General features: G+C 41.2%; 8 protein-coding genes across 24 annotated transcripts; 3 read left to right on the plus strand and 5 right to left on the minus strand.

The window, feature by feature from the left end:
- Window positions 1-250: 250 nt before the first annotated feature.
- LOC135624802 (uncharacterized) lies at window positions 251-4,997 on the minus strand. The gene is made up of 5 exons (XM_065128746.1): window positions 4,823-4,997; window positions 4,614-4,714; window positions 2,537-2,618; window positions 2,392-2,465; window positions 251-751 (listed from the first exon to the last, which is right to left on the minus strand). Exons 1-5 carry the CDS (start codon window positions 4,862-4,864, stop codon window positions 499-501), a joined length of 552 nt encoding a protein of 183 aa, XP_064984818.1. The 5' UTR covers window positions 4,865-4,997; the 3' UTR covers window positions 251-498.
- Window positions 4,998-7,440: 2,443 nt separating this feature from the next.
- LOC135625722 (small polypeptide DEVIL 11-like) lies at window positions 7,441-7,698 on the plus strand. The gene has a single exon (XM_065130810.1). The coding sequence runs from the start codon at window positions 7,441-7,443 to the stop codon at window positions 7,696-7,698; it is 258 nt and encodes an 85-aa protein (XP_064986882.1).
- Window positions 7,699-10,952: 3,254 nt separating this feature from the next.
- Window positions 10,953-12,647, minus strand: LOC135624803 (aspartic proteinase PCS1-like). The gene has a single exon (XM_065128747.1). It carries the CDS (start codon window positions 12,406-12,408, stop codon window positions 11,068-11,070), a length of 1,341 nt encoding a protein of 446 aa, XP_064984819.1. The 5' UTR covers window positions 12,409-12,647; the 3' UTR covers window positions 10,953-11,067.
- Window positions 12,648-13,619: 972 nt separating this feature from the next.
- LOC135624804 (E3 ubiquitin-protein ligase RDUF1-like) lies at window positions 13,620-19,851 on the minus strand. 15 transcript variants are annotated; one of them, XM_065128762.1, is made up of 5 exons: window positions 18,035-19,851; window positions 16,900-17,028; window positions 16,590-16,647; window positions 16,241-16,327; window positions 13,620-16,147 (listed from the first exon to the last, which is right to left on the minus strand). In XM_065128762.1, the coding sequence occupies exon 1, from the start codon at window positions 19,417-19,419 to the stop codon at window positions 18,244-18,246; it is 1,176 nt and encodes a 391-aa protein (XP_064984834.1). In that variant the 5' UTR covers window positions 19,420-19,851; the 3' UTR covers window positions 13,620-16,147; window positions 16,241-16,327; window positions 16,590-16,647; window positions 16,900-17,028; window positions 18,035-18,243. The 15 variants fall into 15 exon arrangements, with proteins under 15 accessions (XP_064984834.1, XP_064984825.1, XP_064984831.1 ...); XM_065128753.1 differs by having other exon boundaries at window positions 16,585-16,647; XM_065128759.1 differs by having other exon boundaries at window positions 16,475-16,647.
- A 1,037-nt stretch (window positions 19,852-20,888) lies between these two features.
- LOC135624805 (protein TOC75-3, chloroplastic-like) lies at window positions 20,889-26,975 on the minus strand. The gene is made up of 7 exons (XM_065128766.1): window positions 25,749-26,975; window positions 23,682-23,903; window positions 23,452-23,559; window positions 22,688-22,879; window positions 22,358-22,606; window positions 21,479-21,733; window positions 20,889-21,345 (listed from the first exon to the last, which is right to left on the minus strand). The coding sequence occupies exons 1-7, from the start codon at window positions 26,847-26,849 to the stop codon at window positions 21,106-21,108; spliced, it is 2,367 nt and encodes a 788-aa protein (XP_064984838.1). The 5' UTR covers window positions 26,850-26,975; the 3' UTR covers window positions 20,889-21,105.
- A 6,876-nt stretch (window positions 26,976-33,851) lies between these two features.
- On the plus strand, window positions 33,852-37,366 carry LOC135624806 (tropinone reductase homolog At5g06060-like). The gene is made up of 5 exons (XM_065128767.1): window positions 33,852-34,067; window positions 34,170-34,377; window positions 34,451-34,667; window positions 34,781-34,887; window positions 36,933-37,366. Exons 1-5 carry the CDS (start codon window positions 33,970-33,972, stop codon window positions 37,116-37,118), a joined length of 816 nt encoding a protein of 271 aa, XP_064984839.1. The 5' UTR covers window positions 33,852-33,969; the 3' UTR covers window positions 37,119-37,366.
- A 1,047-nt stretch (window positions 37,367-38,413) lies between these two features.
- Window positions 38,414-43,884, plus strand: LOC135624807 (probable pectin methylesterase CGR2). 3 transcript variants are annotated; one of them, XM_065128768.1, is made up of 7 exons: window positions 38,414-38,553; window positions 38,958-39,120; window positions 39,236-39,275; window positions 39,447-39,488; window positions 40,466-40,837; window positions 42,047-42,102; window positions 43,560-43,884. In XM_065128768.1, exons 2-7 carry the CDS (start codon window positions 38,995-38,997, stop codon window positions 43,704-43,706), a joined length of 783 nt encoding a protein of 260 aa, XP_064984840.1. In that variant the 5' UTR covers window positions 38,414-38,553; window positions 38,958-38,994; the 3' UTR covers window positions 43,707-43,884. The 3 variants fall into 3 exon arrangements, with proteins under 3 accessions (XP_064984840.1, XP_064984842.1, XP_064984841.1); XM_065128770.1 differs by having other exon boundaries at window positions 38,478-38,584; XM_065128769.1 differs by lacking the exon at window positions 38,414-38,553 and adding an exon at window positions 38,609-38,757.
- A 2,000-nt stretch (window positions 43,885-45,884) lies between these two features.
- LOC135624809 (uncharacterized) lies at window positions 45,885-46,599 on the minus strand. The gene is made up of 2 exons (XM_065128771.1): window positions 46,139-46,599; window positions 45,885-46,042 (listed from the first exon to the last, which is right to left on the minus strand). The coding sequence occupies exons 1-2, from the start codon at window positions 46,581-46,583 to the stop codon at window positions 46,026-46,028; spliced, it is 462 nt and encodes a 153-aa protein (XP_064984843.1). The 5' UTR covers window positions 46,584-46,599; the 3' UTR covers window positions 45,885-46,025.
- Between the last annotated feature and the right edge of the window lie 5,433 nt (window positions 46,600-52,032).

Raw genomic sequence — 52,032 nt, forward strand, 5'->3', positions numbered from 1 at the left:
ACCGTGATTCCGATTTCATAACCCTATGATCCTGTTCCGGTTTCATCCAGAATCGTGATCATGGAACCATCATGATGTTGTTTCCAGTTCGATCTCAATTCGTTGAACCAGATTTGGTTCTGACGTATCAAAACCGAATCAAATCAGATCAGGACTAAACCCAGTTATCGACACAGACAATCCGGTAAATATCGATCAGCACATATTGAACAAAGTAAAAAAATTAAATTTCTTGGTTTTGCCATCCACATAGTGATCGATAAGTTTATTGATGTAAATATCGATACCCTATATTTGATAATGACACGATGGAACACGAGAAGAAAAGATGGGCTGCGTCCACAATAACAAAGCTCAACGCTAAACTGGTTCTAAGATACAGGGTTACAGCAAGAAAGCAGATTGGCACTCACCAAGTGAAGAACAAACAACAGAATCTCAAGGAACAAAACGACAGCAAGTTGGAATGTGAAAAATGCAAATGTATGTCACAGTGTGCTAACCCCTGTTTCCAGATTTTGGTGGTCTTAGAAGATTCCAGTCCAGCTTTTCACGTTTCTGCTGCTTATGAGAAGCTCTCCTATCATTACTGATCCTCGGTTGCCCACCGACCTCACTTGCACTTTTCGGTAACTTCTGAGGAGTTGTTTTGTCAGTCTCTGATTCTGCTTGCTTCCTCTTGAGGTCTAGGTCAGAAACATTTTTTGAACTACCTGTTCGCAAGTCTGTTGCAGCGGAGGCTTCGTCCATTCTGCATTAACAACAGCTAAAGTTCTCAGAATGTATGCACAGGAAGCCAAGACTGAAACAACACAGCCAGAAAGAAAATAACTCGAGATAAGATACCATGATTTCCTAAGAGATCCATTATATCAGTAAGTAGTCTACAAATACAATAACGCAGGTCAAAAAATATTGGTACTAAGTACATACATGGAACCTCCTCATTCGTTCAATGTATCAAGTTGAATGTATATTAATGAGAAACTCTAGATGCTACTTGGACTAATTGAATTGTCAATTAACAATCAATTGGGTAATTAATGCTCCCCAGCATGTAAGCATTTTATCAAATTAACTTGATGCCAAGGTGTGTCAATACGTTGCAAACAAACATGATAGCAAATATATTAATGGTCAACCATTATCCGATAGATAATTGCCACATAGAAGCTATCATGGAAGGAAAAGGTTCAGGTCACCTTCCACCCGTCTGCCCACGTGGACAAAAGTCCAAAGCATGTCGTTCAGGGTTGTCTCCCTTCTATTGCTCACATGGACCAAACGCTAACAGGGGGACGTTGGGGCGATTACAGATTGTCCCCTCTAAAATCAAATATAAAAGTTAATCTCTGGCGCTACGCCAAAGGACTCTCTTTCCAAGAAAAAACCCACACCCACTAAGAGACCTCGGTCATTAACTTCAACATCTGAAGGACCACGTCGGAAAATTTCCCCTGATATCGATTTTAGTGCAAGTGACGCCTCAGGAGCTCACTTCTCACTCGGAGACACCTCAACCACCACCTTGGACACTCCTACGCCCTCAGGTTTGGACCATGTCGGGTTAACTCATACGTCAACAACGATTTCCCCTAACACAACAGGAGGGCAAATCTCAAACTTTCTTTTATATTCTATCTTCACTCTACCTTGGTTATTTTAATTTAATCAAGGTCCATCCAAATTATCCAAATTATGCATGTGTCACAAAGTTCATGGCAAAGGAATCTCGATTATAGAAATTCTATATATACTAAATTGAACAATGATGCAAACATGGTACAGGTCTCCAAATTCAAACTTTTACAAATAAGCTTAGGTAAGAATAAAAATTAACCACCATGAACAAAATATGACAAAGTCAATCTCATGTTTCCAGTTTTCTTTTCTTTTTTTTTTCCTCACTCTCGCTTGTTTTAGCTTCGGAGGCCCTGACAAGTTATGTGCCAGATATGTTCATGGTGCAAAGGACTAGCTATATATACATATGTACACACACATACACATACACAGAGGGAGATACAAAGATCAACTTAGGTCTGTTTGGTTGCAGCATAAAAGGTGGAAAGTGATTTTTCACTGAAAATATATTCAAGTGGTTTGGTTCATAGGAAAAGGAAAACTATTTTTCTACTCTTCTTGTATTTAAAATAGAAGGAAAAAATAAATTACTATGTTTTTGAGATGAGATCTTTAAAAATTAATTTAGAAAACATTTTTTTTCAATTCTTTTTAGTTCCATCAAACAAACATTGGAGAAAAGATATTCCAAAGAAAGATAACTATGCATCATATAATTGACAGTGAAGCAACTTAAGTGTCAGTGTAACCAATAAAACACTAAATGCAGAATTCAGATGTACTAAAAAGAAAGGACAAACATTGCACCTTTTAGAAATTCCACCATTATTTGAGGTACCAGATCTATTTTGCTGGTTATTTGCAGCCTCTTCATTTAGTTTCTGCAAGACAATCTTCTTTTAGGGGTGCCAAGAAAAGGATACAACTTTTTAAACAATTTTTCATGACTCACATCTATGGAAGGATTGAAACTCTGAAACGACATCCGACCTTTAAGGGCTGCTGGATGAGGATCCCCATCCATGATAACAACGCTGCAGAGAGAGATGTGTAAACATAGAATAGAGAGGAGAATGGGTGAAAGAAACAACTGGCAGCTCAATCTCAAATAGTGAAGGCGGAAGGCAGAAGTGGCAACACATCCTAGGGAGGAGGGTAGCAATAGAATGAGGAGAAAACAAACACATCATGAACACAACCGCAACAAGTAAATGTGAAAGTTAACTAGATTGAAAATGAAGGATCTTAGCCCAAGGAGGCAAGAATGTTTTCTTCCCTAGTACACTTCAATACCAAGATTGTCTACACTGGGATGAGAAGCTGTTCGGTAACCTAGAAAAAAGAATCGGAAAGTAGTCTGACATTCCATAGAAACGTATACATCTATGGTCATGTTCAGCAGAAGTGGCAACACATCCTAGGGAGGAGGGTAGCAATAGAATGAGAAGAAAACAAACACATCATGAACACAACTGCAACAAGTAAATGTGAAAGTTAACTAGATTGAAAATGAAGGATCTTATAAAGCCCAAGGAGGCAAGAATGTTTTCTTCCCTAGTACACTTCAATACCAAGATTGTCTACACTGGGATGAGAAGCTGTTCAGTAACCTAGAAAAAAGAATCGGAAAATAGTCCGACATTCCATAGAAACGTATATATCTATGGTCATGTTCTGCAGGAACATGATAAATACAATTTTCTCCAACTAATATTGAAAAATAAATTAATTGAAGGTGCATCAAGAATCAACAAATTTTCCTCAAAAGCAAAAGCAAATGTCGTGAAAAGAAATAATTGAAAATGATTCGATAGATCATTACAAGTTGGTGGTTAGCCAAGATTTTCAACAAAAACCTCATTTTAGCTCCCCAAAAACCCCTGAAATCTTGTCAATGGGGATAAAGAGATAACGCACATCAAATGTGAGATAGCTCAAAAGGCTTGAAAAGATCAAGAGTAGGATGATTAAGAATCTTATCGAAATCCACATCTGACTAGCAGCCATGATCCCAAGACATTCTTTTTTTTCCATCTATAAACGAAGATAAACCTAATTGTAAACATTTTTTTATTCTATCTTTTCCAATAATCCCACACATACATCTCGATATCCTCATTTTGAATTTCTTAACATGTTTCTAAACCTCCCTATTCTGATCAAATTAGCCTTACAACTGTTTTTTATTTCTTTCAATTTAAGGGAACATAGTGACGAGCACATAGTGATCATGGAGAGCTCCTGATGACTTTCTCCACATTAATCATCCTGTTCCTCTGCGAATAATGTATCTGTTAGTCTTCCCTTCTCACTCTTTTCTTTTTAAATAAAAGCTCTAAGATATATATATATTTTTTTTTCTTCTAGGGACTTTTATGAGACATACACATTACAAAAAAATGACTCATAGGATGGTTCCTTTAGTTAATAAACAATATTGACAACAATTGTTGATAATTTCCTCGCATGCATTATGTAAGATCTCCTAGTAGGATATAGTGTCTCTTACAGAGTGCACTTGAAAAGCTACAAAGCAAATGTCCTGTCTCAGCGCTCTGAAAAATGCTGTCACCGAGTGCTTCTACAAAAAAATACCATGAGCAACAGAATGTTCAATCATGTACCAAGACCAACCGACCACCACCAAACCTACTTGCTAATACACCCTATGGACTTCAAACTGAAGACTCTATTCATCGGCATGCAATGCAATACTAGTAGCTTCATATACTTGTTTATATGGACACAATCTACCTCCTGATACCCCAATATTTCGATGCCCTTCCAAGCATTGACAAGACAATTTGCTATAAGAAGTGTTGATCGCTCTGCAAGGGAACTCCACATCAACTTTGCTTTCTACATAGCATGTCCGAAGCAAGCATGGCAGATAAAACCCGGAGAGAAGCATAAATATACTTGTTTGGCAATTAATTGGTTCGAGATCAAACTCTAATGAGATCAATTTAAAGACACCGGTCCATTCCAGGAACAAGAGGGGCAAAACCCTAAAGATAAGCGGAGCGTACCATCTCCTGGCAGGGGAGGGGGGAGCGCCGAAGTCTGCCCCGGGCGTTGCCTTCTCGACTTCCTTGGGCTTCTCATCCTTCTGGGCAGCCCTTTGCATGAACTGGAAACCGAGAAGAAAAGGTTACGTCAGTTTGGGGATAAGAGCTGAGAGAGAGAGAGAGAGGCGGGGGAGGAGTCCTGGAGATGGCGGAGGATGTCGAGGGCTCGCCTTTAGGTTCTTGAGGGTGCTCGAAAGCTCGCGCTTCGCCATGTCCTTCCGTTTCGCGTCGCCGTGGAAGCCGCGGCCGACAAGAGGATGACCTCCTTGCTCGGCGCCGATGCCGAGCACAGGAGAGAGACACACACGAGCACGTTAGGTTTTAGGTTCGACCGTGCTCGGTTTGATGCGGGAACGTGGTATGTACGAACAGATCGGGTTCGGATCATGGGTCAGTGTATCAATCACGACGTTGCACGTATCTGAAGGCATGTGATCTGACGACTCCGCTTGAAAGTGGCACCGAAGGGGCGTCAATTAATCGAGTATTATGAATAGCCACGTATAAGGAGATCTATCTTGGATAATTTGGGGATTGGGCACTATCTATAGCTCTATATGAAAATATTTATATTTTATATCTTGATTTCTATGAAGTAATATGTAAGGGTTTATTTAATAGAATTTCTTCGTTAGTATATGTTCGTGAACTATTATTGTGACTAGGTGGGGACACTACAGCTCGTATGGCTTAATGGATCCAAATCCATGAATTCGATGAATCATTCACTGTATCGTAATAATACGAATATGTGATGAATGTGGAACCTTATCAAGATGCAAATCTGTGGGCCATGTTTGTAGTCCTTGTGATGCGTTGCTACATGAGCTAATCCACATCCAACGATGCCATGCGTGCAACGAAATCATGCATCTTAATTAGGACATTAGCTTGCCGTCGCCGCACGGCAAACCATCGTTGTTATGATTATTGGGTGTCTTTACATATCTAACCTTTCGATGTATGCCAATAGCATGTCTGTCCCTTTCAAATCCTGATTAAAAAAATTACCCTGCAAAATATTTAGATTTGCATATGTATATATATTCTTCAAGTCTATAAATTTCTAGTATATTTGTCCAATAATTTTAAATTAACTATGATGATCGCTAACAAGGTCAAAAAATATTAAAATTTAAATATCTAAAGTTTTCTTTTTTTTTACAAACGAACAAGATGGATATGATATATGATTCTCGTAACTATGTAGTATAACTATGTGGTATCATCATATGCTCGAATCGGATAGATGCTATCGCATTCCATGCTCGACATGTCATAATTATAATTAAGTATAAGATAGGAGCATACATCTCCGTCAATATTGATCACAGAAGTAATAATACTATGAACTTATTATAAGATGCTTATCGGATACATCAATAATGGTCCCTCATAAATGTATATCCTAAATCCTTTTAACTCATATTGCCTAAAGTATCATAAGAACATTATCGATCATCAATTAAGTATCAATCAACAAAAGGAGGCGAAACATCTTAGTTGGTTTTTCAAATTGACGTCTAGCTCGGATTATCAATCATAAAAAATTATACTAAATCCTAATAAATAATTTTTTATATCATAATCGAATTAATATTTTATATATCAAATTAATCTATTTTAATTATCGAGAGATATATATGAAAAATAATAATTAAGGGATACATAAAATAATTTCAAGGGACAAGAATGTCAGTCGCATAACTATTAGTCTGAAAATTAATTAATGGATGTCAATCATAATAGTATTTTAACAAGGTTTTGAGTTTGATGATATTATATCTATACATATCTCTAAATGTTAAATTAAATCGACAGCGACGCTCAACAGAACACCTACTTTTCGGAGGGGATATATGTGTAATTTTGCGCTATTATTGTCACTGGTGGACCCATCGGGGAGACAATCCCGCGTGGCATGGGCCCGCAAACTTTACTTGCCGGGCCCGGCACGGAGGCCGCCACAAACGTGGTTGCGGCCGGAATCCGTTCCACACCACCGGTCACCCTGAAGTCCACCGCACACGTGTGGCACACGTCCGGACAAGTGCGCGTGTTTGAAGTAGCAGACCTGGAATCGGCCAAGTCAAATACATATGATATCGTGTTCTAACCGAAGGATCGAGCTCAGTTTGCTGCTATTCATGATGTGCTTGTCGGACTCGAGCCGATTCGTGTTCTCCATCAGCCATGCGATCATCGATGTGCGTCTCGAAGATATCGATCAAAGCTCAACGCGCATCTCAAAGCACGAGGAATTGTTTGACAGCAGAAAGACAATTATTTGGGAACAATTTTATCGATAAATTGGTATCGATATCCAAACATTTTGTAAAATATTAATTTTTTTTTTTTTTTTTAACAAGTATTAATAAGTTTTTATAAGAGGTAAATAATGAAGAGGAGATTCCATACATTTAATATGGGAGGTTAATTATTTAAATGAAAGTATATCCAATGCAAGAAGGGAAGGGGGAAAGCTACGCGCAAGATACCCGTTATCCACCACCACAACGCTGTTCCGTCTCCAGCTGTTTCACATACATGCATACATACACCTTCGCCTTCCTCTCCTCCTCCTCCTCCTCCTCCTCCTCTCTATATATACGCAAACGCCGCTCTTCACCGCATCATTCATCCACACATAGAGAGAGCCTCGTACTCCAGCCTTATTTGTGGAATCCTTCCATCCGGTTTTGCTTTGTACTCCGGACATATGAGTTGTGAGTGAGGCATAACAGGAGAGAGGCCTCGATCGGATCTAGTGAATCAGGAGGGGAAAAAGATGGAGCTGTACATGGAGGAGAAGTGGAAGCTGTCCAAGAAGGGAAGCAGGAGCTGCAACGGGAGCAGAAGAGTGATGGGAGCAGAGGGAGTTGGGCCCTTCTTGAAGGGTTCGGCGAGCACGAGGGAAGGGAGGAGAACGGCCGCACCGGGCTCCTTCTCCAGCCGCTTCGCCAGCCTGGTGAAGGAGCAACGAGCCAGGTTCTACATCATGCGCCGCTGCGTCACCATGCTCATCTGCTGGCGAGACTACCCCTGAGGTTTCCGCTCCTCCCAACCAACAACAAGGGAAGGAAAGGAAAGAGGATGTGGAAGGCTTATATAGATAGATCAGAGAGTAGAAGTTCTATTTTTCTTTCTTCTTCTTCTTCTTCTTCTTCTTCTGGATGTACAAATCGATTACTTGGTTTGTGATGTTAGATACACCGGGTGAGGTTTTGGATCTCCTGTAAAGGGGATGAAGGGCTCAGACGCCCTGCTGTAAGCTACGATGGTTCTTGTTGATTATTCCCTTACTGCAGCCGAACAAATGGTTCTTTAAAGATGGACTGTGTTCCCGCAGGGGGCTTCTTCTTTTTGGCTTCCATTTGGAGAAGGAATATATTCCCAGTGTCCTGCAACCCATCTTCACCGCTGCTGCTTCGTCCTCTTTTGCTCTTTCCCATGGTTTTTTATTCATTTCTCCTCTGCCGTGAATTGATTGATGGATGGAGAGAGAGAGAGAGACAGAGAGAGCTGTGAATGAATGAATGAGGGGAGCGATGGCAGCCACTGACATGCTGAATTATTGCTTTACCCCTTTGTATCCTTCGTCTACAAAAACGGTGAAGGTGGTGGCGTCACGTTAGCGTAAAAATGAGAGGGTAAAAATTTATGAGCATACGAAGCTGCGAGGGTTGGAATCGGGCAACGTGAGGAGGCGCCACTGGACCTGGCAAAGGGGCAGCGGCGTTGGCCGCTTCCCTCCGTCCAAATCTGCCATTAAACTGTTGTTGGAGTACCACTGTGTCAAACTTATTATGAGGAAGAAGACATTGATGGAAGTGCCTTAGTAGTATCTTTTCCACAGAAGACTGACCCAAATTACCCCTTTTCTTCTTCCTTCACGCCAAATCCATAAAAATTTCCTTGCATCATTTATCTTCCGCAATATTCCAATGATTCATTCGACTACCAGCTGGCCAGCAGCGACGCTGTTCCTCTCTACTTAAAGCCCTTTTGTCCTGCTCTCTTCTCCATCAGTCACCCTGCCATCACATGCTTTTCACGTGCGAGATACCAGTGCAGCCAACGGGAAGCGATGCTCCTCCCACGGTGGGCGGTACGGTTGCCACTTAGACCGCAGAAATCCTCACATGGTGCTCGAGTTCCGAGAAACAAAAAATAATGATAATAGAAAAAGTAAAATTATATCCATTAATCACGTAAATTAAACCTATTATTAGGGCCTCTCGATTCATAATACTTCGTTATCGAGGAAGACCTCAGAACAACGGGAAAGGAAACAGGGTTGGAGCTTCGAGATCCATGCTCGACAGGTCACACCCACCGATGTCGCTGTGTCGAGAAACATTTTGTGTGCTGCCAATAGTGGTTTTGTCGACGCCATCTACCTAAATATCGTATGCGATGGTGTAGATTCAGAACACGAAAAAGGACTCGATGACTGTGCACCTTTTGAATTCGTGACATGGTTAACCGGGGTGGGTGTCGTGATTCGTGCTGTGGTATGGTAATCCATCAAGACCCTGGTGACATTGGACCGTGACCGCGTCGGATCGAACCGGGTCCGCATTGGGCCCGAGACCACGCCGAAATAATTAACCGGTGAGCTGTTTTGATCCGATGTGAGTCGGTCGTCGACATGCCATATGGCTTTACGCAGTACGACAAGATGCCATCGCGAGCGACAGACAAAAAGTAGCGGATCGTGATCGGCCGAACAGGAGTTCGATGAGATTAGGCGGATAAGGAATCCCGAGTGCATCCGATTGGAGCACATGTCCTCCACAGGTTTTAGATGAGGGAGGTGAGTGGGTTGGGCGGGGCGGGTGGCGAGTCCGACGATTCCAACCCGGACACCCGATGGTGGGAGTGGGACAGACTGGACCGCACGTGGGGCGTGCGACACCCACCCACCCATCATTGCGATTTGACCCCCGCGAACCGGGCCTCACCCGTCACCGCCGTCGGATGCCGATCGGACGGATCCGTTCGCGTCCAGATATGGCCGGTCAACGGTCACGTCCGCCCGCAGCAGCCTTCGGCCCCGCCGCGGCGCCATCCATCGCCCTTGGACGCAGGCAGCTTCACGTGGTGGCGGGCCCCGCGACACGTGGCTGTGATGGGACGCGAGAGGTTCACGTGGGGCTGTGGGGGCCGTGGGCACTGTTCGTTGACGCAGGTGCGGCGGGATTCCCATTCGAACGCGACCGTTGTCGTTATGCCTTCTCTCACCGCCGTGGATGTATACGCGTACGTATAAATCGTAGGTGCGCCTTTTAGCTCAAATGTCTTCACTATACGTGTCATAATTTTTATTATTTGGCACGTCATAATTTCTGAGACTCTTCTTATGTTATTAGACCCATTAAAATTGATCCGAGTCAAGCGACTCTGAAACACTGATTTGGGCCGATTTGGGACGCTATTCTCTCGAATTTTTACTGTAGTCTTGATGAGTTCGATTGAATACTCCAAAAAGTTTTATCTTCTGGCAAGGTTTATGGTTTCAGTCAATACATCCAATTTATTTGATGCGAAGCTATTTATAATTATCTTGATCTCCATCTTCTTGTAGTATGCATTGGATGCTGAAATCTCTCACATTTTAAATATACTGTCTTTATTCATATGATTATCTTCACACATTCACTTCAACATTCTAATTTAAAAAAAAATATTATATATATTATCTTAATCATCTAATATTAAGATTTATAAAGTGTCATTTGACCATGTAAAAAATTTAGTGATCACATAAAACTTATAACGTGTGATGATAGTATGTATAGTTCTATTTATATAAAGACGCGGGTGTTGGGCCTGTTATAATCGTCGATGAATCTTCTTCTTCCATGGATTACTATCCATGACGCGGGCTCTTATCTACCTCGAAATTTGTGCTTAAGCAATGATTGATTGATCCTGATCGTGCAGTAGCCCAACAATCTATATATATATATATATATATATATATATATATATATATATATATATATATATATATATATAAGATTGTTGGGCTGGGCTTCAGAATCAGGCCCTAACGTAGTCCCACGAAGCAAAGTCCATGGCACCGGCACACAGCTCATTGATGAAGCTCACAAGAGACCACATGGGCGGCCGCATTTGTGTTAGTTGCCGGTCACTGCACTATACCATCACCGACTCGCTTCTTCCCACCTATTATCGTGGCTCACGATCGCGGGCTTCGTAGTCAAATCGAGTTACCTCGAGCGGGAGCAAAGGCACGATCGATCACGATGGCAAGGAATAAGACCACGAGTCACGTCAGGAATAAGACTCGATTATTAGCTGCCTCGACGTAGTACATATATACACGCCTCTACACGTGGACCCACTGCGCACGTATTTACACTACCACAAGACGGATCGTTAATAGTGATCACGGGCTCGCCACACCGAGTTGCCGACTCGCCTGGTCGCACCGCGCGGGCGCGAACCCGACCCGAGCGTTCTCCAGGTCGTACTCCACCCATACGTTCTGCTGGTGATGGTGCCCGATCACGTACGCCGACAGTGGCACCAAGTCCGAGTTCCCGAACGTGAAGCACCACACCGCGTCCGCCCCTCGCACCTCGCCCGGCACCCGGTACAGCAGCGTCTCCCCCCCCACCGCCACCTCCGCGCCGCCTCGCAGCAGCAGCACCACCGCCGGCAGCCCCGGTGGGGGCTCCTCCCTTGCCGCTGGCACCCGGAAGCAGAGGTCGAACGCCCCCTGGAACACGAAGTCCGGCTCGCCCAGGGGCGCGAGCGCGCCCCTGGTCTGCCGCGAGAACTCCGCCTTGAGCGCGTCGTAGGCGGGGCCGAGGAGGAACGTGAACTGGCTGCCGGAGTCGACCATGGTCTGCCCGGCGCCGGTGTGGTCCGGGACGAGCACGGACTTGGGGATCGGGAGGAGGGCGTGGCCGACGCGGATGCCCTCGAGCTGGACGGAGTAGGCGACCCGGTCGAAGTAGGGGAGGGGGAGGGTGATTTGGATCAAAGGGGTGTAATTGAACGGCAGCGGGAAGGGTGGCTCCGCGTTGCCGAGGAGGAGCAGTCCGAAGGCGTCGTGATCCGGAATGCAGTAGGAGAATCGGCGGATGCCGCTCTGGGTCACGAAGGAGAGGGATCCCCTGTTCATCCCGAGCAGCCCGGCGGCGTCGGTGTCGCCGCCAGAGGAGGAATAGGCGGAGGCCACGCAGGCGAAAACGGTGGGCAGTGAGGGCGAGCTGCCCACGAGGAAGGAGTCGGTGGCGATGGCGCCGTCGGCGGTGGAGGCGTCAGCATAGGAGAGGTAAACATGGCAACGACCGCCGGGCGAGGAGGCGTCGCAGATGGGCGGCATGGGGAGGTCGCGGCCGCGGTCGCGACAAGTCGGGGAGGAGCAGGGGACAGGGTGGTAGGATGATGACCTGTTGGGGTCGAAGGAGTGGGCAGCGGAGGAGTTGCAGAGGAGCCAGGAGAGCTCGCTTCCGGTGTCGAGCACCATGGAAACGTTGTGCGGCGGCGTGCCGACGGCGAGTGGGACGGTGAGGCTGACATTATGGTGGAAGAGGAGCTTGTTGGATGGCTTGCGGAGAGCCAAAGATGGCACCTTTTGGACTCTTAGCGGCAGTACAAGAGACAAAGATGAGGCCTTTGCACCACCCGTAGTACTCGAGGAACGGGAGGTGAATGGCTGGAGAAGAAAAAGCAGCAGAAATAGAAGAAAACACTGAGAGTTAGAAGCAGAGGAGATCATGCCGTCTGATTTCTTCTGGTTTCTGCGACTCTCTGGATTTGGATCGAGAAGGAAACTATGAAGAGAAGCGTCGTGTTAGTGGAACTCGGAATGCCGTAGAATCGAAGGAACCAACGTTTAGAACAGTAGTGATGGGTGCTGATGGCAGAGGAGGGGGAGGCAAGAACTGGTTGTGAGATATCTGTGTAGTATACGGTTAAGAAGCGTCTCTGTCCTGTCCTTCCCGTGCGCTGGGAGATTAAGGAGACAGCTTTGAAATGACAATGAGAAAGAAGGTTGCAGATTTCCATCTGATTTGACTTGATTTTGATGTTTGGTGACAATGCGATGATTCAGAAAGGGACGTCGTCGTGTTAGGCATCCAAAGTAGGTTTGCTGGTTCTGCATCACTGCCACTTCGTCAAAGAAGAGCACACCCTACAAGAAAAGCCGCAATACTAATGGTGTCTTTATGGCTGTAGAACTACACACAAAGCATGGCGACGGATTCAAGTAATGGGAACATCATGATTCGTGCACAACCTTCTTTGACTCCCTGAAAGCTCGAATGTCGATCGTCATCATTGATCCCTCGTAGAGAAGCAACTCAAGCTTCGTCACCAACTAGTGTGTTGCGGTCATGTGGAACACCAGCATTGTACGAAGCTTGACAGGATCGCAAGGTGGCCAGTCCCACGCAGTGATGTGGAAGGAAGGCGATGGCAGAGCAGTTGAGGTCCACAGCTTGGTGATCCCAGCGAAATCGACTCCATAGATGTGCTGTTGACATCATCCCAAGCTCACGAGGCTTCAAAAAGTGGAGGGTTTTCCAATCTATTTAGAAGAATTCTTTTAGCGTCTAATCATACTTTCCTTCACATTAGTTAGTGTTATTTTAGATTTTGGTTATCTCACATTACAAGCGAAGGTGAGACACAGGTGATCTTGCAAAACTAACCTGAGACATATTTGATGAGGATGCATATCTAATGCTTGAGTTATTGAAGTCACATGATCCAAGAAATAGATATGTGAGTCAATATGATACACCTGAAGGCTTTTTTTATAATTGAGTTTGAGCAACAATTGAAATAAAATAAATATTTAATATGCTAAATACTAGAAAAAATCATTAATCATTATTCAATCATGAAATTGTGCATCGAAAGCTTTCATGTTGAGATTAATGAATCTCTATATTGGTACTAAATATAGACTACTGGTCGAATTCACAAAACTAAAAGTGTTTAGTGAAACGTGATATAATATCCCTCAAATTATCCATACATCAATCCCGCTTTATCAGTTGCATACGAAGAAGAAGACACCCCTTTATCGAGGAAGATTGTACATTGTATTCAGCTGTCACTTTGGACTATGGAGTTTGGTCCATAAATCAAAGATGACGACCGCAGCAAAACGCCAACCCACATACATGCCAAAGTGACAACTGTTGCACTGCTCCACACGATAAAACCGAGCACTAATCGCTTGCCTTCGTTGATTGCATTGAAGGATGAAACAATGCTTCGAAGGCAGTGAGCTCAAAAGATTGAATAGCGAGCAGTAAACTCTCTTGCATCCGCTGCTTTGCATTGGAATGCAGTTGGGATAGATTGTGGAGGTCATACATGACCTACCTACACAAGAAAGCAACAGGCAAGTGATTTCAGAGGCCATGTGATTGCAATGCAGATAGAACCACGCAACCATTAAAACTTGCCGGTGACAGGACAAGCACTGTCTGCAGGCATCAGCACACATGCTTAAAGCAACCAAGCTTTTTTGGCTTCTGCTGGTGAAGTAGTGCCGATTTAGCAAGTTAATAGTATCTGAGCTCATCAACTGTTCTACTGATGTCTTCTGCTGTGTCTCGATCATCTTTACATGGATAAAAGTCAAATTTCCAAGATGATGAGGATCTTCAGAAGCCTTTTGTGTGTGATGACAAATCATGTGGAAAATGACGGGTCAAGTATAGCAGCTACTGGGCCTCATGACACTCCTTGGGTAAAATTTCTTTTATCCCCTCAAACATCATTAATTGCCTCTTCTGTCAACCATGCTTGATGAGTACTGTTGCACCAAACAGGTGGTCTAAATTCTGTTCAGGAATACCAGGGAAAGAAAACAGAGTATTATGATGCACAGTGCTATAAGAACCAAAAGAGGGGAGGCATTCTGTATAGCTCACATATTCTTGATAGCAGTTGGTGCTCAGGTTCTTCAATCACCTGTCAGCATATCAGAATCTGATACATTGATTTAAGCCATCATGTTGAATAGAAAATCCAGCAGTCCTTGCAAGACAAAGTCATGGGTCTAACATGGAGGAAATCTTGCAAGAACAGACATCATAGGAATCTCTCCTTCTGAATCTCTGTGAATGTGCAGCTGGACTTGATAGCTTAATATATGTGTGTTGTACTATCCTGGAGCTTAATATAAAATTCATGCTAAACCCACTTAATGATTTGGTACTATGGTGCCATGCTTGACTCACCTAAGCTGTTTGCATTATTGTCTTAGAACAAGTTTTTTGCAAGCAGCAACTCCATGAGTCACTCTATTCTACTGCAGAACTGTTTCAGGTGCTGTTTGAAATCAGTACTGCTTTCCTGGGTTAGGCAAACTTATCAGCTGTCCACTTATCTGCGACAACTATACATATACATATACACATACACATACACATACACATACACATACACATACACATACACATACACATACACATACACATACACATACACATACACATACACATACACATACACATGTAAGATGTGTAAGATGTTTGCTGGGAAAAATTCTTACATGAGCCTAATAGCCCCACTAAGTCCAGCCCACTCACTAAAAGCCTCCATTCACAAGATTGGTGGCCAATATGGACCCGAAAGACAGACAAAAATATAATATTTGAGTTATCAATAATGATGCCATATGGCTTGGACTTCATGTGCGGGTTTATGTGATGAAAGAATCAGATTTGCTAAATCCATTATCTAAGTTAGATTTACTAGATTGTATCACTAACCTTCCATTGTAGACATCGCGAAGACAAGGGATGAAGACAACATAAATTATATCTGCTAATAGGCATCTTTGTCTTCCTGGTATTGTGGTGCTTGCTGCAGTAGAGACAAATGATCAGCTTTGTCTAGCAAGATACCATGTCCTCCCTTTCTTGTCTATTTGTCCTGCTCCTAGTTTCCCATGCCCATGGCAAGCAGGGCAAACTTTGATCACCACGCAAGATTCCTTCAACAAATCATTTGAGAAGACAAAGCAGGTTGCATGGAGAGGTTGAAAACAATATCCTGATGCAGCCAGCTGCATTGATCTCCAACCCAGTGCACAGCAGCAATCAGAGACTTGGTCAGAGGAACGCATTTGATACGAACAAGTTCAATGCAATCCGAGTAGTCATGCTGGATCGCATTTTTTGAGATTTCAGTCTCCAACAACCTAACTCTTTTGGAGCTGACCTGCCACCCACCTTGATGGCACCTAAAACGTGTCCCCATGTCTCAGTCAGTGACTCAGTGTCCTTTGAATGATGCACTATGGGAAGTGGGGACAACATGGTTATGACAGCTTCAGCAAGTATGTAACGTAGTAAATGGGGAAAAGATGATGCTACTCCTTAAATGCCTGTTGGATGTCCACACTTCACGGTGGTCAAATGGACTTAAGTGCTGTTTGGACTTTGAATGGGTTTGATGAGAGCCAAACCATCAGATCCTTACAATTCCACAATCTGAAAGGCAATGCCATGTAGTGAGCAAGAGTCAGAAATGCATACAAAGACTATGAAGTCAAAAAGTTGGTCTTTTAGGTTCAACTCAGTAACCTGTAATCGCTAATCTTCGGCTTGGGTCAACCATTTTTGCTGATCAGAAGAAATGTTGTGAGTTCGGCTTGGGTCATTACATCATCACTGCATCAGAGACAAGACAACAAGGCATTAGAAAAGATTACATGTTGTAACTGCATGCAAAGAATTAAAACCAACATCAGCAAGTAAAACTAAGGTGGTGTAATAAAAGATGCATTGAACACTTTGACCAGGTTGAACAAAAGCTACCCATAAGATATTTAGTATCAAGTCAACTAAAGAATGAAGAAACCCCTGAGACATGGTCCACTGAACATAGGCACTTCTGGTGAAAGGTGGAACAGAGAATCATATCTTGCCTTGCCTTGTATTTATGGGCATTCCATGGAATCTCTGACAAACTTGTTCAAATATAAGTTCACCTGTACAACAAATAAAAAAAAAAGGATCATACAATGTACCATGCCACAGAAAGGACTAAATCCATATGTCACATTCATCTAAGATTACATCTTGACCATGTGAAGAGAGAGAGAGAGAGAGAGAGAGAGAGAGAGATTTGTTGTGTCTGCTTGTGATTTTTTACTATTGCAGCTGTCCTTCCCAATGCCATTAGCATGTTATCACTGTTTAATCAGTCTTGCTTCATTGTTAACAAGGATTTTCCTACTTACTAGAGCCTTTTCAACACTGATTATATTCACAATGCACTGTGAGCAAAGCTACAACTTCTCAGTTCCTGAGCCAATCATCCAAAGTGATGATTATAGGGAGGAATATCTTGGCATCAAGCTTTTGTTTACCTGAAAATTCATGGAAGACTGTACATAAAGACAGCATGCTACAGAACATAATGTATGAAAGTATTTAGTATTCCATCACCATCTTAGTAGTTCAGTAGATCTGATTTCATAATTACTTTGAAGAACTATATTATAGCCTGTCTCATGCATCATGAACGGGAATCAACCCATAACAAGAAGAAGACTACTCAAGCATTTAATTTTGAGATCAAGCAAAAACTTGTCTGCTTACAGTCTCACAAAAAGGATTCCAGTTTAAAAAAATTGTTTTACAATTTCTATGGTTCTGTTAGAAAAATGATACATCATAACAGCTAAGAATGATATAGACGGGAACGAAAAAAGAAGCCTATCACTCTAAAATATAAGACTAGTTCTAAAGCAGCCAAAAATCCAATTGTAATTCCTGATTTAAAGTTAACAGGCAGCTACATTTCAGTCAACATACACAAATGCTCACTAACATAGCTGGAAGAGAGAGATGAATTTTGAACGGAAAAGAACCAACAAATCCCCTCCTCAATGATCAACGAGAAGACAAATAACAAACAAACAGATTGAGGAAAGCCAACCACCAGATATCTGCCCGTGTAATCGGATAGAAAGATTTCAACAATAGCTTTTAAAAAGTCCAACCAAAAAGAAAAAGAATCATAAATTCTTCATGAAGAGTTATACTAGTACAGGTCAACCACCCATGAGAACATAAAATACTGCTCCAAACTATACTGATGCTAATGATATGGCAAATGAAAGGCTATAATGTATAAACATGCACTTGTAAATCTCTTCATGAATTGTAAAACTAAGAACTTCACAAACAAAAGAAGTTAGATACACCTTATACATGATATTAAACTAATGAGTGGAAATAATTCAAACTTTTCTATTGAAGATTGAACAACGGCATAAATAATGAATGTTTAATTCCAAAATAACCACACTTCAAGAGGCCATAAACCTTTGTAATATCAGAAAGCTAGACTACAGAATAAAAGCCACTTACATGTGGACAAAAGAGCAGAACCGATTAGGAAATCTGAAAGGATATAGAAATCAAAAGATGATACATTTTTTTTTAATCTTCACTAGTCACTGTGGAATTATATCCAGAAAATTACCAGCCAGCAACCATTTGCATCCTTTTTGCAGAATCAAGTAACTACAGTTTTGCAGAGGAATTGGATTGAAGAGCAAAAAGTTGAACTTTTCTACTCAGTTATCATCATCACCATCCTCCAATACCCTACTTGTGCTCTGTCCCCGATAGCTCCTACTGAAGAATGGATATCTCCTGTGTCTAAGAGAAGTGGTTGAGAAAGAGCGAGACTCGGAGGTCAGACTCAGTGAAGATGTAGGAGGAGATCGAAGACGCCTGAAGAAGGAGAAGAAATTGCGGAATGCCCGAACAATTCTTCCACTCTCTCTGGATCTATTTCCTCTTGAGGACCACGATATCCTTCTCGGTGTGCCAGCGGTCCTAATTCCTTCATCCATCTCTGTGTAAACCATAGGAAGCTCTCTTTCCGTGCCTCTCCTGCCACCAGTGAACCTCCCAACAGCGAACCCACCACCTGGAAGCCTCCATATGGTGAGCCCCACCGTCTCCTCCTCGTTCTCAGCCACATGAGTCCGCTCGTCGTCCTCCATTTCTTGCACATCCGTCGGCATCTCATGGCGACAAAGAGGGCAGGAATTTCTTAGCGAGAGCCAAGGCAGGATGCAATCCTGGTGGTAGATGTGTTTGCAGGGCATCTCACGGACCTCAGTTCCGAGCACGAAGGGGTCCTTGCAGACGGCACAATGGGACTCCATCGAGATATGGCCATCGGCGATCTCGATAGTGGGCATAGACTCGATGGCGACCTTCGAAGCCGGCGAGTACTCGAAACCAGGCGCACCGCCGATTCCGTCAACCTCAGTCTGGGAGAGCTGGTCGAGTATTCTCTCCAATCCCGAGCCCATCAAGAACTCCGACATGCTTTCCGGCAAGGGGCGGAGACCGGATCGGGTGCCGTCATCGTAGTAGAGCTCGAAGCTGCTGTTGGTGGTCCAATCCGCATCGCGTCGTCCGCCTACGGGAGGACTGCGAAGAACAATGACGGGGTTGAAGGGAGAGCGGTCGCCAGTGGACGCACGATTGTTACGGCGGAACCTAATTTCCGAGGACTGGCGCCGACGGCCGACGGCCGCGGAGCTGTTGTCGACGGCGGAAGGGACGCGGCGGCGACGAGGCTCGGTAGCGGTCTCGGAGGCAAGAGGAAAGCGGCCAGGCGCGTCAAGGAAGCCACCGCCACAGTCTGGGCAGATGACTGCGTCCCAGGGCCAAATGAGGACGAAGCGACAGCAGTGGTGGCACCAGTACGTCGATGCCGTCTCCATGGAAGCCATCAACGACCAAACGAAGATGGCGATGGCGTAGGCTGCGGCGCCGACGACGAGGAAGCACCGGAGGAAGAGAGGAGTTCCCTTAAAAAGATGCAACCATTGAAGTTTGATCCCAAAGTCGAACCGATCTTGGATGGAAGCCCTAAGAATCCGAGTTTCCGAGAGATACAGCACCCACACCGATCAAACCATTCAAGAAATCGCTTCGATCCAATCTCCAACTTGAAATCCCAAACTATTCCTAACCAAATAGAGGGGGAAGAAACCCGAATATTTTGAGGAGAATCGAGAATCCCTTGCTTAATTTGCAGTCATATCCCGCAAGGATTCGGGGATTTGGGAGGATAGAGAAGGAGGGGGGAGGGAGGGAGGTTTTAAGCGCTCGACGAAGCTTCAATGGCGGAAGCTCGTGCGCGCGGTGGCGTGCTTTGGACGGTCCGTTCGCGGACACAACCGGAGACGCCGTTATTACGATGTCATTCCTGAAGCGAGTTCGCTTGGGTTATGATATCCCGACGGCGTTAGTCAACGTAAGGCAGAGCGGGAAGCGGACCACGTGGGGTCAGAGAAGGCGACCCGGGTCGGGCCGAGTCGGCGGGGGGTAGGGTGCAACGACTCGGTCCGGTGTCCGAGTACTTTTGCAGCCAGAGTCCAATTACTAAAATACCCCTGATATAGATTGGACAACCTGTGGTCCACTAACCCGGGTTTAGTGCCACTTGTACAATTTCAAGTACAATTATTGGAGCGATAAAAGAAAGAAATAAAAAAAAGCCAAAGTGTTTCTATGTATATTTATACGCAAGGGAAGAAAAGCCAAAGTTTTCTTCTTGGTGGAGAAAAGATGAGGAAGGGGATAATGCCCGTCCTTAGGAAGACATCCATGACGTGTGTCAATGGTTTAGGTTGATGAATGGCCTGTGGGACTCAATTGGTGCAACTCACTCAGCCGCCCTGAGTTGGTCAATGATTGGTCGACTTAACAAGATATGCGAGTGTTATGTGGATCTACGACCCGCTCCAAACGGATCTGACACGAGCTATAATTTTGGGTCGGGTTGGAGTTATTGGGCCGTGATTGCAAAAAGGATCGGCCCACGTCGTCGCCCCATCTTCTTTTCCTCTTCTTGCTATTTCAAGGAGCATCATGGTGATCTCATCAAATCCTGCTTGCAGCATCAACACCTTGGGAACTTCTTGCGATGCATTGTTAGATCAGTGTCCAAATCCTTCGTAGTTTAGGGCGTTTGCCAGTCATATGACGAAACCGAGATCATGCACAAAAGAGATCCACGAACGTGAGAAACACACAAATAGAAACTACGAGTAGAGATAAATCCACGGATTTATGGGTTGTTTATCCAAGCGGTGCCAACATGGCACCAATCATTTCCCAAGAGACAAATTTAGCTTCTTTCAAAGTTATTTCCCAGATCAACTTTGCTTCTAAATCTATTTCCGAAACTGGACACTAGAAAATCTAATGAATCCTTTGTTGCATAAAGAAAATCACATAAGAAACAGTTCGGTTCTGCTGTTCATTTAGTTCAAAGATCTATAAAGGCATAAAACACAAATTTAAACAGCACACACTATAATTTGCATGTTGAACGTAATATCTTGTAAATATAGAAATGATGATGGAAAAACCTGGTTAAATTTTTTTTACTGAAGCCTGTAAAATTCCCCTCAAAATCTCTCACCGAACCTAAAGAATACTGCACCGGTACCAGAATTGTGATCCATGGCGTACTCAGCTCTCACCATCCCAAGCTTCACACCGGCACCATAGGAGGAGCCATGCCCAGCTCGGCGGAAAAATTCAGTCGGGTTTCCCTTTACATCCTTCGAACTGCCAAGGTCATTTCCATGCTCCGCAAACAAATATACATGGGTGTTCTTCACGGGGATTCGCAGCTCAGTGGCAAGCTACAGTAGAACAAAAGTCATGATTTTGAATTATATTGGATAGCATAATCACACAAATATTCGTTTCTTCAGAATATAACACCCAAGAAAAATGGAACAATGGATAAACAACAAACCAGTGTGTCCTGCTCACCTCGAGAATGTTCCTGCAGGCACCCAATTCTCCCATGTTGTAGCCTCTCACTGAGTAGGGACCTCCAAGAGTGAAAGCATCATAGCTTGGGAGGTCTCCAACACAACCACCATAGTGTCCATGAAGAACCAGAACAGGTGGTGGTGATTTACCTATGCCTTCTTCAACGTTCTTCAATGGAATGAACCGGGTTAATGTGAGCTGGTGGCGGTTGAAGAATGGAAAGTTGCTGCCGATTCCAAGACCTTGGTCCAGCTACCATCAAAATTCAATATGATCATTAGATGAGCATGTCATCATGTCTAGATGTTCTACTCCATGTCACACAGAAATTTTATATGAATGGAGATGTCAAATATCACCGACCAATGGCAAAAGGGAAAAGCGTGAATGGTCAATAGAAAAGTTTTTGACTCGAGAAAATGAAAACTATGATGTCTCCATATTCCTTGGAGTTGTGCATACTCGAGTACATGAACTAATACATATCCATAGCTCAAAAACATACAGGGCAAATGAGAACTACATAATCAGACATGCATCAATTAGTTGTCCATGTATAAAATGTCTAGGATAACCTGGATTAGCTGTGACTTACAAGCGCACTACCATCCAATCAGTTACGAACAAATTACTTTAAAAAAAATCTGGAGGAGATGGTGAGGTTGAGGGAAATGAATCTTTATGAATTACGTGGCCATATACCATATATGCTAAATGGTCCAAATATTCAACTCTAAATAAGAAATTATCAACAAGCCTCTAATGGATTACTTTTTATGTCTACAATAATGTTAAAAATGTAAATCTACCATCATATCGACACCTTTGATTACAGATGCATGCAAAAAACCTTTAGTTGACAGCAAGACTAGATACCTGGAAGACATCTCTCTCACCAACGGTTGCACCATTCAGAAACTTTGTGTTGTCACGTGTAATATTCGCTTGTGCAAATGCCATGCGATCAATGCCAGTACCGCTGAGGGTTGTTGGAGGCCCATCCATGCTTAAACCACCACTAGGTAACACTCGAGCACCATGGGTACAAATGCTAGTAGTTTCATCACGGGTTGTGATCTCTTCCATCACAAGCCCATAAGTAAATTTGCTTTGTCGGGTGAAGCTCTGAAATGTTAACAGTGAGTACTACAGCAGTGAAGAAATGGATCATGGAAATAAAATGAATGGCTATGTCAACAATGATACCTCGGTTATATTGGCTTTAAAGCCCACTCTATCAATCCATACAGGTGGAACTTCATCTACACCTGGACCACCAGTGAAGACAGGACTTAACTTCCGGCTGTTAAAGCAGCTGGTGCGGAAGGTTCGGTTGCGAGGGTTGGTCACACCATCTAGATAAGGGTGCACATATTCAAGCTTGAAAGACAAATCATCCTGAACAAGAGTGAGAAAATTACATAATAAGTCAAACTAACACAATAAATCACTGAAAGCTCACAAATATCGCACGAGCATATGAAGGTTTGTGTTTATCTCCTAATTCTCTACTCACATTTCCAACAATAACTAAATTGAGATTAAGGAAAAATGAATGGAAGAATTGCTTTTTTCAAACCAGTTCGATGTCAGAAGAAAGCAAACAACCACTGGACACACCAACAGACAAAAATTTCTGACATGGGCTAAATAACTTTTAAATCATTATAATCCACAGAGGAATAGAAAGTCCTTACTCCTGAAAATAAGAATAACTCCACCAGAAAATTGAAAATCCTGACTCTTGACTACAATATAAATATTATTGCCATCGGTGAACCCTTTAGGGCAACCATGAACAAGCTCCCACTATTGCCAATGTTCAGTTTTACCCCTACATGCATGAGGATGTTTACAGTGATCTCAGTGCAACCTCAAGGTTTTTGATCAATTTCAGCACTTTAACAAAACAAATTTAATCAAATCCAACAATTTGTAATTCTACAACAAGGAAATCAAGATTTACACACCTGAGGATTGAGAAGATTGCTCGATGTAACCGAACCAACAATTGATCTGTTCAAACCATTTATGTTGCGATGTTCAAATGAAACAGTTCCACCAGGTTGAACTGAAGCCTAACAACAATAATGCACACAATGTGAGGAATCAATCTCTTTGAAGAAGCATAAGACAGTTTCAATCTGAATACCAGCCCATTCTTACAAACTGAAAGTCATGTCAGCATGGACAGAATTACCAGTGTTGGTCGTCCATCACGTCCAGGTACGATACTCCATTCGGTGCTTACTTCAGCTGTCTTTTGATCCATTTCTCTGAGTTTGATTTCAACTATTATGCCTCCTTCATTCTTTTCATCTGGTCGTGGGTTCACCTCTATATTGGAGAATAAAGCAAGCGAGTTTATGTTCCTCAAAGCTTGCTTTCCTGCTTCTATGTTAAAGACATGCCCTGGTCGAAGCTGCACTAGATCAAACATATTATAATATATTTATAATATTACAAAAATAATATTCCAAAAATTAATACAACAGGTAAGAAATAAGAATAGCAAAGTCAAATCCTTTTAAGATATGATGATATGTCAGAGAACCTGGAATTGGTGGAATACAATGTGCAGAACAAGCAGAAATGTGATTTATGACATACATGTTTGACAATTATATTAATCTGTCAGCCTAATTTATGTATAATCTCATCAAGAAAACCCTCTCCAGGACCTCAATGGATATTTAATATGTACAAAACAAACTCCAGGTTCAGAATGATGATTGTTCACAATAGCAAACCTTTGCATATATGTCCCACGTTGCTCTTGGAATATTTATCTTAATAACACAATAACCAAGCTGGTTGTCGGAAAGTCATCCTTAAAAAGTGATACAGATGCTACAGGCAAAAAAATATTAAAACCAATATGGTAAATGGCCATCGAAATATTAAAACTTGACAGTTTCAACAGAAAAATTAGCCAAAAATGCTAGCAGTTTATCTAAAAAATTGCAGATGTGTTCTTATTAAAGAAGATATAAAAAGAAAGAAATGAAGATGAGAATACAAAGAAGAGAAAGAGCGAGAGAGAGAGAGAGAGAGAGACTTGTGTTGAATCCTTATGAGTGAATCACTTCCATTTTTGCCTTAGCAAAGAATAAGAAGCAACTAGCAAGAAATTGCTATCCAAACTGCCAACATGAATGGTAGTTTTCCACCCAGTACGGGTATCTTATCCCATTGCCAATTTCTAAGATCCACTTTCTTGAATTAATAAAATATACAACATGATGCTGACCATTACTTTTGGCAATTTTTTTTCATATATTCATTGGAAATGTTGGTGTTTTTCATAACCAGCTAACCATTCATAATCGGCTAACTCATCTTGTATCAGATCAGTGATTATTCATTTGAGGTTTAATTTTTTATGTTTCTTTCCTTCACTAGTACAATTGGATTTATAAAACTAGTGAAGTTTAGTTTGCCATGATTGCGGTTGGAGATTGGAAATCTCTTTTTCCATAACATTAGCTTGCTGGAGAAAGATATCCGGTAGGCATTCCTTTATACTCATTATTGCTTATATGTTTAGCCTGTATTATAATTAAAATGTAACAAACTTGATGCTCTTGAGTATCATGCTGAAATGTACATTGTCATTTTAGACATGCAACCTGTCAGCCTTTCCTAATAAATGAGATCTTATTTATGTTTTAAAAATTGTCAAATATTGATGTAGCTTCAGTAGTTTTTTGTTGAAATATACACTATGCGTGTGCACTTACTAGTTTAAAGTTGGAGGTGAAAGAAACCCTAACATAGATTCCGGCCTATGACATAGGTTACAACTCTGAAGAGCTTTATCACAAACTTAGTGCAATAAGGTATTTTCATTTGAGCAAATCCCAAATTTCTACAAATTAGCCTCATACATAACAAAATGATAGTTAATCCTCATGGAAGACAAAGAAACCATTTAAATTTTAGTCAAATGATAAGTCACTCTAAATCTACACTTTTTCTGTATCCTGACCACTTCTTTATATCATCAAAATGCAGTGACTAACAAAGAATAACTAGAATAATCAGACATGTGAACAATCTCCCTAAAGGAAAACATCGGATAACTTATTATTGTTTCAATTTAGAGTTGTATTCTAACATTCCTAGCAAGTCAGTCTCCAGCAGCAAACAATTCAGACAGCACTATGGTTTTCTCATTTACCACTAAAGTTTTACATTCTGTGATACACTCATCATAGAGCATTTAAGTAGTTATCAACAAATGAGGGCAACAATGTGACAACTATACCTGTCTGGGCAGCTCCCGGCGAATGACAGCCAAATGAGTATTCCCTTCACATAGATTTCCAAGCTTATCCAGGAACTGGATGTCAAGCTGAGTAATATCACCCTCCACGACCTCACACACCACCTCCTTTGTATTCAGATTCCCAAAATTGACAACCTGGGCGCAAGCATACCCCTCATCCTGGTACCACTTCTGCACCCGGTCCCGAATCCTCTGCAGCAACCTAGCACTCACTTTCCCCCTCTCGCGGAGCATCTGCAGCACCTCCCGCCGGACTGTCACAGGCAACAAGCATGACCTTGAGCGCTCGATCCTCCTCCTGTATTCCCTCTCCTGGCTTCGAAAGTACTCTAACTTCTCCCTCTCCGTCATGTCCGGGTCCATCTCCATCTGCTTCGTCTGCGGCATCAGCCCGACGTTGATGCAACGAAATGCGTCCGCAGACTGCCACGTGCTCTCGGCGAACGACACTGTGAGGGCCAAGGTGCCATCGGGCTTGGTCTTGCATTGGAGGTCGACCTTCTCAAACATGCCGGAAGCGGCCAGGTTTTCCAACTCTGACTGGAGCTGGGCCTTGGTGTAGACGCCACCGTTGCGCAGCGACACCATCTCGAAGAAGGAGTCCTCCGTGCCGGCGACGGTGGTCGAGCGCCGGCGGTCAAAGAGCAGGATGTCGGAGATCTTATACCGCTTGAGGCCGCTCAGCTTGTTGAGCTGGACGACGATGTTAGCCGGTAAGCCATGGGGGTCCCACTCCCGGCCGGCGCCGCCCTCCTCCTTCGCAAGCGCCACCAACGGGGAGAACAGGTTAGACCAGAAACCACCCCCATCGCCGCCGCCGCCTCCCCGGTACCAACCTCCGCCACCGCCGCCGTCAATGGGGGGAGGGGAGGACGAAGCAAGCAAGATGAACCCGCCACCAGCCGCGGCGGCAAAGGAGACCGCGGAGGCGGAGAAGGCTGCAAGGGATTTCTTGCAGGCACCAAAAATGGAAGGTTTAGGGGCCATGGATCTGTCGGAGGAGGGATGCTTGCCCCTCCGTGGTGCAGCAGAGGAGTGGATCTGGGGCCGAAGGAGCTGCTTGGGGGCGGTGAAGGCCATGGCAGCTTGGAGATTGGGAAGGGAATGGAAGGGGGGGGGGGGGGGGGAGAGGCGGCGGTGAGGGTTAGGAAAGCACAAATGGCTCCTCCAAGAAAGGCACCACGAGTTAGAGGGTGCGGGTGACGAGCCTCGATGATAAAAGTAAAGGGTTTCGCCAGGGTTTATGTGATACCGGGCTCACTGCTCACCGCCTGGGTTGGACTCACTCATTAGGGCCATTTCTAATATTATTTTGGATATTTATTATTATTATTATTATTTATTTAAATCTCAAGATTTTATTTTTTATTCTTTTTTCAAAAAATTATCTCTACCTTTCATCACATCCATCATCATCTTTACTTAATTATCCGTTATCTTCACCACGGATAAAGAATAATATTAATAAAAAATATTATAATTTAATTAAAATTAGTTACAGTATTTTTCAATTGAATTTTTATTATATCGATTAAAAAAACATTATAACTCAATTAAAACATATTGTAATCAGACATATCGATTCTTGTTTAGTATCCTTCGTCATCGTCTGAATCGATATTCCTCTCTCCGAATGCTCATATTATAATCCTATTAAAAAATAATATAAAAAGTTTTTTTTTTTGCATGTTCTTATTCATGATCGATAAAAATACTTATTTGAAATCAATCAAAGTTGATAAACCTTCTTTGGCTATAATATTTTTGTATAGACTTGTAAGATTTTTATGAATGCATAAAAAAAACACTATAATCCTATTAAAAATTATTATAATTGATATAAAAGCCAAATTATATATACTGTATAAAAGTAACACTTTCATCTTCGGTTAATGTATTTTTATGAATATGTCAAAAATATTATAATCGTGTTCAAAAATACCGTATAAAAGTCAAGTTTATTACATGTTCTTATTCTGAAATGAATAAAAATACCTATTTGAAACTCCACACAGGATGATAAATTAATTTATTAAAATGTCTAAAACATTTGACGTTACTTCCATGATCAAAGTGTTCTGTGTAATGCATCCTCACTGAACCAAACACAAATGTTTTTATTTATTTATTTATTTTTTAATAGATTAACGATTTTAAACGTTATTGTTAAACCATGGAGCGATCTAGCTAAGGGCTCATAACCGAGGTGTATGGCTCAAGAGAGAGTTTGTTTGAATGAGGTATAGATATCGGTTCGTAGACTCGTTAGGAATTATCCGCGATGGAGATACCCGTACGATTTTATTTTTTTTGAAGCATATGAGTTCAAAAGATATTTTTAAGAATAAAGGAGACCCGATGAACTTATGAGCCGTTTCATACTCCTCAACTAAAACTAAATGACCTTATCAATTGGATAAGTTGGGTATATAAGTTATTAGAAAACAGGAGGTATAGATGTTCATGTCGAAACATAAATTAGCCGATGGAGTCTACAAACATGAACTGCAAGTTATCATGCATAACCGCACTGTTTGGCGAAAAGAATCATTAGTTAACTAAGATTTCATCCTTCGGTTTCCATATTTCATGGTCATCGTGTGAAACAATCATAGTTAACTACCATGGTACTAATCACCAATGATATTTGTGATAGAGTTCGGTGCATGTGGGTGGTGTTTGAAGGTATAGCTAATTTTACTTTGCCAAAGTAATATACACATCCATCGAGTTTGCTCTTTCTCTTAGAGATCGACTTGTTTTTCTCACATTAACAGGTGGTGTTTGCTGCACATCAGATGTTCTAAAAGCTATACCCATTCGTTCTAAAGACAGCTTATGGAGATACCATGCGAAAGGTTTTGCATGTAGGTCCAGACAACTTGTGTGCAGTGGTTTCTAAACTGTTGAAAGAAGAAGGTACTGAAGCATGGGGTGTGGAACCATATGATTTCGAAGATGCTGTAAAAGCTTTGTGCGTGTAGCTTACTGATATCTTCCCACTACCATACAGGCCAAAATCATTCTCCTCGTTTAGAAGATGCTGCAAAAAGCTTTGTGCGTCTAGACTGATATCAGAGGACTGCTGCAAAAAGTTTTGTGTGCGTTAGTTGACTGATATCAGAAGAATTCACTAAAAGTAAGATTCTAGATGGACAGAGCTCTCATGATGATTTATCTTAGACTCTTTACACTCATCTATAAATAAACATCATTTTTAGGGATTGACAATAAGAAAAAATAAAGGGCTTATTTTTCCTAACGATCTAATTTTTTTTTTTAAATTCACAGTGATTTTGGATTAAAGACGGTGATTTTACAAATTAAATAGAGATATTTTTTCAATGACATCAAAAGATACATATTATTAAATTAGATATAATCATTTGATTTTAATTCTAGCATAAAAGATTATTTTCGTATTTAATACAACATATTACATATTTTAGATATTAGAGTTCTTAAGATCAAATATATTAAATCTATTATTTTGTTTATGATACATGAATCATACGTATTTTTCCTTTATAAAGATACCTTTGAATTGAACCTTAACCGAAGAAGACGAGCTCGCCAGGGAAGGCAGAAAAAAAAAAAAGGGAAACTCTTTTGACGATCATTGAAGTATGGCGAGCGTCAACCTCGACCTTGAAGAAGGAGAAGGGAGCAGCGAGCGGAATGGTTTGATAGAAAGAATCAAGCATGTAACACCTTCCTTCCTTCCTTCTTTCATTCTTTACTCTGCTTCCTGATTCAGCACATTCCTCTCCCTCATCTACTGCGTTATCTGATGATGACAGATTACACGGATCATTCTCGATTGCACCAATCCATGTGTTCCGGCTTCTCTCACTGCCACGAAGGACTCTGTCATTTCCAAACTGAAGTGGTGCAAGCAAAACAAGTTACAGGCGTGCTTTTACGTTGGGATCATCCTTTACCCTGGTGGTTTATTTGCTGCACAAGGTAGCTACTACCTTCGGATGGTCAACTACGTCGCTCCATGTCTCACTGCTCTACCCGCTGTAACTCGATTCCACGAACACTTTAGAAATCTCGAGCAGATCAGAGACATTGGCGACAATTTACAGAGACTGGAACAGTCGATCAGAGAGTTATCAGCTTCACTTGATGGAGTGGCGAGTGTCGGAAGAACAAATCAAGTCGTCGAAGAAGTCGATCCAAACGGAGTTGGAAGATGCGAAATGTGCAAAACAAACCAACAGTTGGTGTGATGTACATCACTCCACAATTTCAAGTCATCGGATCTATGATGTTATATATCAACAGTTAACAGTTAGTGTCTTGCTATATTTTACCAAGTGAAACATTAACTTAAAATAAGGTTTTGATTTAAGAGTTGTAGTTAAGATAGGAGTTCCTGTCATCTTGGATTGATCCCTCTATGAATAGAAGGCTTATATAGTGCTCTCTATTTGATAAGTTATCATTTTTAATAAGAATTTTTAGTTTTAAAGTTATCATTTATGATTTCTTTATAGCCACCACCACTTTTCAAGTTATTTTTAAACAAACAAGAGGATTGATTATTTTAGTTTTGTAAGCATTATTACCTAAGAATAAATCGTAGAGACTATCAACTACTTTGACTACTGATAAAATTAAGACTTGATCATATTTCTATAAAATAAAGGGAATGTTACAAAGTAGAGTGGTTAGACGTGTTTAAGACAGGTGTGAGTTTTAGACAACACGCGTCCAAGCAATCTACTTTGTAACATCCCTTCGTTGCTCTTTGATTGGAATCAAATGGAGCCATACGCTTACTTAGATTGCAAGCAATACACAAACGAGCAGCTCTTATGCGAACGGAATGCGGTCCTAATTGTTCTTTAATTTTCTGTTCCTCGGTAATAATGCTAAAATTATGTTAAAGATGAGATATTTTCTAATCATTGATAAAAACAAATTATCAACAACGGATCCCTTCTCCCGCTCTTGTGGTCGAGCCAGAGCTCGCTACAACGAGTCCCTTCTCTCGTTCACACGGTCGAGCCCAAACCCACTATGATGAATCCTTTCCTCTCGCTGACACAATTAAGCTAGAACCCGATACGATAAGTCTTTCTCTCGCTTATGCGGTCGAGCTCAAACTCATTTCAATGGGTCCTTTCCTTCCACTGATGTGGTCAGCCATAACCTGCTACGACGGGTCCCTCCTCCCACTCATGTAGTCGAGCCAAGCTGATGAGTCCCTCCTCTCGCTCATGTAGTCGAACCAAAGGTCTACTACGACGGGTCCCTTCTCCCGCTCATGTGGTTGAACCAGAGCATACTATAATGGGTCCCTCCTCTCACCCATGGTGATCGAATCAAGCCCTGCTACAACAGAAGCTGCTAAGGTGGATCCACTCTCATGCCCATAGCGGTCGGATCAAGATCCACTACGACAGGAGTCACTAAGGTAGATCCACTCTCTCGCCTATAGTTGTCGGATCAAGACCCTCTAAGGTGGAGCCACTCTATCGCCCATGATGGTCGAAACAAGACTAGTTATGACGAAAGCCGCTAAGGCGAATCCACTCTCCCACCTATGACGATCGAATCGAGACCCGCTCTAATGGAAGTCGCTAAGGCATAGCCACTCTCCCGCCCATGACGATCAAATTAAGACCCTCTCACCCATAGCGATTGAATCAAGACTCGCTATAGTGGACTTATACTGATACTCCCACTCCCATGGTCAAATCAAGACCTGCTATAGCGGATTGATACTGATACTCTTGTTACGACGGATTGATATTGATACTCCTACTATGACATATTGATGCCAATACTCCCACTATAGCAGTCAAATTAAGATCTACTACGATAAAGCCACCACGATGGACTAAAATCAATTTTCTCGCTCACTCGATCGAGCCAACACCTACTACTATAGACTTACACTCCCACCTAGGTGGTAAAATACCTGCCTCTAGAGGTGGAAGAAGGGGCAGGACCAAAAGAAGACTCAATCTCCCATGTGAAAGGAGGAGGCAAAAATGGAGAAGGAAGCCCCTAGAAGCAGAGGGGGGGAGGGAAGGAGGAGGTAAAAATAGAGAAAGAAGCCCTCTTGAAGCAAAAGGGGGGTAAAAAAAGAGAGTGAATGAACTCACGAGCAAAAGGGGGGAGAATTAAGATAGAGAGGGAGTAAAAAAGAAAGGGGTCCCTTAAGTTAACACACATCTGAATAAAGAATTACCATAGCAAGAAAGCACAACCCACCCTAAGAGGCTTCACGCCAACCTCCACGATACCAACGATGACCCCAAAGATAAACAATGTGATCACGTTATCGTGCAGGAATGCATGAAAAATGATATCATTCGAGACCACTATTCGAATCTTCGAAAAACACTTTTATTAGGGGACGAGTGATAGGGATAAATCCTGGTACCCCCCCTCGCCAGCTTCTCTCGCCACATAAGTAACACATAAACAAAACCTCGGTAACACCTATTCCTTATGATCACCTCTTTTACCTTGACTTCCCGAAGTGGGCCCACATGAACCACTTCTCATCGATCCCGCAATTGAGAAAATAAACCTGACTCTACATTGATGGTGAACGACATAGCTTGACTTTACCATCTTTCCCTTCCGAATGAATGACGAGGGGACCACACCTCGCCTAACTCGAAGAAGCAAGGAAGCCCGATTGGAGGCATCATTTTGACAGTCCCCAAACGTTGCTTCTAAGAGTACATATTGGTTAGCAACCTACATTAAATGTTTTTGTCATGTGTGGTAAGAGGGATATTGATGGAAGCCCATCCACTTTACCCATTGCCTAGGTATAAAAGTCATGCCCTGAGTTAGGGCAAGCAAATAAAAAAAACTCTTTACTCTCTTAACTCATTGCTAATAATCTTGTTGTCTTTCTCCCCCTCTACTTTCCTGACTTAAGCATCGAAAATATCGAGCCAAGACACCCTTGATGCAGGCTTGTTGTACAAGTTCATCAATGTAACTTAGAGGTACAGCCAAAATGCTACCCAATAGAGGAGATCCCCTAGCTCCCAAACCAAGCTTCATCGCTCAAAGATTGAGCTGCACCTAGCGAACCGTGTCTTTCTACAACTTCCTTCATCTTACCCGTAATGTCTACTTTCCACGTTAGCTAGGAGGAGACATCATAAGAGACCTACACTTTTGACAAAGAATTAATCGGGCTAACTCATATGGTATATATGTGTTAACAATCATTATTTCAATTGTAATGTATCATTAGTCAATGTGATACAATGCTAGGTTTTCAATTGTATCAATGAGATTTTTTTAAAGATTGTAATACAATTAGACTCTATGAGAAATTGTGTTGTAGTAATTGCTTATCAATTGCGTTTTGATCGAATATTTCATTTTATAAGATGTTACTGTGTTTTTGCTCCCACTGTATTGTGTTATAAGTTATGATTTTATAGGGCTGTATTAGTTATGTTTTGATTATATTTCTCTATCAATTGTGACTCGATTCGATTATATTATTTTTACAATAAGTTGAAAGTACTTTCAACGAAAAAATATTATAACTTAATGAGAAAATACTGAGTTATCTCATAGTCATTTTAAATATTCTTCTTCAACAGCAAATCAAAGCTACTACACTATGGTAGATGCCACTGAATTATATGCATAAAAAAAATTGAATGGTGGATATATTAACCAAGTTACAGTATTTTTATCAAGAAAAATATTATAACTAGCTTTTTTAATGCTAATTTTGAATATTTTTTCTTCAATAGTCTATTAGTAAATCAAAGCTGTGCCAATCAATCTGCCAATGAATTCAATGATTCAAAAAATGACAAGTAAAACTTTTAATTAAAAAATAATTCTCTTATAATATTTTTATTAATATTATAAAACACAATAACTTAATGGAAAAAATACTGTAATTGGTCTATAGCACTGAGTGAGTTACAATATTTTAATTAATATCACAAAAACATTCAAATTCAATAAGAAAAATAATATTATTTTTGAGCCAAATTTTTGGATAATGGCAGAGATTTTGGGTTCAAATTTGATCTATTACTGGATATTATTTGTAGTTATCACAACCAAACGACATCCTTAAAACAAATTATTTTTTTATTTTTATAAAATAAACTAAATCCTCGTTTTTCGGGGGCAGTAAACGCAACACGGCGAACAAGCGACCCGAGAGAGGGAGAGCAATACCCGCCGGTGACAGATGGGAGACGCGGCGGGCAGCAGCAGCGGCCATGCGACCACGAGATGGTCTCTCGGAGGAATGACGGCCCTCGTCACGGGCGGAACCAGAGGAATCGGGTCCGTTTCCTTCTCCATCCCTTCTTCCCATCCTCCTCCTAAATCTTCCTTTTTCCTTCCCCCTTCTGAACCCTTGGTCTCCTCGCATTCCAATTCCCAAAGGCACGCGGTGGTGGAGGAATTGGCGGGGCTGGGCGCGTCGGTGCACACCTGCTCCCGCAAAGAGGCCGACCTCACCGAGTGCTTGAGGAAATGGGCGGCCAAAGGGTTTCGCGTCACCGGCTCCGTCTGCGACCTCTCCTCTAGGGAGCAAAGAGATCAGTTGATCCGGGAAGTTTCTGCGACCTTCAACGGGAAGCTCAACATACTTGTACGTCCCGGCTTTGTCTCGCTGTTGCACCTAAGGAATCTACAACTAAACCGTGTTACCTAATTTTCTACAGGTAAACAATGTTGGGACAAATATAAGGAAGCCGACTGTTGAATATAGCGCCGAAGAGTACTCATTCCTCATGGCCACAAATCTGGAATCTGCTTACCATTTGTGCCAACTTGCTCATCCTCTTCTTAAAGCATCGGGAATGGGAAGCATCGTGTTCATTTCTTCTGTTGCTGGGGTGGTAGCTCTAAGTAGTGGTTCCATTTATGCAGCAGCCAAAGGTATTGGTTAGTGATGGCTGGTATTCATATGCATTGATTCCTTTTAGTAGAAGCGCAGCAAATTGTCATGGTTTTCATATATAAAACACTCGTTAACAAAGTGCTCCTTTCAGCTGCAATGAACCAAATGACGAAGAACTTGGCATGTGAGTGGGCCAAAGACAATATTAGAACCAACAGTGTTGCACCATGGTACATCAAGACTAAACTAGTGGAGCATGTATGTTCCTCCTTGCCTATTCATTTGAAGTTATGATACTTATTAAGTCGTGCGCTTCTGAAAATTTTGCATTTTTATTGGATAATTAATATATGCATTGCATTGTGACAACACGCTTACACAGGGAATATTGACAATGTATAATTTACTTTAACTTGAGTGCTTTTGAGTGATTTCACATCGCCTAAAGTGCTTTAAACTCCTCTCATGGGAAAATATTCACTAAGATTTATATGGCTATTTGCAACTAGCTATTGGAGAGACATTTTGCAGTTTTTAGCTGGGAGCACTTTGTCAAAGCTTAATGACAGGAAAAAAATCATGTAACCAACTCCAAATAGTTGCAGCATTACAGCCTGTTGTTGTTGTAAGTTGTAACTGGGAGCACTGCTTAACATGGAATTTGACTTGTAGGATAAGCCACATAGGTGAAATTTAAGAGTTTGCTAAGAGGATAGAAACGAGTGCTCCTATATTGTCAAAATTTAGAGTATAGTTTGTCGCATAGGTTCACTAGAGAGTTATGAGTTTCTAAAATGTTGAGGAAAATTGTGTCCATTGGCCAAGGAAATGAATGAAACAAAATACAAAAGGAACTGTCATAGACTCCCAATAATATCAGAACAGAGAGAAGAAAATTAGAACAAAAGACACGAGTCAAGGTTTGAAAATTAGAACACAAGTAACAGGATCGACGATCCATTTCTTTGCAAAAGAATGATTTGAATCTGTCATAAATTCATAGATTGGTCATACAGTTACTTCAAAGGAATCACATTTTCTGTTGCTTACAACTAGATGAATGCTCATCTTTATGGTTATTTAAGGGTGTTGCTTCTGATACTTCCATCTAAATCATTTTTGGCCTTCCCTTATATAGATAGCTATTAACTTCTAGAACATCCTATTTACTCAACCCCTTTGCTTTTCTCTCTCTTTTTTTTTCATTTTTAATTTGACTTCCTATGCTCGAGTAATATTTTTCCAAGAATGGGACACAAGCTAAACAGCAATGCTATCTTCTTTGGATATTTTTGAAGCATAACTTTGTCGGCATTTGTTTTGTGAATTAGTTAGGGAAATGTTCCTTTTTGGTATTTTACATTATAGTGTTCTAACTAAAATGAAGCAAACATAAATGCTTCTTTTTAACTTTTTTCAATAGATTAATGATTTCAAGCGTTGCTGTTAAATCATGGAGCGATCAAGCCATGTTGTGGCTACGCTAAGTGAAAGTAGATTTTGCCAGAAACTCAATTGCATCTTTGATGACAATTTGATTGGATAAGTTGGGTATATAAGTTGTTAGAAAGCAGGAGCTAAAATTTTGGTTGCAAATCCATGCATTTTTTATTTGAATTGAGTTATCAGAAAAGAACTTGCATGCATGTTGCATTTAATACAGAATATACTCATATACTTTAGTTACTAAAGTAATATGCTTGATTCTTGTGGTTACTCTTTCTAATGTTTTTCTTGGTCTGACAATGGAAACAAATTAATCCTGTAATAGATGGTTTTTTGGTACTCGTTTTAGAATTGGGTTTCAACTAATAGGTTATGCAAATCTGGTGATGGAACATTAAGGGAGAGGAACAATAAACGTTCCTCATCTGTATAGCAAAAATTGTTCAATTTCTGTTTTCTTTATTGTAATGTTTTATTGGTATTATTGGATTAGAAAATAAGTACTGTATCATATATTCATGAATTTATATCTTCGTGGCCAATGAAACTCTATCTCATGCAACTTGTTTAGGTTTTTTCAAATATTACCATTTGCAATTCTTTTGTCATACAGAGATGTAGTTATGACATGTAGTGAATGTACTTGGAGATCTAATGTGCCACTTACAGGACAAGAAATGGAGGCTTCAAGACTGCATTTATGCTGCTTGTTCCATAACAATTGTTTTGATGAATTCACTATTGCTGCTTAGTCGGGACATCACATTACTGTTGCTGTTGTATTACCTATTATGCTCGAATCAAGATATCTTTCTTCACCTCCCTCCTAGGCTTCAATAACATCTCCTTTCTCACAGCTACTCAATGACAAAGATTCTCTGCAAAGGATAATTGATCGAACGCCCCTCCGCCGAGTTGGAGAGCCCGAAGAAGTGTCGTCGCTGGTCGGATATCTGTGCCTACCTGCTGCTTCTTACATAACTGGGCAGATAATTTCAGTCGATGGCGGAATGACTGTAAATGGCTTTTATCCAAGTGGGTAAAAATCAAGGCAGTGTTGGGCTTTGTTTGCTTCTCAGCTTTTCTTTACTTAAATCTGCAAATGTCGAACTGCTTCGATCATTTGAAGCGAGTAGCTCTAGTATCAAGATGAATTCATGTCTAAGTGCAAGACATGGTGCCAGTTTCTAACCTGCAATCCTTTGTAATAACTCTAGCTGGTTAGACATCTCCAGCAGCACTTGATGGCGAAGTAAACTCGAGTTATCTTTGTTCTGCTTCTGTTTTTTCAGTATAATTGTTTACATGCAGCTCGTACTAGCGTGAGACAATGGAATGGCATTAGAAACTGCATAATGATTAAATTATTAGATATCATGTAGTCACTACCAAATATTTTACAACATTATAGCTTGTTGTTGTCCTAACTTAAATACAGAGTTTAAATGGAATATGGATCATATAAACTTATTGGTGAACTTGGTCGAGGAGTCAGCACGACTCGATCTGATCCCGGATACATAAGGTTGCTCACGCGGAGAATTCCGGATACGCAAGGTTGCTCACGCGGAGACTTAGGAAGCAGAAGTGCATGTCGGGTTAGGTTGAGTTATGAGCCTTGTTGCTTGCTTCTTCATCGATAGCACCTGCACATAAGTTAAGGTTGAGAGGGGAGTTTTCCGACTGAACCCCTTTTAGGTGAAATATAAGTGAGTTTAATGTGTGAAAAGTCCCATTAGCGTCGGGCAGGTGGTGGGTTTTTATACCTGCAAACGGGGGTCTGTCGTATCCCGTATGTTTATGATCGTCGACCCTTTAAGTGGTCAGCTCATGCCTTTTGTGCGAATGTCAATTGATCTGTACGGATCGGCATCGAGCGATGTCGTCCCGAGCATTCCAAGGTGGCTCTGTACTCAACAGTGCCGTTCTGAGAGGATGGTTGCATCGTCTGAGTTCAAGGTGCTCCGATGTGGTCCGTCACATCGGTTTTGAAGTTCTACGTTGCTGTCATGACGGTGGAATGCTGCCAAAGGGTGTGTTGCCAAATTGTGCCCTATCAAGACTTAATAAGATTGTAAAATTGGATTCATATTAACAATCCAAATATATGACTTCAGTATTTCTTTACGACAACGACGATTACAATTGGTCATGGAAATATACGCTATTGGTAGAGTAAGAAGGTGGATTATATATATTGATCTTATATTGGATTGGCAAACACATTTCAATCAAACGCAAACATTTAAACCTTTCCGCCATAAACGTGCGCTGAATGGATTTTGTGTTTTTGTTTTTTTTAATCGAGTCGAAGAATGGTAAATATTTTGGACGGCTCTTAATGGACTTGATCGATGGTTGGGATGAGTCAGGGCTCCTCACATTTATGCTGCCCAATCTCGCTCTTGTTATCGTGTGGAAAGCTAGAAAGGTACGAACAATCGTCGAGCTCGGCCTTGGCCTTGGCCTTTAGATCTGGTAAGGAAGACTTCCGATTCCCCGTTTACAGGTCGCTTTATCTTCTTTCGATCCTCCCTAGGGTCTTGGTCGTCACTGCTCTTGGATCTGGTTTCTTTTGCTCGACGATCTCGCCCTGCGTTCCACACTTCACATTGTCGATTTCGATTGCTCGCTTGGCACATTGGATCCGCAGCGGATTTGGCTTCTTGCGATCGCGTTTAGGTTCTTGTCACCTCTGTGCAAGTCCATAGATCCTTCCCCTTACTTCTGGGGATGGAATTGCTCTGCTTTGTGTTATTCTTTATTTATTTAGGGAATTTGCGCCTATAAATTTGGGCTTGTTCGATCTAAAAGTGCGTGTGCTCCGCTCATGTTCTGCGAACTGTATGAGGTTGATCTGACGATTTCTTTTCCCATCATAGTTTTTGATCAGGCTTGCGGGATTGGAAGAACTGAAGTATGGCGTCGAGGCGAGCGATTAATCCATCTCGACGCGTGGCTGATAGCGGAAGCATTCCGCTCGTCAGCTCACTACATCAAAAGTCAAGGAATTCGCCCCTAGTATCTGTTGCATTGGTTATTCTGGTACGTCTTTTCTCATTTCAGCGTGTAATTGCTTTCTTAAGGAATATAGGTGCGCCATCCGCGGATGGGTGATGGAGAATTTAGAATCTGATGGGTTCCCTTTCTGAAATTTTAGGGTGCTTTACTTCTCATTGGTTACTCATTTAGAGGCTCAGGTACGTGTGACTCTCCTATCAAAAATTTGAGGGAGAATCAAGCATTTGATCCATTGTTAAGGAGAACCAATTGTCTATAGATATTGAATCTTTGGAGTCCTCTTATTTACTTTCATTTGTTGGCTAAACTATCATGATTGAACGAACTACTTTTCCTCCTTTGATGAACAGGTGGATTTGCTGGTAACAAGGAAGCTATAAATATTGGTCAAGGTACATAATCTTTTTTTTTTGTCATCTCTGTAGTCTTTCTTGAATTAAGGTAAATTTCTTGTCTGATTACATGGTTTTCTATGCATATTCCTCTCAAGCTGGCCTAAGTTCACTTTTCATTTAAAATTTATATATGATTTGTTGATTTTGAGAAAAACTCCACGGGTTGTAAATATGGTACTTAGTTCCTTCTTTTTTTTAGTTTTAACATGTGTTTTACTTTTATGTCAAACTTTTTGAACCACATACTCTCTACTAAACTTCACAAGGTCAATCTCAGGGACATGCAAGAAGATTGTAAGTCGCAAATTAATATGCTTAGTTACATGAAGTTAAAACATTTGTCCCACAATTAAGTATTTGAGTGTGTTGTATATCACTGAACTATGGGTTTATCTCTCAAGCTTTGTTTGATAGATTTAGGATCAGCTATATTGCACGACAAAAAACTGAGAAGATTAGATCATTGAAGTCTAATCAAACATTAGTGTCAACAACACTCTAAAATTAGATTAAAATTTATCGTTAAAGCAAGTATAAAACAGCAGGCTTTGTTTCAAAATCTAAAATGCTAGCTCAAGCAAACAAGGGAATTCACCTGGAACTGTAGAGGATTTAGAAAAATGGCTATTTCACATTTTCTTTTATGGGATAGATGTTCATATCAAAACATAAATAAGCCAATGGAGCCTATAAACATGAACTGTAAGTTATCATGCATAACCGCACTGTTTGGTGAAAAAAATCCTGGTGAACTAAGATTTCTTCCTCCAATTTCCATATTTCATGGTCATTGTGTGGAAGTGGAACAATCATTAGTTAACTACCATGGTACTAATTACCAATGATATTTGTGATAGAATTTGTTGCATGTTGGTGTTTGATGCTATAGCTAATTTTACTTTGCCAAAGTATATGCACATCCATATTGTTTGCTCTTTCTCTTAAAGATCGACTTGTTTTTCTCACATCAACAGGTGTTTCCTGCACATCAGATGTTCTACAAGCTATACCTATTCTAAAGAAAGCTTATGGAGATAGCATGCGAAAGGTTTTGCATGTAGGTCCTGACTCTTGTGCGGTGGTTTCTAAACTGTTGAAAGAAGAAGATACTGAAGCATGGGGTGTGGAACCATATGATTTGGAAGATGCTGATAGCAGCTGCAAAAGCCTTGTGCGCAAAACCTTTGTGCGTGTAGCTGATATCAAGTTCCCACTACCATACAGGCCAAAATCATTCTCCCTTGTCATTGTCTCAGATTCGTTAGATTATTTATCTCCAAAGTACCTTAACAAGACCCTTCCAGACCTCGCAAGGGTTTCAGCAGATGGTCTTGTTATATTCACTGGTAATTCTTCATACCAAAGTAAAACCTTTGCATGGTGTAGCATAGTTTTTGAAGTTATTTTGCTGTAGAAAGCACATAATAATGAATCTTACTGGTTTTTCTTGCACAGAACTGAGATTTTTGGTTATAATAAGATTTTGTTTTACGGACTTTGTCATTTACTCAGTAAGGGTTAAGTCAGATCTGTAGTTACAGGGACATATGAATGTAAAGGTCCAAACTTTTAACTTTATTTTATTAGAATTCATAACTTTTTAGCTCATCCTTCGTTTACTTCTTATTTAAGTAAGCTTAATAAAATTTTATGGATCACTATCTTAATAAAATTGTTTGATCGCCATTGTTTCTTGCTATTTAGAAATCTATAGTCTAAAATGACACTGGTGATTGAATTTTTGCCTTTAATAAGGTTCTATCCAATGGGAATTCAGATAAAGATATAATAGATGATTCAGAATATGTATTTGCTCATGTATGGTTTATCATTGGCATGAGCCCTAGTGTGTTCAGTTCTCTTCTGCTTATGATTTATTTTGTGCAGCATTAATTTAACTAATTATATTGAGAATAATGAGCTCTTCTTCAGTTCTTCCACATGTCATAGAAGATTTTCTACATGACCAATGGCTTAAAGGACCAAGAAAAAGGAACACACCTTTTTTGCATTTAACTTGAGCCATGGATCTAGCTGAAAATTGTTGTTAATGTTCCCAATATTTATATTCTTGTTCTTATTCATGCGGTAATGTGAAGTTTTGTATGGCAGTACTCATTTAAATATACTGTTAAGACACTTTTAAGGTGACTTGCACATACTTATTAGTAATCATTAGATAGGGAATATTTATATGAACTTATGCCATAAAATAAGAAAAGATTGGACAGCAAGCATACTTTGAAGATACTGGTGCTCATTCTTTTTTAATTTAGTAATTATATGTTTCATTTTGAGTTTGATAGCAAATCTTGTTTCTGTGTTTTCAAGTGGAAAAGCTTGCTTATTCAAGTTTATGAATTTTTTTTTACTACAAGTTTATAAATTTTGTCTAGTATATTTTAGCCATATAATGTCAGAATTCTATATAAATTCTTATAGATTCTTATGGCTTAGGTAAATGTTAAACTATTTACAAAGCTGTGTGATCTCTGAAAGATCCTTTAGTATTTAAGTATCTTCATATTTCTCATTTCATCATATAAATTTTGTAGGTTATCCAGGTCAGCAGAGGGCCAAGGTTTCTGAGCTAGCAAAATTTGGAAGGCCGGTATGATCTGCAGTTAATATATATATGTTGCCATTATCATTTTGTAGGAATCTACAATTCACATGATGTGGTTTTCTTGGACTTACTGATGGTTGTTTATGCTTTCTATACTTTATGCATGTACTAACTTCACATTTTATTTGTTTTTCTTTTCATTTTACCTTTTTTTTACCATCAACCATTTTCCCTTTGAAATGCATCATTAATTGGAGGTGGTGAAGAGTAAAGTTTTAAAAGGAATGACACTTGCTGGCCCTTGTTTGGTCATAGTTGTTTAAATATATATACAAATGATTTTCTCTATATCATGTCTTGACCCACTATTGGTTTTGTTTGAAGGCCAATTGTTCTACCATACAACTTACAGAGAAAGGATAGATTCTAATTTTGTATAATCTCTTATTGTTTAGTATGTGCGTCTAAGTCTCAGGAGAGTCAACGATGACCAATAATACCAAGCCATAGTATTAAATTCTGTAGATTCTCTGGCTATTGCAATTGGGTTTTGTTGAGTAGCCACCATAGATTATATTTAAAGAGAAACTCCAATTGGTTTTCTCAAATCAAACACTTTCTCAGCATCACAGAGACTATTCCTTTTGCTCCTTAACATGATGATATAGGATTGGATTGGGAAATACCCATCTCTACTAGTTTTTAGGATGAGACCTTGGAGGCAACAATGAAGAACACTAGAGAACCAACATAGTTGTAACTGCATGTGAAGTATTCTACTGCACAACCTCGAGAAAGAGAAGATTTTATGCATATTTTGGTCATAGAGCTTTCCTCGGCCTTTCCAAGAGAGAGCGAGCTAGTCATTGCAAAATAGCATATTTGTGGAAGAAGCTACAACTCATGTTTCCATCATTGAAGAAGCAGATGCGTAGGGGATATGTGCAAAGCTTGAGTGAAAAATTGAAAGATACACATGGTGGGAGATTGATCTCATTTTTGGGAAAGAAAGGTTGGCGGTCGACTGCTCCATTTTCCTCATGTGTCAATACCACTTAAGCAGATTCTAGAAAACCCCTGATTTGCCTGCATTTCCACTAGCATTTCACCTTTGTATCTGTAAAAATATTTTATCAAACTCAGGCTCACTCTTTGATCAACCTTAAATTTATTTCCCCTGCAAATATTTACACTGATTGTCCATTAGCATACCGTTACATTTATGACACCTAGAAAAATCATATTAGTTTACATCAAGTTCCTGACAAATATCTGATTGTTTCTCTCGGTAGCACCCATCACATTTTCATGTCTTCCAATCATAGGTGTTTATGGTCCAAAGCAACTGTCAGGTGATGGTTCAACATTTCTGCTTCTGTCACATAATATATATGTTTGTAGTCATTCTAACATTAGATCAATTTGTTCAAGTGGCTAAATTTGGTCGTTGTTCCATTGCAGTTTAAGATTATTACAATTCTGACATTTCACTTCATGGGCAGGCCAAATTAAGAAGTTCATCTTGGTGGGTAAGATATTTCGTTCAGACTGGCTTGGAAGAGAACGAAGCTGTTATGAAGAAGTTTGAGGAAGCTTCAAGCAAGAGTTCTTATAAACCAAGCTGCCAAATTTTTCACGTCAGCTCATAGAAAGCATCAAATTTTGGGAGGCCTCCTTTACTAGAACCGAATACTACGGTGTAGATCTCATTTGTGACAGACTGTTGCTGGCTATTAAATTTGGTTATGTTAATTGACACTACTTCCTCAAATTGTAGATCTTCTATTTTTGTTATAATTAAAATGATGGAATGCTATAATTGACTTATTCCTGATGTGTACAATTTACATGAAATCTCTTATGTTAAGTGTCATTGTGTCGGTTGACGATGCACAAAACATGCTACAAGAAAGGTTTTGTTTCAGTCCTACTCTTCTTTGTGTAGTAGATTTATTTCAGTCCTACTCCTGCGACGTGCCGCCCGTCTACCACCGCGATGTCAAGTCCAGCAACATCCTGCTCGACGAGAAGCTCAACGCCAAGGTCTCCGACTTCGGTCTCTCCTGTCTCGCCGAGCCGGGACTCGGCCACGTCCCAACCTGCGCCCAGGGCAGCTACCTCGACCCGGAGTACTACCGCAACTACCAGCTGACGGACAAGAGCGACGTCTACAGCTACGGGGTGGCGCTGCTCACCTCCCAGAAGGCCATCGACTTCAACCGGGGCCCCGACGACATGAACCTGTCGGTCCACGTGCAGCGCAGGACGGGGCGCTCAAGGAGGCAGCGAGCCAGGTGGAGCTGGACACCATGAAGGCTGCGGGATATCTGGCGATCGAATGCCTCGAGGAGAGGAGGCAGAACCGGCGGTCCATGAAGGAGGTGGCGGAGGAGACCGAGTACGTAACTGGCATTCTTGAGGCGGCCGGCGTGGAGCGGCAGAACAGAGCCAGTTGATCTCTGATGCATCAGATTTGACGTGCAGCTCGAACAGGTTATTAAGATCAAAGAATCGGTCAGTACTTTGTCCTTTACCGAATGTGTTACATCTACATACAGTTTGCCATCGATTCAGTCGTTTTCTCGTGTTGATTGCATCTCCTTTTCCTTTGGATGGAATACCATTTACGATTCGCAATAGCCTATGAAGCATTGCAAGGAAAGAAACTACCATTACAGACAGGCTCTTTAAGATACATGCTCAAACATTACAAGAGAAGCTCGCCACTCCATTGGCACCTAATATTCGAGCTTCTAAGACAGTGACATACATGATTAGAACCAAATTACAAGCTCCGGTGCATACAGTGGTGCTAGCGTCTGCGTTAACTGGTGGTCGACAAACCTGAGGTACTAGGTGGCGGCTATCCATGTTTGGGTGATCGGTGCATCTGCATTGCCGGAACCGGTTGATGATCAGGGGGTCTAGGCGCGCGTCTGTGGTGCTGGCGGTGGGCAACCATGATGAGGAGGTCGTCTGTTGCGGCAATGCGGGTGGTGCCAGTGATGATGTGGTTCTTCTTCATGAGTTGGTTTCGCGTGAGAGGGTGGTGGTGGTTGGCCGTATTGTGGTGGCTGTGGTTTGTGATGAGTGGGCGGCGCATATCCACGACGAGGCGGAGGAGGCAGCTGCCCGTATGGTCGAGGAGGGTATTTATAACGAGGCGGCACTTTCTTCGGTGAGACTTGTGGTTCTCGATAAGGTGGTGGTCGTCTTTCATGGGGCAGTGGCCGGTGGCTCCACTGCTGCGGCAGAGGTAATTGTGGTGTGGCGTCGTGGGGTTCCTCTGCACTGTTGCTGCCATGGGACAGGGTGGTTTCCCATAGAACTCCTACCAGTGCTGCTAATAAGCAGAAGCATAAAGCTTCTCTTATATCGACCTTCCTCCTCATCTTGCCTGTCCTCCCCCCTCTCAACGTGATGGTGTCGTTACAGCAGCTCGTGCTACTAAAACCTCCGCTACAGTTGCACTCCGAGGAAGACAGCTGACGCATAAAATGAAGTAAGCCACGCCTTCGTCTCTATCCTATGGACTTGTCGGTGCAGACGGATAGCTGTAACGCATGCAAAGAGCAGAGAGAGGTGGCACGTCCGACGGTGGCCACGAATGGGATGCAGCTCTCTCCACACACAACACATGCCCAATCTCTCTGCTCCAGTATTGCGTGTGGCATGCTCGATTGCTGACATGGTGTGGGTGGCTCACATCGATCAGAGAGACTGTTAACACCCTAATCGAGTCTTCTCACATCGAAAGTAAACTAAAATCAAATACTCCTAGGACTGTTTTCACTCCCAATTCCAGCTATTGTAGTTTACTATGAGAGTTCATTGAACAGAGTCGACATCTTATTGCATTTCATATGATTCATCAACAAGCACTCACGAGCTACAAATCACACCAGCTTGCAGTTCGAACTCCACTCCTTGGGATCGCCAAGTTCTCTCTCTCTCCACCTCTCCCCTCCTCACGGCAGTGTGTAATCTGCAGCAAATTCCCATACCAAATAGTTAGCAGAGGTACACCAGTAGAACAGACCGAAGAAGGATACACTCTCTCTCTATCTCTCCACCGACTGACCTCCACATTTGTAGCCCACCGGCCTGTCCGCGAGGTTGCAGCGCTTGGGGATGGTAACGGCGATCTCGGGCTTGACGCCGGCATTCTTCGATGTGGTCGACAGCATGATAGCGCAGAGGCAGATGGGGTTACGGCCGAATCTCTGCACCGCCGCGCAGCACCTCCCCGGCACCACCACCTTGGCGTCCCTTGTCGCCGCCCCGCACGGAGTCACCACCTGGAACGCCACCCTATCCACGGGCACCCGGCCGCACTCCCCCGCGCCGTCGGCCCTCTCCATCCCCGCGATGCCCGCCACCGCCAGCAACGCGAGGAGGCAGAGACGCTTCATCGCGGTGTCCATCTCTTCCACGCACCACGGCCAGCCGGTGCAGGGCTTTATATGGAAAGCGAAGCTCCCAGTGGAGAGCTGCCCGATGCACCGAGCGCAAGTGGAGGCCGCCATTACAGTGTTGACCGTACAAGAAATGACCTGGAAACTTAGCGGACGCTTCACGCTTGGAACGTCCAGTCCCATCCTTAGACTTCAGACTCATCGAGGCTACAGAGGTCAGTCAACCTTCCCTATATCATATTCCAAACTGGGAACGGTAAAGCATCACTTTCTTCTCCGTTTCATGGAACCTCGCGTTTCGTGATCGGAGAGGTTTGTATGATTCCGTTCCTTTGCCTACGTAGGATTTGTGCTATCATCAACCCATTGCTATCGATCAGCTGTGCATATTAAAGGTTTGAAGAGAGAACTACAAAGGGATGAAAACACTTTTGAGTAATTGAGAACGTTGAATTTTATGAATTTTTAATTTATTAATGTATATAATTTTCTATAAAAAATTTCAGCTATATGAATAATATTTTATTTATACCTTAAAATATTTTTTTATATTAAATCATTATAAAAAGCTCATAAGGCTATAATTAATGCAAAATTTTAATTTTTTTATGTTATGACTAATTTGAACGATTTCGTTAAAAATAGATAATCCTTCGAGCAAATATTCTTTCCGAATAGGATTGTTCTAAAGATGTCATCACGTCATCTTAATCAAATTTTCTTTTAATTCGAAGACTTCTTCCTCTCACGTATTGATAGTCAAAAAGGAAAGGAAGCTTCACCAACAAAACGGAGGATGGAAAGCAAAATTAAAAGACCCAAAAATGATGTGGAAAACGATAAAAAATGAAGATGGAAAATTAGTCTCTTGTGGGTCGACGTCAAAGTCTCGATCGGAGAAGGGATGCAAATTGCGAGAGGTGGGTTCACGTCAAGTCCCAATAGGATGGGTGGGTTCACATCACATCAACGTTTTAATGTTCATTCACATCACATCACATATATCATGGAATTGTGCGCTTCAACACCTTTCGACGACGATATCATTTCCATGGGATTATGTTTCCACTCATTCGGAGGAAGATTTCTGACGCTTGAACGTTCTTACTCACTGAAATCCTGAAATGAAGATTAGGATCACTGATAAAAGAATATATGAATATTTCATCTTAAAAACAATGGAATGAGAGCGTTATATACAACACCTCGGGGAAATGATGAGCTTTATATTGATTATGATGATAAATGATATCAAAACATGTCTACGAGGGATTTAAGTAGAGAAAATATTATCGATAAATATGATCAAAATTATCACGTGTTGTTAGTAAAATTTTGAGTTCCAATTAGACCTTCGTAAGGTCAATTTATCATTAATTGAAACTCGTGATTATTGAGATGTTCCATCGAGATGATACATTACCATACTACAAATTTTTCGTGTAGGACAAGCTTAGCCGCCTCTAAATCCTTGTGGAAGAAGGTATTGAACTTTAGCATTTGCTATCCCTTTCTATTATATAGTGTATGCACATTTTATTAGTAAGTTTGATCATAGGAACAAAGTTATCTCTATTCATTAGAAGCTTACTCTTCCGACAACAACTAAGGGAAAGTTTGCCCCATCACATGGGGAAGGAAACATGCTGTCAATACAATGTTTACATCATCCTCTGAGTGATTAATTTCATGCAATTGATATATGCTCTTGGAGTGAAAAACTAGTTCTAAGATGAAAAATAAATACGATTTGAGAAAAATATAGAAAAGAAAATAAGATATTGATAAAGAGTACTTCGCTAGATACTCATCATCTAACACATATGACTACCATATAGTATTTATAGTTGAAAAAAATGATAAAGATCATCCTCCACCCATCACTCATGTGGACAAAGTTCTAACACAAACAATTATAGGTTATTCTTTTCTTTGTCACCTACATAGGTAAGAGGTTAATGATTAATTATTGGAGGTGGTTAAAAATTCTCTCTTTATAAAATATTTTATTTTACTCCTTTATGATCCGATATAAAAGTTCATCTTAAACCTAATAAAAAAAAAATCATTTTATTGACCACTTATATTCATACTCATACACCTTGGATTACTAATTTAGGCGTCGAAGAGATTAAGTTGGAAAATCTCTTTCAATTTTGATCTTTATCCAAGTGGTATATCGAGAGTTCGATATTTTTTTCTTGAATTCACCTCAAACATTCCTGTGCATAGGGGTCCCAATACTGATTAAGATATCAACGATTTGTTCTCGTGATATATATATATATATATATATATATATATAATAAAAACTAAGTATGTGTTTACAAATCCATTGCTCGGATAAAGCCAACTGCTTTTATTCTCAATAGCTTTTTAAAAGAAATTTCTTCGTTGCTTTGAGATATATTTCTACATCGATAGATATAGATGGCTGATTCGAGCAAAGCTTATTAGGTTCATGTCTCTTGATTTATCGTGATGTCAACCACTTGTTGCTTCTTTGCGTGAAGGTTTCTCCGACAATCCTCATGAAGATATTTTTTTATAATTTGAGAGAATGTGGTAGAAAATTTTAATATTTGAGTTGAAATAGGTGAATGTTGATCTCTTATCAATATCATATAGGATAGTTTTTATAACACAGTTGAAGAGAGACTCCATGTATCATTTATATGTTACTATATGTAACAACAAGATGACTTGCGATGGGATAATGACACCGACTAGCTATGAGAGTGCCAGTCTTACAAGAGGGACAATATCTTTCGTACAAAATGGTGGCTTATGGTATGAACATAAATTTGACAAGAAATGTGCACCATGTTTGGCTCATAACCGGTTCTATTATCATATCACGATACATCGTTCTTTCTCTCGAGTTAAGATGAGAGTATTGGCATGACAGGTAATATAATATTTTAGCGTCAGAAGAGAGTGTTGTTTAGGAGAGCAAAGGGTGAGAAAAAAAAAGATAAAGTATAATTGTTGATAGGGAAGGAAGTTGTTGTCATTTTTCTCGGTCCGACGTGGTTCGAACTCATATATGTAAGGTTATTTAAGGTATATCTAAGATGAAAACATCAAGCTCCCAAGGTATTACCTATACGGAGATCGAGGTTAAAAGAGATTTTTCGATCATATTTTTCGGATACAAGTTAGTAACTCGAGGTATATGAGCGTGAATGAAAGTGGTAAAAAAAAGTAACTCCCTTCTTTATTGTGTTGATGACAAACTTTTATATATGGCTATAAAAAGATTAAAATATTTCATAAAATATTATATGAAGAACAACATTTAACTACCTACAACAATCTTCTATTGACTTCTTGTCCACATGAATGATTAGGGGGGACAACCTATAATCACTTACATTGCCTATGTGAGTAAACGGGTGAACGAAGACCTCTGTCTTCTCCTTCCACCTCAGATATTATGTGATGGTCATATTTTTGATGAAGATAGATTGACGTTGTAATCTTTAACATTTTGTTATTCCTTACGTTGGTTGTGATATTTCTCATACCCAATTTATGATTGGACTAACATTTTTAACAAAAAAAAAAGGAAAAAATTAGCGGATACAATGATACAAAAGCATAATCTATTAAAAAGTTGGTGGCTTTTTATGTTCTTAAACAATTCATTTTTACAAAAGAGATAAATATTCTTCGTCACGGATACTGACGCGGTTGAGTTACGACCAAAACAATTGCGGTAGGTATGTCGACATCGTTGCGTTCCTCATGGCAGTCACTTGCAGGCACCTCAAGGTTCTCCTCCCTATTCTGTTCTTACCCATCCCAACCTTCACTTGTTTATGCGAATCCATTGGAGTGATGCATCATCATCCTGTGTGCACCAAAACCTGCATGTGATTTCCTCTGCTCCATCTTTATAAAAGAAGTCTGCGTGTGTGTAAGCTATTTGCTGTCATATCTGCTATGTCATCATCCATTCGATACAGATCTTTTCATTGAACATGTTCAGATGTGATTACATCTTCCGAGGAGGCCACCTCGAAGCAGAGGCTCGTAAAGAAGTCCAAAGATAACTATTTGGATCTGCGATTCTTACTGTATGAGATTGAGTTTGACTCCTTTTGTTCTTGAAGGACAAGAAGAGCTGTTAATAATGGCGTTTGATATCTTCGATTCCAATATCCAACATCTGTCTGATGAATTGAGAATCTGCTTTCATTAGGAAAAGTATGGAGCCGAGGGAATACTCGACTAACTATTCGAGCACTTCTACAATGGTCATTACGGGATTTACTCAGTACACTCCCCCTCGTCGGATGGCCGAGTCACGGGAGAAGACACACAACTGCCACTATGCACCTGCGATGCCTATTCCTTCACCAACATAGTCTGCCCGACCACCGTACGCTCGGTGGGGAGACAGCGCCCGGAGCTGCCACTGCCACCTTCTCTGCGGAGAGAACGCACATGGCGCCTGACGCACACCACCTGCTCCCTTGCAGGCGTGCCGTGTCTCGTCCTCCTCTCCACTGTTCCTTCTTCTCCGAGAGAATCCTTCGGCGTTTCGTTATCCGAGGGAGACGTTGACGATTCAAACACGCAGACCGCGGAGGTCAACGAGGAAAAAAGTCTTAGACGCGTTCTTCCGTAGGTACTGATAATAAATAAATGACAGCCTTCTTCCTCCGCCGTTGCAGCATCGCCCGCTGCAGGTAGTCGTCTAACGGCAGCAGCAGGCCGCAGCCTCTCCTCGCCCGCGTGTGAGAGAGAGAAGAGAAAGAGACGCCCGCTACTGACATCACGCTTCAAGAAGTAAGCGAAGCGCGCAGAGCTCGTGAGAGGGAAGAGTGGAGCCAACCGGCGGCTCTGCACGTCCATAACGCAAATAAATATTTAAAATAAATAAATAAATAATACATATATTTTTAAAAAATCAACATAAATATGAGTGAATTCTCAAAAAAAAAAATCAAAGTTTTAGAATTTTTCACACTGCGTCAATCATACACATTGTCCAACTCAATTAGCTTGACATTATATACTCCCTTATGAGTATATGTGAGATTGATAGTAATACACTTATCAGATCTTTACAAGTCAATCTTAATATTGACCACTTTCGATGTGGGACTAATAAGGGGTGTTACATCTTTAATCTGAAAATATAATTTTACTCTTATCATTTTAAAAAATTCCTACCAAATCCTATTTGCTCGTTGCGCTAATCCTAGAAATATCCTGGTCTCACCCTCCTTCCAACCTTTATTGTTGTTATTGATCGTGAGAGTAAGCTACACCCTTCCTTCTCACCCATAGTTTGTCGACGAGAGGAGGGTAAGGTTCTGATTGTCGTTGGATCCTCAACCCTTCACTGTCATCATTGGTCGCGAAAGTATTGTATAGTGGCATCTATGCTCTTACTCACGTGATGTAGTCGCTTACTCTCTTTGCTCACGTGAGGGTGATGTGGGCTATTACTGGTTGTGAATATGCTATGCAACACCTTTACCTATGTAAGGGCAACGAGGAACGCTTTGTCACTAGTCGAGTAAGGTATAGAAGGGGCCATTATGCCTTC

The sequence above is a fragment of the Musa acuminata genome, chromosome BXJ2-10 (assembly GCF_036884655.1).
Source record: "Musa acuminata AAA Group cultivar baxijiao chromosome BXJ2-10, Cavendish_Baxijiao_AAA, whole genome shotgun sequence".
Classification (NCBI taxonomy): domain Eukaryota; kingdom Viridiplantae; phylum Streptophyta; class Magnoliopsida; order Zingiberales; family Musaceae; genus Musa; species Musa acuminata.

What these genes read in the sequence shown, in the direction of transcription:
- LOC135624805 (XM_065128766.1), bottom strand. Translation starts at nt 26,849, where the DNA reads ATGGCCTTCACCGCCCCCAAGCAGCTCCTTCGGCCCCAGATCCACTCC. An exon ending in GCCGGGAGCTGCCCAGACAG is followed by an intron (nt 23,904 to 25,748) that starts GTATAGTTGTCA and finishes GATCTAGTGCAG; the next exon opens with CTTCGACCAGGGCATGTCTT. An exon ending in CCTGCAGGAACATTCTCGAG is followed by an intron (nt 21,346 to 21,478) that starts GTGAGCAGGACA and finishes GTTCTACTGTAG; the next exon opens with CTTGCCACTGAGCTGCGAAT.
- LOC135624804 (XM_065128765.1), bottom strand. Translation starts at nt 19,419, where the DNA reads ATGGCTTCCATGGAGACGGCATCGACGTACTGGTGCCACCACTGCTGT.
- LOC135624802 (XM_065128746.1), bottom strand. Translation starts at nt 4,864, where the DNA reads ATGGCGAAGCGCGAGCTTTCGAGCACCCTCAAGAACCTAAAG. An exon ending in GCACCCTCAAGAACCTAAAG is followed by an intron (nt 4,715 to 4,822) that starts GCGAGCCCTCGA and finishes CTCGGTTTCCAG; the next exon opens with TTCATGCAAAGGGCTGCCCA. An exon ending in GTTTCAATCCTTCCATAGAT is followed by an intron (nt 2,466 to 2,536) that starts GTGAGTCATGAA and finishes ATTGTCTTGCAG; the next exon opens with AAACTAAATGAAGAGGCTGC.
- LOC135624803 (XM_065128747.1), bottom strand. Translation starts at nt 12,408, where the DNA reads ATGATCTCCTCTGCTTCTAACTCTCAGTGTTTTCTTCTATTTCTGCTG.
- LOC135625722 (XM_065130810.1), top strand. Translation starts at nt 7,441, where the DNA reads ATGGAGCTGTACATGGAGGAGAAGTGGAAGCTGTCCAAGAAGGGAAGC.
- LOC135624809 (XM_065128771.1), bottom strand. Translation starts at nt 46,583, where the DNA reads ATGGCGGCCTCCACTTGCGCTCGGTGCATCGGGCAGCTCTCCACTGGG.
- LOC135624807 (XM_065128768.1), top strand. Translation starts at nt 38,995, where the DNA reads ATGGCGTCGAGGCGAGCGATTAATCCATCTCGACGCGTGGCTGATAGC. An exon ending in CTGTTGCATTGGTTATTCTG is followed by an intron (nt 39,121 to 39,235) that starts GTACGTCTTTTC and finishes CTGAAATTTTAG; the next exon opens with GGTGCTTTACTTCTCATTGG. An exon ending in TGGTCTTGTTATATTCACTG is followed by an intron (nt 40,838 to 42,046) that starts GTAATTCTTCAT and finishes TAAATTTTGTAG; the next exon opens with GTTATCCAGGTCAGCAGAGG.
- LOC135624806 (XM_065128767.1), top strand. Translation starts at nt 33,970, where the DNA reads ATGGGAGACGCGGCGGGCAGCAGCAGCGGCCATGCGACCACGAGATGG. An exon ending in ACGGGAAGCTCAACATACTT is followed by an intron (nt 34,378 to 34,450) that starts GTACGTCCCGGC and finishes AATTTTCTACAG; the next exon opens with GTAAACAATGTTGGGACAAA. An exon ending in CATTTATGCAGCAGCCAAAG is followed by an intron (nt 34,668 to 34,780) that starts GTATTGGTTAGT and finishes TGCTCCTTTCAG; the next exon opens with CTGCAATGAACCAAATGACG.